This window comes from Hylobates moloch, unplaced genomic scaffold, assembly GCF_009828535.3.
Source record: "Hylobates moloch isolate HMO894 unplaced genomic scaffold, HMol_V3 SCAFFOLD_14, whole genome shotgun sequence".
In the NCBI taxonomy this organism is placed as follows: Eukaryota; Metazoa; Chordata; class Mammalia; order Primates; family Hylobatidae; genus Hylobates; species Hylobates moloch.
In genome coordinates this window covers 84619495-84691583 of record NW_026652289.1, presented here as the reverse complement: position 1 = coordinate 84691583, position 72089 = coordinate 84619495, and the positions used below count along the sequence as shown (strand labels likewise).

At 42.4% G+C, this 72089-nt stretch overlaps 2 protein-coding genes across 2 annotated transcripts; both read left to right on the top strand.

Moving 5' to 3' along the window:
- Positions 1-9819: 9819 nt before the first annotated feature.
- On the top strand, positions 9820-11473 carry NDN (necdin, MAGE family member). The gene has a single exon (XM_032175197.2). It carries the CDS (start codon positions 9939-9941, stop codon positions 10902-10904), a length of 966 nt encoding a protein of 321 aa, XP_032031088.1. The 5' UTR covers positions 9820-9938; the 3' UTR covers positions 10905-11473.
- Positions 11474-48131: 36658 nt separating this feature from the next.
- Positions 48132-52449, top strand: MAGEL2 (MAGE family member L2). Its single transcript, XM_032175474.2, has one exon. The coding sequence runs from the start codon at positions 48257-48259 to the stop codon at positions 52004-52006; it is 3750 nt and encodes a 1249-aa protein (XP_032031365.1). The 5' UTR covers positions 48132-48256; the 3' UTR covers positions 52007-52449.
- The last annotated feature ends 19640 nt before the right edge of the window (positions 52450-72089 follow it).

The following is a 72089-nucleotide window of genomic DNA, read 5'->3' as shown; positions in this document are numbered from 1 at the left end:
CAACTGTCATGAGCAACATCCATCAAACACAGCCACCTATCTGGGGACAGATCAAGAAGCTGTCACAGATGGTGGAAGAAAACCTGAGGAAAGCGGGACAACCAGTCACAATGAGTAACTTAATGGTAGCTATGATAGCAGTGATCACCACTGCCATGAGTATTCCTTCAACAAGGGCTGACATAGAGAACAATTATACTTCTTGGGCATATTTACCAATCTTGGCTGGCAATAATGTCCAGATGTAATCACTCTATGACACAGTTACACATGCTTTCTGATCTCAGTATTTACCGTAATAAATCTGCTCCTATAATTGAGGCATACCACCCTCAAAAACCTATTTGTAAACAGAATTGGACCTGTCCAGAAATAATGAACGTGCTTGTTTGGGAAGATTTCATTGCAGAACAGGCAGAGGTGCTGGCAACGATTCCTATGAAATCATTATTGATTGGTTCCCTAAGGGGATGTTTAGCTTGAATTGCACCTCTCAGTCTGTGTGCCATGACCACACTATGTTCAGCTGGTCTAAACAACATGGTCAGATGGTAGAAATGGTAAGAAATATGGCAAGAGTTCCTATCATCTGGAAACATGGCAGTATAGTGGCACCTCAACTTCAAATGATATGGCCCGCTGTAGGAGCTAAACATAAGGATTTGTGGAAACTATTAATGGCACTTAATAAGATCAAAATTTGGGAAAGAATAAAAAATCATCTAGAAGGACACTTTACAAACTTGTCTTTAGATACTGCAAAATTAAAAGAACAAATATTTAAAGCATCCCAGGCACACCTGACCATAATGCCAGGAACTGGAGTGCTTGAAGGAGCTGCAGATGGATTAGCAGCTAGTAACCCATTAAAATGGATAAAAACACTTGGAGGCTCTGTGATTTCAATGATGATTGTGCTTTTAATCCGTGTTGTTTATCTTTGCATAGTCTGCAGATGTGGATCCCGACTCCTGCGAGAAGTAGCTCACTGTGATAAGGCCGCCTTTGCTTTTATCATGTTGCAAAAGCAAAAAGGGGGAACATGTTGGGAATGGGCCCCCAAATCTGGCCATAAATTGGCCCCAAAACTGGCCATAAACAAAATCTCTGCAGCACTGTGGCATGCTCCTGATGGCTATGATGCCTATGCTGAAGGTTGTGGGCTTACCAGAATAAGGGCAAGGAACACCTGGCCCACCCAGGGTGGAAAACCACTTACGGCATTCCTAAACCACAAACAATAGCATGAGCAATCTGTGCCTTAAGGAAATGTTCCTGCTGCAGATAACTAGCCAGAGCCCATCCCTTTGTTTCAGCCCATCCCTTTGTTTCCCATAAGGAATACTTTTAGTAAATCTATAATCTATAGAAATAATTGCTTATCACTGGCTTGCTGTCAATAAATATGTGGGTCAAACTCTGTTCAGGGCTGTCAGCTCTGAAAGCTGTCAGCCCCCTGATTTCCCACTCTGCACTCTATATTTCTGTGTGTGTGTCTTTAATTCCTCTAGTACCGCTGGGTTAGGGTCTCCATGACCAGTCTGGTCTTGGCACTTCTCGACTTTCCTTGGAGGGTACAAACTTCTGTCCAAAGGAGGCTACAGTAAGCATCAAATAGAGGAAGCTAGAGTACCAGGAAGCAGGGAGGATAAATTCAAGTCATCTTATCAGAGCCTGTGTTACAATAAAAAATTTACCTGATCTTTGTCCTAAGTTCCTTGCTTATAACCTTTGGAATTTCTTGAGTGATAGGCGTGTCTTTGTTATGCTAATAAGGTGACTCATTAACAATCACCTTTGTGGATCAATACAAAACTTTAAAATGGGACTGGTCACGAGGCTAAATATATGATTACAGAGTTGGGACTTCAGCTGCCTGACCTTCTGAGAAGTAAGGGGGCCTGGTGGCTGAGTTCAATCACATGGCCCATGGTTCAAGCAATCATGCCTACATATGAAGCCCCAGTAAAAACTCTGAACAATGTAGCTCAGTGGGGATTCCTCGTTTTTGTGAACAAATGGATGTTCCTAGAGAGTGGCATGCCCTGTTCCCACATGGAGAGGTCATAAATCTCTGCAGTTCCTCCAAGACCCCCTCCCCAACATATATCTTTTCTAAGAAAGTGATAATCATAAGTACAGCACTTTCAGTGAGTTCTGTTAGTCAGTATAGCAAATTATTAAATCTACTAGGGTCATGGGAATCTCCAAATATGTAGGTAGTTAGTCGGAAGTGTGGGTGTCCTGAGGGCCCCTGAAGTACAGCTGGCATTGGAAGAACAATCTTGTTGGGGGTCACACACTTCAGCTTGTAGGATCCACACTAAATTTGTGTGATTACTGCAAGATTTGAATTATGGTACACCCAGTTGGACCACAATTCAACAAAGTAGAAGTGACACAATAAACCTAAAGCAGAATGGAGCTCATTTATTTCCCTAATTGACACATTAGTAATAATGGGGGGGGCTATAAGGCCATGATTATAAAAATTATTTCATATAATTTTATGTAATTATAAAAATTAATCCCTGACAACGTCAGCAGGTGGAAGCAACTAACAAGTCTGATCCAACTGGGGATGATGGGGTCCCATCTTAATGAACCTAAGAGCCTTCCATATTCCAAAAGCTGGTACATGAATGCATGCTCCTGACTTTTCAATGGATAAGTGAGATTTGAGGCTATTTTTCATGAGACTCCAGAATATAGCCACCTGAACCTAACAATATTGAAACAGCAAACATTCTTTCTCTTGAGACCAGCCTATTGTGGATCAATATGACTGTGCTGTACCAATAACCAGGAAGTTAGGAGAAACGCTAGAATTGGACTTTATTTAGCAGTCTTTGCCAGCCTCATTAACTATGAATGTGAAAGACCCTGCAGTTACTTAGAAATCCCACAGTACTCTATGTCATTTGTGAAGATCCTTGTGGGTAGAGATTGGAGTAATTTTGCTACCAGTCAAGGAATGCCAGAAGCCTCTAGAAGGCAGGAAGGGCAGGAACAGATTCTCTCTTAAAGCGTTTGGTAGGAGCATGGCCAAACCAACATCCTGATTTAAAACTTCTGGCTGCCAAATCTACAAGAGGATAAACTTCTGTTATTTTATGCCACCCAATTTGTGGTGATTTTTTACGGCAGCTTTAGGAAACAATTATGGGAGAAATGTTTTAATTTCAAAAAATGTACTGGTTTCAGTGTGCAAAATAAACTGTAAGTGAATAAACTAGTGAGAAGGCACAGAGGGTGTCCCCGGTGGTGATCCAAGTGTGAAAGAGCAGTGGAATATAGTCGTGGATGGCAGTGAGTGGCTTATAGCAGGTGAGAATTATGTGATTATCTAGATATGAAGGATACAGGAGAATCAATGGTGTCCTCTTTTCTTCCTCAGGACCCTGGGTGGACAGCTATGCCATGTACTGTGAAGTAGGGAACACACTGGCAGCAGAAGGTTTCAGACAGACACTGACGAAGTAGAGTAAAATGCTGAATTTAAAACTCAGGCTGGGTGTGGTGGCTCATGTCTGTAATCCCAGCACTTTAGGAGTCTGAGGCAGGTGGATTACTTGGGTCCAGGAGTTCAAGATAAGCCTGGGAAACATGGCAAAACTCCATCTATAAAAATATGAAAATTTAGCCAAGCGTGGTGGCACACACCTGCAGTCCTGCTACTCAGGAGGCAGAGGTGGGAAAATAACCTGAGCCTGAGAGGTTGAGGCTACAGTGAGCTGAGATTACACCACTGCACTCAAGCCTGGGCAATCAGAGTGAGACTCTATCTCAAAAAATAAAATAAAATAAAATAAAACTCAAAGGCACAATGTTAAGATGACCTTTAGGCAGTTGGATATCCAGTTATAGAACATAAAAGAGACATCTTAGTCTGGAGAAATGAATTTTGGACTCATTTCTGTATAGATGTAAAATTCAAGCTCTGGGAGACGGTGTTGCTCAGAACACAAGGTGACAGGAACAGAAGAGGTGAGATAGGACCACCAGAAACTTCAACTTTTAGAGGATGGCTGGAGAAAGATATTTCAAAAGATCTGAAAAGGTGAAGAGAATTCTCAGTGATTCCTGAAGTCTATGGAGTACCCTGAGGACTCAGGGCTATCTGGAAGAATAGCCATGACATGGGTGGTGCATGTGTGTGTGTGTGTGTGTTGTGTATTTGCACGTGTGTGTTCCCAATATAGATAAGGAACCCAAGACTGATTGGTAGATAATTCTGTCATTGAAAGGATAACATGAAATACTGCAAACACCACGACACACATAAATTTGACAAATTAGATTAAATGGCCAGATACAGTTTGGATTTGTGTTCCTGCCCAAATCTCACGTCGAATTGTAATCCCCCATGTTGGAGGAGGGGCCTGGTGGGAGATGACTGGATCATGGGTTGGTGGGGGGACTTCCCCCTTGCTGTTCTCGTGATACAAGTGAGTGAGTTCTTACGAGATCTGGCTGTTCAAATGTGTGTGGCACCTTCTTCTCGGCTTTCCTCCTCCTGCTCTGGTTATGTAAGATGTGCTTGCTTCCCCTTTTCCTTCCACCATGATTGTAAGTTCCCTGAGGCCTCCCCAGTCATGTTTCCCGTATAGCTTGCAGAACCATGATCCAATGAAACCACTTTTCTTTATAAATTCCCCAGTCTCAGGTAGCTCTTTATAGTAATTCGAAAATGGACTAATACATGAGCCAACTTCCTAAGACCACAAAGTACCAAAACCCATCCATTATGAGAAGATAATCTGAATAGGCTTACAATTAAAACAAATAGTTACAAACTCTCTGAAAAAGAAACCTTCAGGCACTGACAGTTTCACTGAAAATTTCTACCAAACATTTGCAGAAGAAATAAAAACAATTCTACACAATTTATTCCATAAAGCTGAAGAGAAGGAGGGACCAGTAGTTTTATGAGGTTATAATGTCAAAACCAGATATAGACCAATATCACTGTTGAGGATATAGATAAAAACTCTCAGCTAAATATTACCAAATTAAATCCAGTGACATGTAAAAGGAATAATACAGCACAAACTGGAACCCAACATCTGCTTGAATAGAGTTTATCTTAGAGAAGAGTGTTTAAGATGAGGCAAGCTATTTTAATATGTTCCAGAAATAGCTCCAATTGGGATGGTCATAGGATCATCTGGAAAAAGGCTTAAATCACCTGGGCCTATTGCTGCGCCTCTCTCTCTGCACTCCTCTCTGCTTGTTATTTTCTGTGGTTCTCAATTGGGGACTGCACTGCCCGTAAAAGGGCTTTTGGTGGTGTGTGGGGATGGTTCCTTTTCTCTTTTCTCCACTTTCCTGTTAGTTTTCCCGTGTCTGGAGGGCGTTTATGTGTGCATGTGAAGGGACACAGCCTCTGTGGCGTGTGCTATGTTCTCACACAATGAAACATTACGCCATCCTCATATCATTAAAGAGCACTGCTCCAGACACTCTCAGGGTGATGTGATTTAGCTTCTTTACCTTCCAAACTTCTCTTTCCAGCACAGGCATTTTTGCTGAGTTCTGTCAATCCAGATATCCGCTGGGTAAGACCATTCGGTCTTCCCAGAATCTTCTGGTCCTCCTCTCTGCATGGTTTCAGGAAATGGCATCTGCATCTCCTAGCTGCACTGTCCTGCTCAATTGGCTACCCGAGACAGAATCCTGGATGTGCCTGTTATTCACAGTCTCCCCTCACCTTCCATTGCTGTTTATATCTCCCCTGGCATTTCTATCAAACCTCGGCTCCCTCTGTCCCACTCTTGGTGATAATATCGCTTCACAATATGCATCATGACATATGATATGATCAGGCATTTGTTTTCTCTTTTAAGGCTCTTTTTCTCCACCACTTTCCCTCACTACAGATTACAGAGACCATGTCTCTTCTCATTGTATCCCCAGGCACAAGGCCTGAAATGTAATGTTAGTAAACAGTTGGTGAATGAAGATGAAGTAAATGCAAGCCATCACCCATTCTCACATGGATTCCTGGGAAGGGACCCCTAATGAGACTCCCTGCCTCTGCTTGTCCACCTGCCCCAAACTCCAATCTTACTCTGTATCCAGGTAACCTTTCAGAAGACAGCCTAGACTCCTTAACTTTCTGAGAGAGCTGCTCCTTGGGGCTGGGCCGGACTGAAAGTTCTCCCATTTCAGTGCATGCGATGGACCTTGAATGGATGAGCAAGAGCAGTGGCCCCCTAGGGAGGCTGGGGATGAGGGGCCAGGGTCCAGTCCCTCCCTACACCCTCCCAACTTTGGAAAGCAGCACTGCCTGTCCTCACTTCTTAATGTTTTCTAACAAAAAAAGGGGCCCAGCTGCCATGGGTTTTTCCCTCAGACTGAGCTACTTTTCTGAAATGCAAATATTTCAGGCACATGACAGATATTGCTCAATATTTGCTGAAAACATTAAAGTGAATTCTGTTTAAGATCCTTGGCCTGAAAGGCATTTGGGGCCCGTTTAGGGGCTCCAAGGTGGAGGTTGCTGCCTATGTGGACAGGGAAGAGCCAGAGGATTCACGTTTCATCCAGGGCCTCTGGGCCCCTGCACTGCGAGCATGCGCACTGCCCACTAGAGGCTCTGGGGTGACCCCCCCTTCCTCCGTTCACTATGGAAACCAAGGCTGGGACTGGCCTCTCCTCCTGTTCCTGGGTCTGCCAAGAACAGCCTATTCCACAGCTGTGTAATCTGTTCCACATTACAGAGTTCGAAGTAACCCACCAGCAAAACTGTCTGCTCCAGAATATTTTAAGTTACAGCTTCTCCATATATTTTCTGTGTCTATTCACAGAACTTCTATTTACAGAATTTTGATTTAATGAGTAGTTGAGATATATTTTTGTAGTCTTCACACTTTTCTACTAAGCTGCTGGCCCTGAGAGGACTTATTGCCCATCTCAAATAGGGGCCCCCCTGGAGACACCCAGCAAGATTTATTATCCCCATGACCCTCAGGACAGCATTAGAGCTCCGCCCCAGGTCTTGAGCCTCGGGTCAAGGTAGTTGTGGATGCCTCCCAAGTACTAGCTTCGTCTCATTTCTCACAGTGTCTTTGGTCCTTTTTATTATCACTCTGAAGGTCGGAATCTCTGGTTCATGGGCACACACCCTATTAGGCAGCCATCAAGCTACTGACCCATCTATCCCATTGCACGTGCGCGTGCGTGCTTTCCCCACCTACAGGCTATCCCAGGCTTTATTTTGTCCCACTACCACACCTACCCAAACTTCTACTCCCAATAATTTGATTTTGGGGGGGGAATTGAACCTCTTCATTCCTCAGGAAGAAGATGATATCATTTTAGCAGGTGTACAGTTGGGCTCCAGGTCTAGCCTGTGCTTCATTTCAGACTTGTGCATCAGACCCAAGGCTTTAAGCCTTCCAAGTGTAATCTCTCAGGGTGGTCTTAATAGACAGGCCCTGGTACAGCATTGGACAACCCTTCTGTCAGAAGTGTAGTGTGCTGTGTGCTGCAGGAGAGGCCTTCTGCACAGTCTGCTTGATGCTGGCAACTTCACTAGAATGAAGTCCAGGTAGAAGCTCAATTATCCAGTCCTGCCCAGGCAGCAACTGAAGTCCAAGCAGCTCTCTGGCCAGAGCGCTGATACTCACTTCAGCAGAGCCACCTTTTATTGCTGTCATGCCCCAAGCTTGCACTTTAATTTCAAGAATCCATTATATCTCGGAGGGTGAAATGTGAGAATGTAGTTTTAATGAGATCACAATGTTAAAAACCATAGCCTATGGCCAAAGCCAAGTTGAGATTCAAATAGTTGGTTCAAACACTTTTATTATTAAAAAAAGTCAAATGAACTAAATATTTTATTTCTTTATTTACTTAATGTTTGAGACACTCTGGCTCTGTTGCCCAGGCAGGAGTGCAGTGGCATGCTCTCAGCTGACTGCAAACTCCACCTCCCAGGTTCAAGCGAGTCTCCTGCCTCAGCCTCCCAAGTAGCTGGGATTAAGGGCGCCCGCCACCACACCCGGCTAATTTTTGTATTTTTAGTAGAGACGGGGTTTTGCCATTTTGACCAGGCTGGTCTTGATCTCCTGACCTCAGGTGATCTGCCCACCTTGCCTTCCCAAAGTACTGGGATTACAGGTGTGAACCACTGCACCTGGTCTAAATATTTTATTTAAATAGTTAGAAAATAATACGTACCCAAACAAAATAAAGAAGAATATTAATGGAGATTTAAATGCAATAAATGAGGATTATATTTATGAAGCATGGGGGTAATAAGTCTGTTCAAGAGACATTCTTTAAAACAATGAATATAATTAGCATATTTCTGTAAGGTGTTCCCAAGAAAATGGTAGATCTCCATAAATAGAGGAAGGAGAAGAAGGAGAAGTAGATGGAGAGGAGAAGGAGGAGGTGGAGGAGGATGAGGAGGAGGAGAAAAGTGTTGAAATAATTCCAACTAAGACTGATATCTAGGAATTACCCTGGTGAAGTGGGAAGCTAAAGAGTCCTGTTGCAGGGACTGGTGTGGTAATGGCTCTGCCAAAAGTGTTATGTGCATGCAAACCCAAAGAGAGAAAGCACAGAAAACCCTTCAACATCAATCCGCTTGAGGAAAAATAAAGTGGGAAAAGATACATACGCACAGTGAAGACTCTAGACTTGTCAAGACAATTTTTAAATATGCTTTTGGCTTCGAGTGACAATAACTAGACTCAATACAGCATATTTAAGAAGCTGCTGATGAGAAGAAACCCGGGAAGAGCTGAAGGACCACATCGGCCCAGACCAAGGATGCTGAAGCAGCATCAAGGTCCCTGGTTTCAGAGGCTCCAGCAATGACCCTTTTTTTCATGGAGAGCGTGTAAGGAGTAACAGTTTTGTCTTTGCCCACTGGGAATCTGTTTTCTATACTTGGAAAACAGGGTTACCCATGTTGCCCCTGCTACCCTTTGGTCATCTCAGAGACACTACCAGATATTACCCATGGGACCTATTTTTTTTTAATCTCAGGAAGGACTTGGGTGTGGCTTCCAACGTGGAGGACTCAGTAGCTTCAGAGAGGGTCCTGAGAGAAGGTGAATTGAAGAATGAGGGTGCTGGGCAGAGGGAAAAGACATTATCATACAAGTTTGTGCTAAAAGATATAGCAATCCTTCTGCTATGGACTAAGTATGGAAAAAAATAAAATGGAATCAAAGTTACCCAAAGGAAGTGTAAAACCCAAATTTATGGCCGTTAAAGCATTAATGATGCTCTAAGTCCGCTGCCTACTTGAAAAGTTCATAGTTCACATGGGTTGACAGAAAATTACGTTAACGACACACTGCATTTCTCCTTTTCTTATAACCCCTCTGATTCGGTAGGGAGGGAGTCGATCATTTTTTATTGGAATTTCTCAGGATTCCAACCTCAGACATCCACTTTACAGTTTACACATTTTCTTGGACAAGCCCGACTGTTCCTCTCACTCGTTCGCATAAAGCTCAAGTTTACAAAGCCGCCCAGACCTTTCTCTGGGACTCTCACATTTAACTTAATTCTGGATATACCCAGGTAAGCGTTTCCCAAGAAGCTTGACCCCAACATCCCAAAAACTTATCTTTCCCCTAAACTGGTCCCTTCTCCAGTACGCATCCATCTCACTCCTCTCCTGCCCTAGATCTTCTCAGTCCAAATAGGAAACCCCGAGATCGCTCTCCCAGCAGGTGAAGCCTCGCCATGGACCCTCCCCGTCGGGGCCCCGCGCTGCCCTGCCCGCCCCCAGCCGCCGGCCAAGGCCGCGGTCGCGCAGGCGCAGTGCCGCGTCCCGCCGCCGCCCCGCCCTGCCCGCCGCTGCGGAAGGCGCCGCGCGCAGCAACGCGCACTTCCTCTCTAGGAATCCGCGGAGGGAGCGCAGACTCGAAGAGCTCCTGGACGCAGAGGCCCTGCCCTTGCCAGACGACGCAGACATGTCAGAACAAAGTAAGGATCTGAGCGACCCTAACTTTGCAGCCGAGGCCCCCAACTCCGAGGTGCACAGCAGCCCTGGGGTTCCGGAGGGGGTTCCTCCGTCCGCGACCCTGGCAGAGCCGCAGAGCCCTCCTCTAGGCCCGACGGCCGCCCCGCAGGCCGCGCCGCCTCCCCAGGCCCCGAACGACGAGGGCGACCCGAAGGCCCTGCAGCAGGCTGCGGAGGAGGGCCGCGCCCACCAGGCCCCGAGCTCGGCCCAGCCGGGCCCGGCACCGCCAGCCCCGGCGCAGCTGGTGCAGAAGGCGCACGAGCTCATGTGGTACGTGCTGGTCAAGGACCAGAAGAAGATGATCATCTGGTTTCCAGACATGGTGAAAGATGTCATCGGCAGCTACAAGAAGTGGTGCAGGAGCATCCTCCGGCGCACCAGCCTCATCCTCGCCCGAGTGTTCGGGCTGCACCTGAGGCTAACCAGCCTGCACACTATGGAGTTTGCGCTGGTCAAAGCGCTGGAGCCCGAGGAGCTGGACAGGGTGGCGCTGAGCAACCGCATGCCCATGACAGGCCTCCTGCTCATGATCCTGAGCCTCATCTACGTGAAGGGCCGCGGCGCCAGAGAGAGCGCCGTCTGGAACGTGCTGCGCATCCTGGGGCTGCGGCCCTGGAAGAAGCACTCCACCTTCGGGGACGTGCGGAAGCTCATCACTGAGGAGTTCGTCCAAATGAATTACCTGAAGTACCAGCGCGTCCCATACGTGGAGCCGCCCGAATACGAGTTCTTCTGGGGCTCCCGGGCCAGCCGCGAAATCACCAAGATGCAAATCATGGAATTCCTGGCCAGGGTCTTTAAGAAAGACCCCCAGGCCTGGCCCTCCCGATACAGAGAAGCTCTGGAGGAGGCCAGAGCTCTGCGGGAGGCTAATCCCACTGCCCACTACCCTCGCAGCAGTGTCTCCGAGGACTAGCAAAGTCTGGAGGCAGATGGTTTCTGACCCTCACCAGGGCTGTGGATGGGTGGGGGCGGGTCATTATAGTATTCAGGATTTACAGTGCAGTATTCACGTGTAACTTTTATGTTTTCAGTACAGTGCTTTTATACCTTTAATGCAATGTTGTATTCATTTGGGTACTATTGTGTAGTATTTAGGATGTATGCATGTTTGTTTATATGTAAGCTTGGTTGGTGCTTTCGCTTTTGTGCTACCTTTCTTGGATTTTTGTACCAGAGATGTGCTAAACTGATGAAATACATTGAGAAAGTTTCCATCTTATTCTTTTATATGGGACTGATGATGTGTGTTGGGGTAGACTGCTCCTGCAGAGTTTGGAAGAAGTCACCAGCAAAGCCGGCCTAACCAAGAAAAGCCAAGGCCCTTCATGACCTTGCTGGGCACAGAAAACACCCTCGTGGAGTAAACTAATTTGAACTGGACTGGTCTCAATGTGAGCACTTGGCACACTTTACTAAACACATATACAACCCCACCGTGAGTCGACTTTAAAGTAAACATTAAAGATTCTTGTGATACAATCATTTTGGAAAAGTGTACTTTATCATTTTAACAAAGCAGTGTGGTTGGGAATGAGACAATTCTCTATTTTACAGTATATACAGATATAACTATTTCCCCTAATAGGGTGGGAAAAATCGCTGCTCATGATTACTCCTAAATTTGTGAAGTTTATAGTTTTATTGTCCTTAAATGTAACTCATGATTATTTCAAAAACAAGTATACAAAACAAAACAGATTGTCTATAATCACATCATATGGGAATAAAAAACAAAAATAGTTTCCTTAAGTTTCTACATTTTATCATAATTAATAGATGTGGCATCTATTAATAGATATATAACATATTTATAATATAAAATAGTGAGACGTTGTACTAAGCCCTAACGTGTATTTTTCTCCTTTTATCTAATCCTCACAACAGGCCTGTCGGGCAGGCACCTACTGCCTCTGCACCATGGAGGAAACAAAGGAATAATATAGGTAATGAACTTCCCATAGCTCATAAAGATTAATAAGGAGCTAGGACTTGAACTCAGAATGAATCCAGAGCCCACGTTAATCTCCACCTGCCTACAACTCCCCTATACCCTGTGGCTTTTAGGTTATTTATTTTTAAATTTATTTTTAAATTTTATGTGGGAGCCTACACTCACATGGGTTCATGGGCCACACATACAAAAAGGCTAGGAATTTTATTTTTCTAATTCTCATGATATTTTGGAGAAAGCAATATCGTTCTGATTGTGCAAATTAAACTTACTTTTGGAGAGATTAATTAACCTAACAAAGTGATATTCCTGTTTAGCAGTGAAGCTGGGAGTTGAAACAATCTTTCCTGAGGGTTGGAGGTGAAGGTGCCTTCTCTGACAAATACACAAGACACCTGAGAGAGAGAGGTGGGTTGTCCATCAGGATGTCTGTGGCCTCGCAGCCCTTTAGTTGCGGTGAGCCACTAGGTAATCCTCAGAGGATGGGATGGGCTGCGGGTGGGCTTTAGGGGCAATGCCTGAAGAAAAATCTCATTGTGAATTTTTAGTCCTGCAAGGGGTAGCAGGGAGAAAGGGGGCTTTAATAAGACCAGAAGTCCTTTAAACTACAAAAGAGTGGGAAAGACCATTTGGCCAAAGCCAGAAACTTTTCTGTGGAAGATGGATAATGAAGAGGACACATGTCACATAACACCCCAAAGAAGTAAACTGGGAGTCCTATTAGGGTGAGGGAATTATAATTTGGAATTCCCCACACTTACTGGCATTACTTAACAGGAGGGGGCAGGTGCTGGAAATGCTTAGGAAGCCCCTGTTCATGCTGAGATGAAATCCATCCCAGTTTACAAGCTTCCCGTGAAGTCTTTCAAGGGGGTTCTGCGGGGAAAGGGGGACGTTTCTGCAATCACCCAGGCAGGGGTGACCTGGCTTTGATGGCACCTCTTACACAAAACCAATGTGAGTGTCTCACCTGTTCAGAAGTGTTAGGATTGTTGAGAAATCTTGCCTCCCCACAGCCCATCAAAAAGTTTCTCCAGAATCAAAATAAATCTGCCCCTTATCATTTAAAATTGTGGGGATATCCAGGATGTTTCATTTCTGGAGTAGGACTATGGGCTGTTGTCCCTGCCACACATGGTGCTGGTCATCTTCTCTAATGCCTTAATACTTCCCTCACTGCTGGACTGATGCCTTGCAAGAGCTGTAACCCCTGTGCACTTCTTGCAGTCAAGCCCAGAAATCACCAGGCAAACAGTCCCCTTACATCCCCGTTTAACTCCTTGTGTTGTGTCCACTTTCCTCTCTGCTGTCAGAGGCAGGGAGAACCACCCTTTCCAAAGCTGTCCCAAGCTCACTCACACAGGCACCCTGGCCAGGCCATAGAGGACCTAGCCCTTGCAGGAGAAACAGAATGTGAGAAAGGAGTAAGGCATGGGGCAGAGCGACTCGTCCCTGATGCTGCCTAGGAGGCAGCCAGACCTAGAGAAAGAGGCTTCCAGATATGAAATGAGTTTACTTCATGACACCTGATCCTGCAGAGACAGCAGCTTGGGGCATGGGGAGAGAGCACCCAGCAGCTCTCTTGGGTTTTCATGCTGGGCTCTAAATAGAAAGACTGGAGAGTTTGTCAAATATTTACCAAAAGATTCACCTACAAGGTCAATCTGGAAGGGGTCAGCAGGTCCTCAATGTTGCAGTCCAACATGACAGTGTGCTGAAGCCCAGACTGCTGTGGGTGGGAGAGGCTTTCCTAAATCCCCATAACATGTGAACTTTTACCTGCCAACTGGAACCTCATTTCTTCACAAACACCTGCAAACATATTTCGATTTGTTAATTTCATTTTATGAAAGACATGAAGAGAAAAGGGATCTTTGTAAATTTAATATAAAATATGAAGACACCTAGTGTAAGTTGTCCTGCGAGGAAATAACTTTAAGCAGTATCATTATTAAATAGAAATGTTTTAAGTGAACTTCTTATGCAGTTAAATATTTCCTGTGCTTGAAAACCGTTTTATGTCTTTCTCCAACTTGAGTCTTACCTGACTAACTCGTGAACACTATTTCCTGGGAGAACACTCTCCCTAACCTCTAAGCGCAGCCGTGTTCTAAACGCACCCAAAATACACCTGCTGTTTATAATTATGTGCCTTTTATTTCTCTCCTCCTGGATTGTTACATACTTAAGGGTTAGCATTTTCTCTATCCTGTTCATTATTTGCTTGATACTTGACGTAAGGATGGGGCATAAGGGATGCACTTGATACATATTTGTTATATAAGTTAAGTAACTCAACATATTAGAAAAGACCTACCCATCCACACAAGAAAACAAAACCATATGTGGCCGACAAAAATTAGCCAATTTAAAGGGCACGGTGGCTCACGCCTATAATCCCAGCACTTTGGGAGGCCAAGGCAGGTGGATCACAAGGTCAGGAGATGAGACCATTCTGGCTAACATGGTGAAACCCCGTCTCTACTGAAAATACAAAAAAATTACCCTGACGTGGTTGCGGGTGCCTGTAGTCCCAGCTACTCAGGAGGGTGAGGCAGGAGAATGGTGTGAACCCGGGAGGCAGAGCTTGCAGTGAGCTGAGATTGTGCCACTGCACTCCAACCTGGGCAACAGAGCCAGACTCCATCTCAAAAAATAAATAATAATAATAATAATAATAATAAAATAGAGGTAATGTAGGACAGGCGCAATGGCTCGTGTCTGTAATCTCACCACTTTGGGAGGCCAAGATGGGCGGATCACTTGAGGTCAGAAGTTCAAGACCAGGCTGGACAACATGGTGAAACCCTGTCTCTACTAAAAACACAAAAATTAGCTGGGCGTGGTGGCACGTGCCTGTAGTACCAGCTACTCAGGAGGCTAAGGCAGGAGAATCCCTCAAACCCGGGAGGCAGAGCTTGCAGTGAGACAAGATCATGCCACTAAACTCTAGCCTGGATGACAGAGCAAGACACCATCTCCAAAAAAAAAAAAAAAAAAAAAAAAAGCAAAGTAGATAAGTTGAAATTAGTGAAAGAAAAAAACAGAAGGCAGAAAAACAATGGAAGCAAAAACTTGTTTCAAAAATCATTGCTACAAGCACTCTAACAAAATAACCCAATATCTAGTAATTTTTTTAAAAAGGAAAAATAGTACAAAGAAACAACTTATTTCCTGACTTTTTAATGATCGCCATTCTAACTGGCGTGAGATGGTATCTCTTTCCTTTCTTTTTTTATTTTTGAGACAGGGTCTCGCTCTGTCGCCCAGGCTGGAGTGCAGTGGTGTGATCTCAGCTCACTGCCAGCTCCGCCTCCTGGTTTCATGCCATTCTCCTGCCTCAACCTCCCCAGTAGCTGGGACCACAGGCGCCCGCCACCACACCCGGCTAATTTTTTGTATTTCTAGTAGAGACGGGGTTTCACCATGTTAGCCAGGATGGTCTCGATCTCCTGACCTCTTGATCTGCCCGCCTTGGCATCCCAAAGGGCTGGGATTACAGGCGTGAGCCACCGTGCCTGGCTGGCTTGAGATGGTATCTCGTTGTGGTTTTGATTTGCATTTCTCTGATGACCAGTGATGATGAGCGTGGGTGAAGCTGGAAGCCATCGTTCTTTTTATATATATATATTTATTTTTTATTATACTTTAAGTTCTAGGGTACATGTGCACAACGTGCAGGTTTGTTACATATGTATACATGTGTCATGTTGGTGTGCTGCACCCATTAACTCATCATTTACAGTAGGTATATCTCCTAATGCTATCCCTCCCCACTCCCCCCACCCCACAACAGGCCCCGGTGTGTGATGTTCCCCTTCCTGTGTCCAAGTGTTCTCATTGTTCAATTCCCACCTATGAGTGAGAACATGCGGTGTTTGGTTTTTTGTCCTTGCAATAGTTTGCTGAGAATGATGGTTTCCAGCTTCATCGATGTCCCTACAAAGGACATGAACTCATCATTTTTTATGGCTGCATAGTATTCCATGGTGTATATGTGCCACATTTTCTTAATCCAGTCTATCATTGATGGACATTTGAGTTGGTTCCAAGTCTTTGCTATTGTGAATAGTGCCGCAATAAACATACGTGTGCATGTGTCTTTATAGCAGCATGACTTATAATCCTTTGAGTATATACCCAGTAATGGGATGGCTGGGTCAAATGGTATTTCTAGTTCTAGATCTCTGAGGAATCACCACACTGTCTTCCACAATGGTTGAACTAGTTTACAGTCCCACTAACAGTGTAAAAGTGTTCCTATTTCTCCACATCCTCTCCAGCACCTGTTGTTTCCTGACTTTTTAACGATCACCATTCTAACTGGTGTGAGATGGTATCTCATTGTGATTTGATTTGCATTTCTCTGATGGCCAGTGATGATGAGCATTTTTTCATGTGTCTTTTGGCTGCATAAATGTCTTCTTTTGAGAAGTGTCTGATCATATCCTTCACCCACTTTTTGATGGGGTTGTTCGTTTTTTCTTGTAAATTTGTTTGAGTTCTTTGCAGATTCTGGATATTAGCCCTTTGTCAGGTGAGTAGATTGCAAAAATTTTCACCCATTCTGTAGGTTGCCTGTTCACTCTGATGGTAGTTTTTTTGCAGTGCAGAAGCTCTTTAGTTTAACTACATCCCATTTGTCAATTTTGGCTTTTGTTGCCATTGCTTTTGGTGTTTTAGACATGAAGTCTTTTCCCATGCCTATGTCCTGAATGGTGTTGCCTAGGTTTTCTTCTAGGGTTTTTATGGTTTTAGGTCTAACATTTAAGTCTTAATCCATCTTGAATTAATTTTTGTGTAAGGTGTAAGGAAGGGATCCAGTTTCAGCTTTCTACATATGGCTAGCCAGTTTTCCCAGCACCACTTATTAAATAGGGAATCCTTTCCCCATTTCTTGTTTTTGTCAGGTTTATCAAAGATCAGATGGTTGTAGATCGTGGTATTATTTCTGAGGGCTCTGTTCTGTTCCATTGGTCTATATCTCTGTTTTCATACTAGTACCATGCTGTTTTGGTTACTGCTGCCTTGTAGTATAGTTTGAAGTCAGGTAGTGTGATGCCTCCAACTTTGTTCTTTTGGCTTAGGATTGACTTGGCAATGAGGGCTCTTTTTTGGTTCCATATGAACTTTAAAGTAGTTTTTTCCAGTTCTGTGAAGAAAGTCATTGGTAGCTTGATCGGGATGGCATTGAATCTATAAATTACCCTGGGCAGTATGACCATTTTCACGATATCGATTCTTCCTATCCATGAGCATGGAATGTTCTTCCATTTGTTTGTATCCTCTTTTATTTCATTGAGCAGTGGTTTGTAGTTCTCCTTGAAGAGGTCCTTCACATCCCTTATAAGTTGGATTCCTAGGTATTTTATTCTCTTTGAAGCAATTGTGAATGGGAGTTCACTCATGATTTGGCTCTCTGTTTGTCTGTTATTGGTGTATAAGAATGCTTGTGATTTTTGCACATTGATTTTGTATCCTGAGACTTTGCTGAAGTTACTTATCAGCTTAAGGAGATTTTGGGCTGACAAAAAACACATGATTATCTCAATAGATGCAGAAAAGGCCTTTGACAAAATTCAACAGCCCTTCATGCTAAAAACTCTCAATAAGTTAGGTACTGATGGGACGTATCTCAAAATAACAAGAGCTATTTATGACAAACCCACAGCTAATATCATACTGAATGGGCAAAAACTGGAAACATTCCCTTTGAAAACTGGCACAAGACAGGGATGCCCTCTCTCACCACTCCTATTCAATATATTGTTGGAGTTCTGGCCAGGGCAATCAGGCAGGAGAAAGAAATAAAGGGTATTCAATTAGGAAAAGAGGAAGTCAAATTGTCCCTGTTTGCAGATGACATGACTGTATATCTAGAAGACCCCACTGTCTTTTTTTTTTTTCTTTGAGATGGAGTCTTGCTCTGTTGCCCAGCCTGGATTGCAGTGGCGCGATCTAGGCTCACTGCACGCTCTGCCTCCCGAGTTCATGCCATTCTCCTGCCTCAGCTTCCTAGTAGCTGGGACTACAGGCGCCCACAACCACGCCTGGCTAATTTTTTGTATTTTTAGTAAAGACAGGGTTTCACAGTGTTAGCCAGGATGGTCTCAATCTCCTGACCTCGTGATCCACACGCTTTGGCCTCCAAAGTTCTGGGATTACAGGCGTGAGCCACTGTGCCCGGCCTGGAAACCATCATTCCAAGCAAACTATCACAAAGATAGAAAACCAAACACCGCATGTTCTCACTCATAGGTGGGAGCTGAAGAATGAGAACACATGGACGCAGGGCAGGGAACATCACACACCGAGGCCTGTCGAGGGGTGGGAGGCTGGTGGAGTGATGGCATTAGGAGAAATACCTAATGTAAATGATGAGTTGATGGGTGCAGCAAACCAACATGGCACATGTATACCTATGTAACAAACCTGCACGTTGTGCCCATGTGCCCTAGAACTTAAAGTATACAAAAGAAAAAAAGAAACAACCTATTACTAGATAAATGGGCCAAGGACACAGAGAGGTCAGTGCCTTAATAGTAAACACAAACATCAAATGAGAAAATGAAAAACAAATACAATCTCACTGATTAAGTAAAGATACTTTGTGTATATGAATTGATCAAAGATACAATAAAAATGAATATCCTGTACTAGCAAGAGTGAATTGAAATTGGCATCCTTGGACCCTGCTATAGTTGTATAAATTACTACATGCTATTTTATGCATTCATTCAGAGTGCGTACTGAGTGCCTAATATGCTGCAAATGCAGGGCTAGGAGTTAGGGATGCAAGAGTGAACAGAATAGACATTGTCCTGTGCTCGCCGAGCATTCACTGAATTGAAAGAAGCAGGTGAATAAAAATAATTACATTTCAGCGCAGTGAGTGCCATCCTAAGAAGTGTGGGGCCTAAAGAGGCACAAACAGGTGCACACGAATCAGACTGTCCTAGAGAGGTGAGGCATAAATTGGTTCTATAGGATGAGAAGCAATTAACAACGTGAAAGTGGTGTGTGGAAGGGTGAAGTTGGGAGGAGGCTCTCTTTGTGTCCTGGGATCTGCTGTGTGACCACACACACAAGCATATGGAGCTATATAATGAGTTTCTCAAAATAAATAGAGTAAAAAGGAGAAGGGAAATAAATTTCAGAATTGGCTAGAGGCTAGGAAAAAAAACATGCTGGCTGAAGATACAGTCAATTTCCTCAAAGATGTGACAAAGAAGAGGGCTCATATGAATTACATGAAAGGCTAACAGATTTAGAAGAAGCCATGCTGAAGGATAGCCTTCTTTTAAACAGACACCTTTGTTTGTTTATTGCTGCTGTTGCTGTCTGCTTTCTAATGAGGGGTCTAAAACATCCCTCCTTATCTCTTTATTTGCCCAATTATTCTTGGGTTCAGCTACTCAGGGTTTGGAGCCCTTAACTATATTACATATTTTCCCATATCTAAACAGTTTCATGTCTCTTCCATTAGCCCACCAACTTTATACTAAAAAATCTTAAAGATTCCTGTTTGCTGTATAAATTAGTTTGTTTATGTATTTATTCAATAGAGATTTCTTGAACTTCAACTATATGGCTGACTTGTGCTAGGAACTGGTACAATTTGGTGAATTAAACAAGACGGCTCTTGGCCTCAAGTAGTTTATTTATAAACTTTTTTTTTTTTTTGAGACGGAGTCTCGCTCTGTTGCCCAGGCTGGAGTGCAGTGGCGCCATCTTGGCTCACTGCAAGCTCCACCTCCTGGGTTCATGCCATTCTCCTGCCTCAGCCTCCCGAGTAGCTGGGACTACAGGTGCCCGCCACCACGCCTGGATAATTTTTTGTATTTTTAGTAGAGACAAGGTTTCACCATGTTAGCCCGGATGGTCTCGATCTCCTGACCTTGTGATCCACCCGCCTTAGCCTCCCAAAGTGCTGGGATTAAAGGTGTGAGCCACTGCGCCTGGCCTATTTATAAATTTGCATTGATAGAGCACAATGAAAAGGTACAAACGAAACTTCAAATACAAATTATATGATTGGATAAGATATATGAAAAAAATGGGCCAGGCAGAGTGGCTCACATCTGTAATACCAATGCTTTGGGAGGCCAATATGTAAGAATTGCTTGGGGCCAGGAGTTCGAGCCCAACCTGGGCAACATAGAAAGACCCCTCATCGCTACAAAAAAAGTTTAATTTAAATAAATGACTTGGTTAAATTGATAGAGAATTGTTGAGAAGACAAACTAAGGCAGGAAGCCCAAGAAATAATTTTCTGAAAAGGTGAAATTTAAGCTGATAATTAATTGAAGGATAACAAGAGAGTTAGCAAAGATCAAAGGGAAGATCAAGATAAATCCAGGCATGTATGTATGTATATATAAATTACACATGTATACATATATGTGTATAATATATACATATATATGCACATATATGTGTATAATATATATACATATATATGAAGGCCCAGTGTGAATCAACTAGATTTTCTGGTGGCCTTTACCATGAGAAATAGCATTATAAATGGGCTGAGCAGCATGTGACACCCAGTTGTCTTTTCTTGTCTGTCTCCACAGTTGAGGCTGCACAAGTTAAATATTTAACTTCTTGGTCTTTCAGCTGTGTTCCAGTCAAGAGATGTACAGAGAGGTTTATCTGTGCTTTTCCTTCCTACATCCTTTTTCTCTTTCAGGGAATGTGTAGGAAAGTCAGGAGCTATTGTTGCTCCTATGATGACAGTATAAAAACAGCTGAATGAATCATAGAGAGGTTGAGCCTGAAATCTACAAACTGCTGGACAAATACCAATAGCCACCTACTTGTATCTATAGTTTTTGGCATGTAGAATAAAATCCCATTCTTTAAGCTATTGTCTTGTGGGTTTTTTGCTTGCTTTGTGCAGCTCAAAGCATCCCTAACTGGTAAAGCCTCCAAAAAATTCTTTTCTCGTCTCTCATTCTGTGTCTGGTACTCACTTGAGGGTATTACTGACCATCAGTGGGCCCCGATTAGGTTATGACAAGCAGAGTAATTCTGTCTACTTGCTGCAGTGCTTAGATCAGATATGAGAACTTAATAAGTTCTAGGCCATCAGGTCATGTAGATTAGAACTTCCATTCGTTTCGTGGCAATGGTCATGAGAATAGAATTAGGGCTTCTGGCTCTGAAGTTTGTACCACTTTGGCATTTAGAGTTCTCTCAGAAAAATGTATAATTTTTTAAAAAGTCAGCTTGTTATTTATAAGCCAGTTTTGTTATTTGCTCAAGAAATCATACTAATAATGGTGGCACTTTCTGGGGTTGCGAAGGGGAAAGAAAGGCTCAGAACCAGGAGAGAGAGGAAGGTGTCAGGGCAGCCCTGCAGGCAATGGTAAGAGGCAGATTGTATTTAAAGAGTAAATGGAAACCACTAACGACTTGCAGACTCATCTAATTGACATTATGTTTTTAAAATATTGCCGTCCTTAGTATATTCAGAATGAATTGAGAAGGGAAAGCATCAAAATTGAGAGTCTGCTAAGAGATGAAGATGATGTAGACATGATGAAGGAGGGTATATTTGGGGCTCAATTGAGGAATGGAGGATGGACAGGTAAGGGACATGGAAGATTAGATCCCGATTCTCAGGTTTCAGGCTTGAGCACTCAGAGAATAGTGTGATTTTTTTTTTTTTTTTTTGAGGCAGAGTCTTGGTCTGTTGTCCAGGCTGGAGTGTAATGGCATGATCACGGCTCATTGCAGCCTTGACCTCCTAGGCTCAAGCGATCATCCCATCTCAGCCTCCCAAGTAGTTGAGACTATAGAAGCACACCGTCACACCCGGCTAATTTTTGTATTTTTTGTAAAGGTGGAGTCTCACCATGTTGCCCAGGCTGGTCTGGACCTCCTGGGCTCAAGCAATCCTCAGCCTCCCAAAGTGCTGGAATTATAGATGGTGAGCCACCGCACCCGGCCATAAGTATGATTTGATGAAATGGAGAAGGGAGATAAAAAACAGGTTTTGGGTGAAAACAGTAAAGAGTTCATACAAACACTCAGTGACATATCCTAAAAGAAATATGAGGTTCACAATTATTAAAGATGCCTAGCTCAAGACAGAGAATCGTAGCCCTGCTCTGGAGCAACCCATTTATCCAGAGAGAAAGTACAGAGTAACTAGAAGCGAATATTCTGGGAAACTAAGACATTCCCAGGTGTAGTATTGAAGGAAAAGCTGCTACGGAGACTAAAAACAGTACCTGGTTAAGAGATAGAAAGTAAGCCAGGAGAGTGATAGAGATGGGAATCAAAATAGCAGCATTTCAAGCCAGAGGAAGTGGCCAATAGTGTCAAACGCTGTTGAGTTATCAGAAGTATTTGAGGGTTTATTTGCATTTAGTAGGATCTTTGCTGATAAGAGAAGGGAATAAAGGAGATTAGGTTCAGAGGCATGTCGTGTGTTCAGCCTTCACTCAGGTGAGAGATAATGGTAGCTTTAACTAGGGAATGAATAATGAAGATGGAGATTAATTGAAAAATTGAGAAATAACTGGGGGTTACATTGACAAAAATGGATGATTGATGAAATGCTAGAAATAAAAACAGGGAGGAATCAGGTTTATGGCCAGGTTTCTGACATGCACAATTTTGTGTGTCGTATCAGTTACTGAGTTTGTGAGAAAAGAGAGAGCAGATTTATGTGGGAGGAGGATGAATTCAGTTTTATATATTTTGAGTTTAACGTAAATGCCAGGCATCTAAACAGAGATGTCCATTTGATTAGGGATAAATGCATAAGAAAAGATGCAGATTAAAATGTCATGAACCTATGGATGGGAAGGGATGGATTTGCAAAGGTATTCTCTGCTTTACCTGAGCAGTTTAGGCAGGACAGTCACTCTTCTGCTTAATCTCAGACACTTACATCAGCTATCCACACTTGATCTTAGCCAAAAGGCCAAGAAGCGATACACCAGCTATCCTCGGGTACTTACATTACTTTTTGTTCCTAAAGGCATATGAGTTTGGGAATCTCGGAGAGTGAGAGGGAAGAGGTGCAGGATGGAGCATTGAGGAGAACAAATATTACATGGAAAAGCAGAAAGATAACTCTCAAATAATATCAAGAACAGTGGGAAGAGATTAGGAATAAGTGAGATTTAGAGAATGTAGTTTTAGAAATGCCAAAGGAGGGATTGGTCAGTTGTTAAATTTAGTTGAGGCATGAAGCAATAAAATAACTAAGAAGTGTTTACTGAAATTACTCATAAAGAGATCATTTTCATTTTATGAAGAACAATTTCAATGGGATAGTTGTCAACAGAAACCAAACTTCAGTGAATTAAGTATGGAGCAGGATGTGAATATAAATGATGTATATATTCAATGGTTGATGGAGAGATACCAGTATTGAAGACATGGCGAGATCTATATTATAAAATGGAGTTACTATACAGGATTGGGCATGCATCTTCCATAGGAATGAGATAGAAGTATGAAATGACTGATTGATGTATACCTCTTGTATCTGTGGCAGAACGTTGATGGTGCTTCTATTTTCCCAGAGGAGTGTCAGGGAAAGTCAAAATTTAAGACAGAGAAGGAAAGTGATGAGAGAGAAAGACAGTCCCAGATGTGTCCCATAGAATGGAGAAGGCAGGGGTCTTCCCAGGAGAATCTCTCACGGGAGACTGCAGCAGATATTAGAAAATTTAATTTACCGATATGTACAAGGTACCACCACCACATTTCTTATTTGTTCCACAAATGCAAGACTGTCTCAATATATTCACCATATCTGTAATCTTAAGAAAAACCACATGATCATATCAATGCATGCAGAGAAGACATTTGACAAAATTCAACTCCCATTCATAACAAAAGCTCTCAGCAAACCAGGCACAGAAAAGAGCATCACCAACCTGGTAAAGCACATTATAAAAGAAACAACAACTACTACTATAGTTAACATTGCTTAGTGTGTTTAATGACCAAAAACTGGATGCTTCCCTCTAAGATTGGAGGGAAGGGTAGAGTATGCTCTCCACTGTTCCACTCCTTTTCCACTTGGTGATGAAAGTCCTAGCCAGTTCAATAAGACAGGCAAAGGAAGTAAAATGCTTACAGGTTGAAAATGAAGAAATAAAGCTACTTCTATTTGCAGATGGCATAATTGTCTATGTAGAGAATCTCAAATAACGTCCAAAAAACCATACCTGAATTAATAAGAGACTTTAGCAAGGTCACAAGATACGGGGTCAACACACAAAATTGATTACATTTCTATATACCAGCAATAACTCTTGGAAACAGATATTTAAACATTTAAAACTCAGTACCATTTATAGTAACTCAAAAATACTTATGAATACATACATCAAAACGTATAGGATCTCTATTTTGAAAAGCTTATAAAGCACTGATTAAAAAATCAAAGAACACCTAAATAAATGGAAAGAAATGTCATCTTCATAGATCAGAAGACTCAACATGGTAAACAGATCAAACAGATATGTAAGATTCATGGAGTTTTTATCAAAATCCCAGCAGTTTATCTGGAATTGTCTTGATTTTGGCACCAGAAGTCCCACTTTCTAGGAATCCCCTCTGTGAGATGTGAAAAACCCCAAATTTTTGGCTATGAGTAAAGAAGATTGGAGAAAAAACCAGAAAATTCATATAGCATCACCCAAACAAGAGCTGTATGCATTTTACTGCCAAATGGAGACAGCACATATTATCTGTTTTTTGTAATTGCTGTCACTGTTTTTTTCCTGACCACTAATGTGTATAACCATGATTTGCAGTTCACAGTGATCAGTGAATTACTGTGAGCTGCAAATCATGAATCATTCTAACTCTTATGACTTGAATATGTAAATGAAGCATGTTGTAATGATAAGTGTTTGTCTGCATTTGACTTTAGCTGTGGATTAACTGTTCTACTTTGAATCAATTTGGTGCTAGTTCAGTTTTTAACTTTACAAACCTTGTGACCATATTTTCTAATAATTCAGATAGTAAAAACACAAACAATTACAATACCAATGCAGCAAGGCCCAGAAGGCTAAATAATTGTGTTATTTTAATGATACATGATTACAAAGGTAAGTAAACAAGACAGAGCATATTGCATAATAAGCAGAAAAATAATGTGGGATTGGGTATGGTAGAGGAGGCTATGTGATCTGTGGGACTTTGCTAGGGCTGCCGTAACAAAGTACCATAGATTGGGTGGCTTAAGCAACAAAAATCTATCTCCTCACAGTTACGGAGGTTGGAAGTCCCAGATCAAGGTGTCAGTGGATTGGTTCCTTCTGGGGGCAGTGAGAAAATGATCTGTTCCTGGTCTCTTTCCTTGGCTTGTAGATGGTGCAGATGACTGTCTTCTTTTTGTGTCTTTTCATTATCATCCCTCTGTGTGAAGACTAAATTTTACCGTTTAAGGATGATATCAGCATGTAATTCTAAAGGGAACAAAAGTTTCTTTTTTTCTTTTCTTTATTTCTCTTATTTTTTGGATTTTTGGTCTTCTAAACAAACACCGATGCTCAGTTGAAAATAGCAGCCACTGAATTACCTTTGGTATACCAAACAAACCAGCACACATTATTATATCATTTTATTGATTTATGTTAACTTACAAGTTGCATTGAAAATGTCCTTTCAACAAACAAAATGGGAAATTTGGATAATACATACATTGGTTCTTTACAGTGTAGAGCTGACTCTGACAGGTCTTACTGTCACTCATGCTCCCTACAGTATAGCAAGTGATGCATCAAATAATGATAACCAAAAAAAAATGCACCCCACCTTTTAGACATGTTCATTTGAAAAATTGAGCTTTAAATTATCTTCTTGGTTTCTATGAAACTTTTCATTAAATCACAGATAATATGAAACAAAAGATTATTAATATCTTTTCCAAATCTGAACTAGAATTTGCTCATCTCTATGCATATCTGGCAGACAGCACAAATGTAAATTTGCCAAACTCCATTCAGTCTATGAACTTCTTATCAAAGAAAAGATATTACCTACTGAATGCCTCACACACATTTAATATAGAACTGCTAAAAAGGCGCCTGGTATGCTTACTTGTGATTTTAAGGCTTTCATAATTAAAGTTTTTCACCACTTTTCAGTTGTCTAAAAACATACAGAAACAAGAATCATAACTTCAGCTTTATGGAAATGGAAGGAGATAGCATCCTTACACCTATGCCCACAAGACAGCTTGCATTGAGGCCAGCCGTAGAAAAGATACCAAAATGTTAGCCTGACATAAAATCGTGTTTTCAGAGTATGAAAGAAGAAGAATGTTCTCTAATCTGAAAGCAAATTAAGGATGAGAATAAAGAGAAGGGAAGAAAAATGCAACAGAAGTGAATATGCTTGTTTCCCAAAACTGTTGGTGATCTTTGAAGAGGTCATATGGAGCCTAGAAAGTGATAAGCTGGCTGCATTTGAGTTACGTGATGTTGTGTTCTAGTTGCAACAAAAACTAATATAGCAAAAACAAGATGAACAAAAAACCCTCATGTTTTAGGGAAATGATACTATTTCAGAACACGAAAAAAGGTCATCAGAAAAGATCAGCTAAGTTAAATAGAACTTTCTTTGAGATGGAGTCTGGCTCTGTCACCCAGGCTGGAGTGCAGTGGTGCGATCTCAGCTCACTGCAACCTCTGCCTCCCGGGTTCAAGCCATCCTCCTGCCTCAGCCTCCTGAGTAGCTAGGACTACAGGTGTGCACCATCACGCCTGGCTAATTTTTATATTTTTAGTAGAGATGGGGTTTCACCATGTGGGTCAGGCTGGCCTTGAACACCTGACCTCAAGCAATCCGCCTATCTCGGCCTCCCAAAGTGCTAGGATTGCAGGCGTGAACCACCACGCCAGGCCTGTTTTAAACAGAACTTTCTCAATTTCTTTTTAGAAATTGTAAATTATTTAGAATAGGAATTTGATTTCACAACTTCAAATTACCTCTGTGCTTTGAAACCATTTTCATGAGAAAGAGGTTTAACTTATAATAGCATCCAATACACTTATGAATGTTCATAAATCATGGACTTTTTTACATGTCAAGAGCCTATATGATGGATCTCTAGATGCAAATGATCTCATTAACAAACATAGCCTACGAAAACAACCCTCTAAATACAAAGTGGGTGGGATTTTTTTGAAAGCTGGACATGAATTCGGTCAAATCCAGAACTCTGCTGCTGCTGGTAAGTAAAATCCTAAATATCTTATGTCCAAACACTCTTCTCCTGAGCATATTTAGCTATGTTTTTACATGAGACTTACCACTGGAATCAATGTAATGTGGACTTGATGAGAACAGATCAGCAAGTCAAAGTGAATTATATGTTTGACTGTACTCAATTTTATCACCACATAAAATAAAAGAAATATATCATGAAGGCTGTAGGCAGTATACAGAAATGTTACTAAAAATGAAACAGAAGAAGAAAAAATATATATATCCCACTGTATCACTGGACAGAAATAAAAATATCATTCTTACTTTTAAATTGAGTATTAGAATATCCTATAGTCATTTTTAATTTACATTCTCCTCCTAAAAGGCATATGATTACATATTTTAAGAATAACTGAATATAGCCTACAATATGTAAGTATGCAATTGGGAATTAAAATAAATTGCTGTAACAAGAAATATAAAACATTGTTATATTTTTCATATATATTACTTGTTTATTAATCCTATCATTAATTACTACTAATTAGCACTGTTAATTAGTCTTATTTTTGTTTTGTGTAAAAAATGTCAGGAGGCTGAGGCACGAGGATCACTGGAGGCCAGGGGTTCAAGCCCAGCCCAGACAACATAGTGAGACCCCATCTCTACAAAAAATTTTAAAATTAACTAAGTGTGGTGGAACATCTTTGTAGTCCCAGCTACTCCAGAGACTGAGGTGGGCAGGTCATGTGAGCCTGGGAGATTGAGGCTGCAGTGACCCATGATCGAGCTGCTGTACTCCAGCCTGGTGACAGAGTGATACCCTGTCTCTAAAATAAATAAATAAATAAATAAATAAATAAATGCAGTTCATGTAACAGAAAAATAAGTGATATTGAATAATAGATACTTTCAAAGAAAGCTCTATTTTGTATGTTATATTAAAGTAATAATGTGTATAATTATTATATGTTACATTATTATGATTTATTCTGTCTAGGTTGACTCTAAAAAGTTGGCCGCCTTAGATATAGACAAGCTGATTCTAAAATTAATATTGAAAAGCAAAGGAACTAGAACAGCTAAAGAAAAAATAACTTGTAAAAAGTGAATTAAGTTAAAGGTGTGCTGTACCAATTTTAAGGCTTAATGCACAATTCAGCAATCAAGACAGTGGTATTTGGCAGAGGGATAGACACATAGATCACTGGAGCAGAATAGATAACTCAGAATTAGAACCACACAAGTACAGCCAACTGATTTTTGACAACGGTGCAAACGTAATTCAATGGAAGGATGTTAGCCTTTTCAACAAATGATGTTGGAGCAATTAGACATAAGCATGCACCAACAAACCCCCAAAACTTCAACATAAGCCCCACACTTCATACAAAAATAAATTCAAAATGGATTACAGCTCTAAATGGAAAATGTGAAACTATAAAACTTTTAAAAGAAAACACAGGGGGGAAATTGTCATAAAATGGTGTTAGATGCAGAGATCTTAGGACACCAAAAGCATAATCAACTAAAGAAAGAACTGATCAATTTGACCTTAACAAGATTAAAAGCTATTATTCTCTCGAAGACACTGGTTTTTTTGTTTGTTTGTTTGTTTGTTTGTTTGTTTGTTTTTCTTTTTGAGATGGGGTCTCGCTCTGTCATCCAGGCGGGAGTGCAGTGGCGCCATCTCAGCTCACTGCAAGCTCTGCCTCCCAGGTTCATGCCATTCTCCTGCCTCAGCCTCCCGAGTAGCTGGGACTACAGGCGCCCACTACCACGCCCGGCTAATTTTTTGCATTTTTAGTAGAGACGGGGTTTCACCATGTTAGCCAGGATGGTCTCCATCTCCTGACCTCATGATCCGCCTGCCTCAGCCTCCTGAAGTGCTGGGATTACAGGCATGAACCACCGCGCTCTGCCGAAGACACTGTTAAGAGAATAAAAAGACACAGACTTGGGGAATGTATTTGCAAACCACAGGTCCACAGAAGGATTTATATCCAGAATATATAAATAACTCTCTAAATTCAACATTAAGAAAACAAACAATCCAATTAGAAAACAGTCAAAGATTGAACCAGTAGATGGATGGCAAACACATAAACAAAAAAAAAAAGATGGTCAACACCATTAGCCATTAGGAAAATGCAAACTAATGTCACAATAATGTATCACTATACACAGAAATGTAAAATATAATCAAATATGCTGTAAATTATAACAAAAGAAAATATACTGTCGGCTGGGTGCGGTGGCTCACGCCTGTAATCCCAGCACTTTGGGAGGCCGAGGAGGGCGGTCATGAGGTCAGGAGATTGAGACCATCCTGGCTAACACGGTGAAACCCCGTCTCTACTAAAAATACAAAAAGTTAGCCGGGCGTGGTGGTGGGCGTCTGTAGTCCCAGCTACTCGGGAGGCTGAGGCAGGAGAATGGCGTGAACCTGGGAGGCAGAGCTTGCAGTGAGCCGAGATGGCGCCACTGCACTCCAGCCTGGGTGACAGAAGCAAGACTCCATCTCAAAAATAAATAAATAAATAAATAAAAATAAAATAAAAATAAAAAAGAAAAGAAATACACTGTCAATATCCAAGAGAGGATATGAAGTAACTGGAACTCTCACATAGTGCCAGGGGAATGTACAATCATACATACACCACTCTGCAAAATGGTTTAGCAGTTTCTTACAAAGTTATCACATCCTTAAACGTAACCCAATTATTCTATTCTTGGGTATTTATTCTACAGAAATAAAGGCATATGTTCATACCGAAACTACGTTGCAATGACCTACAATTAGAAACAAGCCATATATTTTTCAACATGCAAATGGATAAACTGTGGTACATACATTCAATACAATATTACTCAGCAACAAAAAGGAACTAAATATTGTTACACATAGCAACTTGAATAGATCTGAAAGACCTTATATGTGTTCAGAGCAAAAGAAATATCAAAGGATTGCATACTCTACAATACCAAATTAATAACATTCTAGAAATGACAAAATTATAGCATTGAATATAACAGATAAGTGGTTTCCAAGATTAGTGGGCAGCTGTGACTGAAAAGAGGTAACAGAATTTCTTTGTGAGGATGGAACAGCTCTGTATCCTATGTTGATGGTTACACAAATCTATCCATGTAATATTTCATAGAACTATACACTCCCTCAGAAATGAGTGCATTTCAAAACTGGCAAAATCTGAATAAGGTCTGCAGTTTACTTAGTAGTATTAGACCAATGTTAATTTCATAGTTTTGATTATTTTTACTATGTTTATGTAAGTTAGCATCACTGGAAGAAGCTGGATAAAACGGACATAGGAACTCTCCATACTATTTTTGCAACTTCCATGTAAGTCTAAAATTATTTCAAAATGAAAATTTAAAATAAACGAATGCTAATAGTAGTGCCAGAGATAGAACTATATATTTCTTTTCTTTTTTTTTTTTTTTCAGACGGAGTCTCGCTCTGTCGCCCAGGCTGGAGTGCAGTGGCGTGATCTCGGCTCACTGCAAGCTTCACCTCCCAGGTTCACTTCATTCTCCTGCCTCAGCCTCCCGAGTAGCTGGGACTACAGGTGCCCACCACCACGCCCGGCTAATTTTTTGCATTTTTAGTAGAGATGGGGTTTCACCATGTTAGCCAGGATGGTCTCCATCTCCTGACCTCGTGATCCGCCCGCCTCAGCCTCCCAAAGTGCTGGGATTACAGGTGTGAGCCACCGCGCCCGGCTGAGATGGAGTCTTGCTCTGTCACCCAGGCTGGAGTGCAGTGGCACGATCCCTGCTCACTGCAACCTCCGCCTCCCGGGTTCAAGGGATTCTCCTGCCTCAGCCTCCTGAGTAGCTGGGACTACAGGCACATGCCACCATGTCCAGTTTATTTTTGTATCTGTAGTAGAGACAGGGTTTCACCGTGTTAGCCAGGATGGTCTCAACCTCCTGACCTCCTGATTCACCCGCCTTGACCTCCCAAAGTGCTGGGATTACAGGCATGAGCCATCGTGCCCGGCCAGAACTATATTTTTTAAATAATTATTTTTAAAGAAAAAGTATGGCATTCATCCTCTTGAATACACAATGTGCCTGATAATGTGAGAAAACTAAAATCCAACATTTTACAATAAGCAGATTATAAATGCTATATCATAAAAAGAGAAAGGCTGCACTTTTATAAGTCTGTAAAATCATAACTGTCTTCATGATATGATAGCATAGTAATTATGAAATCAACCACAATGGCTCATGCTTACAAAACACTTAATATGTGATCCTTTCAACAAGCAAGAGTACGTGTTATTATTACCAGCATTTTATAGAGGAGGAAACTGAAAAACATAGACATTAACTCATATCCCCTTGATCACTAGTTTGTTAATGACCTCACTGGGATTTTTCATCCAAGGTGGTCTGGCCCTAGAAACTGTACAGAATTTAGAAAATTATGTAAAATAAAATTCTGAAAGGTGTAAAGAGAACCCACTTGCAGGAGAAGAAAATAGCCACTCTCAGCATGTTGATGTATTTTCTTTTTGTGTGTGTGCTTTCATGCATTCGTTGATTAATTAATAAATAAAATAGTGACTGAACATGTATGTGTGCCAATATTTGTCCTAGAAACATGGGCTACAGCACTGAGTGAAGGATACAAAGTCCCTACCAGCATGGACCATAGAGTCTAGTGGGAGAAGATAGGTAATGCAAATTTTAAAAGTACAAGTAAACTTCAAGTCACAAGTCTTAGAGTAGAATAAGGGACTAAGATTAACAGGGTTGTTAGGGAAGGCCTCTCTGAGATGACCCTTGGGCAGAGCCCTGAAAGACATGACAGAGTGAGCTGCACAAATTTCTTGGTGAAGGAGTAAAGCATTTGGAACAGAGGACATTGCCTCTGCAATTGTCCAGGTGCTGGGACTGGATCCAAGGTCTGCAAGGAGACCCATGTGGATGGAATTGGGTGAGGGAGATGGAATGTAGCAGAGAGCTGCCCAGGGTCACGTCCTTCTCCCCAGCCGATATGGCTCATTCAGAAACTCTCTTTACACACCCACCAGATTCCATTCCATGTTTATTTTTTTACTTGTTTGTTTACTAAGGAATTCAATATTCCCTTATCCAGGCAGAACCGAATGTGTAGGTGATACTGCTCTGTCCACTCCCCTTCACCTTTCACCAAGCAAATTTCCTTGGGTGTATTTGGAAGATGCATTCTCATGGGCACCCCCGCTGGAACATCATCCCAGCCCAGACTTGAGGGAGCTCAGTAGAGCTGGTGTCAATCCTCATTCTTCATTCTTAGTAGACCCAGCAGAACAAGGGGAACCTCAACCCCAAAACCCTCCACATTGGTTCAAGAAGAAATTGAGGTCTCTCCAGGCTGTTAGTGAAGGGTGTGGCTGAACTCTGCCACCTTGTGACTGATTCCATTTCTCCCTTCCCATCAGATGCGTGGTTCTCCAGAAACTCTTGGGATGGGAACTTAGTTTTCAGGAGATGCTCATGACAGAACCGAAGAATGTGGGGATGAGAAGCCACAAAGAACTTTTCAACATATAGCTAAGCCCAAGGATGTCCTTGACAACGCAATGGAGGGCAGATAGTGAGAAGCAGGCTTGAGGATACTGTATATTTCAAGAGTGTCTGAGAAGTAGGGTGGCAAAAAAAAAAAAATTGGGTGTGGAAAGGAAGAGCTAAGGGGTTAAATCACACTTAAGAACTAAGGGGTTAAGTGGTATGTCCTATGCACCCTTCCTCCATGTAGCTCCACTCGATTGCCTGTGACTTGCATATGACAAATCCCAAGCTCCAATGAGTCCAACATCTCCTTCCTTCATCTGTCCACTGGGGATCAAAACTTCTGCACATTTGTGTACTCCTAACTCATTGGGAAATGCATCCACCAGACCCTAGTCAAATCTGCACCCTCTTCCCAACAGCACACTACAATCTACCCTCACTGTCCTCAAGCTCACCCTGTCCTAATTCATGAGGAAATCTAGACAATGTGAGAAGTCACTTCAATGCTTTGTCCTTTTCCTGTTCATAGGTGGTTCCTAGATGCAGTCTCTCTGCATTTGTGCATTTTATTAAGTAAAAATACAGCTCTTCCACCACCACATCACATCTCCTTGAAGATAGCAACTTTCTCTCAGCTCATCCAAATGTCTTTCCAATTGCTCCCTCGCTCCTTTGTAGACTCATGCCCTGAGTATACTTAGTGATTTTCTGTAGTGGCAGTAACAACAGTGCTCTTTGTCACACATTTCCCATTCTGTGCTGCCCTAAGCGTTTCACAACTTGGGGCACAGATATGTAGTTCCCAGACTGATAGTAGAGTGTAGCAGAGTTAATCAAAGTGTTTTTTACACTGAAATGAAGATGGAGCCCTAATGACTCTTGGTTAGGGCACTGGCACCTTTATTCTTTGACCCTGTCATATTTTGAAGTAGAATGTCCACTTTGGGTAAACTTTTAATATAAATCATCAGATGTCAAGGAAATTTCAGAGGTAAGCGGGGTCATTACAGTGGTATCTCCAGTTCTATTTCACAGTGATGAATCCTCTATGCCTTTTGGGGATTCTTTGGCTAAAAGGTTTGGAAAGGACTTCTGGGTTGGAAGCTAACAGTTCCACACTAATCATAAGAGAAATATGGATAAAGTGTGAAATTATCAGACAGCAAAGAGCCTTGTTGCTACTTTAATCCCCTCTGGGCGTAATGCAGAAATAGGAATCTACTCCCCATGGATGGCTCCATTGAGAAAATGGCCAAACTATTAACTAATTTATATTGACTGCGTGTTATTTAGCATGACAGGTTAGAATTACAAGGAGTCTGAAGGAAGTTGAAATCCACCTGCCAAATCACTCCTTCAGGGCTTTCACTAACTGCATAAGAGGAGCACACCAATGGCTGAGAGCAGGGCTGGGGAGGTGAAGAGTCATGGACTCTTTACTCAATGCAAGGTAGTGGCTAGAGGAAGGCTGCCATGATACAGGACGCTGAGAAAGACCCTGTAGGGTGCACAGATGCTACCTAAGTGCAAGGCGGCAGCCCGTAGGGATTTTGTGCAGAAAAAGAGAACTGAAGCAATCCTCCCAAGGTGCACAAAAGCTTGCTTGAGTGCACTTTGATGCGCTAACAAAGACTAGAGGCAGAGAATTAGGAAGAAGAGTAATCGCCTAAGGCTACAGGAAAGGCCAGGAATAGAGCTGGAGAGTAAAGAAAACTCCCCATTGAACAACACCACCACCACCAACAACAAAACTGGCAAGTGGGTTTAAAGAAAAAAAAATACAAGCAGGAGAGAGGAGAAGACAGCAAAAGACAGAGTCAGAGAGATTCCCTGTATTCGTAAAACATAAAGCAAGCAGCTGGGGCTAATGCATACAGAGATATCTGAAGTCTCTCTGATCTTAAATTTGAAGCTCTGCTTAAAGGAATGTCTTCCTCTCACCCTTAAAATATGTGAAATTATCAGTGTGGAGCTGAATCTAAATATAGTTGCAAAAAGTGTCGTATCTAACTCAACCATGTATTAGATTGTTTCAGTCCCACAAAATATTGGTCTGATAGAAGAAAGATTGCACTTTTTCTGGGAGTAAATATCACTTTCTTCAGTCTCTATTTGTTCATACACATTATCTCCTGATAAAAAATATTAAGAAATATAGGAAGAAGCAGAAAAATGTGAAGCATGAACAAGCAAGGAAACAACCAGTAGAAGAAGTCTTAGAAGTAATCTAAATGTGTGAATTGGCAAGGAAAAACTTTAAAAGAACTATGATAAATATGTTTAAGCATCTAGTGCAAAAGGTAGACAACATACATGAGCAAATGAGGATTTCAGCAAAAAGATAACTACAAAAGGACAAACAGAAATGTTATTAAAGAAAAATACAACATCAAAATGACTAATTCATTCAATAGGCTTCATAGCAGACTGAATACAGCAGCAAGAAAGACAATCAGGGAGCATGAAGGCAGAGTGAAAAGCATCCAAATTGAAACACAAAGGAAGAGAGAGAGAAAGAGTGAAAGCATTGAAGAGCCATGAGGCAATTTAAAAATATATTCATAACACATTTGTAGTCGGAGGTACAGGACAATAGGAGAGAAAATAAGCAAGAAGAATTATTTGCAGTGATAATGGCCATGCATTTTGTAAATATGGTGAAATGTATTATCCTACCTACCCAATATGCTCAGTGAATCCCAGTCAGGATAAATATATAGAAACTCGCACTTTTGCTTATTATTGTCCAACTGCTGAAAACCAAAGATAAAATCTTAAAAGTAGCTGAGTGGGAGAGAACATTACAATACAGTGAAACAAAGAATAATGATGTCTTATTGCGAGGAGACAATGACAAAACATCTTTGTTCATTTTCAAATTTATTTTACTTTTTTTTAAAATTTTATTATTATTATACTTTAAGTTTTAGGGTACATGTGCACAATGTGATAAAATTGTGTATATTTATCCTACACAGCATACTGTTTTGTTTTGCAGTATATATACATAGTCTACATACATATATAACACTGTGGAATAGTTAAATGTAGCTAATAAAGAAATGCATTATCTCACATAGTTATCATTTTTGTGAGAAGAACAGTTAATATCCACTCCATTAACCATTTTTCAAGAAAACAATATATCACCATTAACTGTAGTCACCATTTTGCACAATAGATCTCTTGAATTTATTCCTCATATCTAACTGTAAATACATATCCTTTGACCAACATATCCCTAACCCTCCCTTTCTTCTAGCCACTCCAGCCTCTGATAATCACCATTCTACTCTCTACTTCTATGTGATCAACTTTTTAAAATTCCACATATGAGTGAAATCATGCAGTATTTGTCTTTCTGTGTCTGCCTTTTCCCATTTAACGCAATCTCCTCCAGATTCATCCCTGTTGTTGCAAATCACAGGACTTCTTTCTTTTTATGGCTGAATAGTATTCAGTTGTGTATATAAACACATTTTATTTATCCATTTATCCATTGATGGACACTTAGGTTGTCTACATCTTGGCTATTGTGAATAACGCTGCAGTGAACATGGGAGTGCAGCTGTCTCCTTGACATCTTGATTATATTTTTAAACATACACTCAGTCGTGGGATTACTAGATGACATGACAGTTCAATTTTTTAAATTTTTGAGACACCTTCATACTATTTTCATTAGGGCTGTAATAATTTACATTCCCACCAAAAACATATAATGGTTTTCTTTTCTCCACATCCTTGCCAACATTTGTTGGTTTTTTGTTTGTTTGTTTTTGCAGGGGTGATGATTTTTTGACAATGGCCATTCTCACTGGAGTGAGATATTATTTCATTGTAATTTTGATTTGCATTTCCCTGATGGTTAATGATGTCAAGCACTTTTTCATATGCTTGTTGACCATTTGTATATCTTCTTTTGAAAAATGTCTATGTATGTATTTTGACCGTTTTTAACCTGATTATTGGGATTTTTGCTATTCAATTGTTTGAGGTTGTTTTTTTTTTTTTAGATGGAGACTTGCTCTGTCACCCAGGCTGGAGTACAGTGGTGCAATCTCGACTTACTGCAACCTCCGCCTCTCGAGTTCAAGCGATTCTGCTGCCTCAGCCTCACAAGTAGCTGGGATTATAGGTGTGTGCCACCACGCCCAGATAATTTTTGTATTTTTTAGTAGAGATGGGGTTTCACCACGTTGGCCAGGCTGATCTCGAACTCCTGGCCTCAAGAGATCTGCCCACCTTGGCCTCCAAAAGTGCTGGGATTACAAGAATGAGCCACCACACCAGCCTCTTTGAGGTTCTTATAAGTTCTGGATATTAACCGCTTGTCAGATATATAATTTGCAGATATTTTCTCCTATTCTGTAGGTTGTCTCTTCACTTTGTGGATTCTTTCCTTTGCTGTGCAGAAGCTTATTAGCTTAATATAATCCCACTTATCTATTTTTGCTTTTGTTGCTTGTGCTTTTGAGGCTTATCCAAAAAATCAGTGCCCAAACCAATGTCATAGAGCTTTTCCCCTGATTTCTTCCAGTAGTTTTATATTTTCAGGTCTTATGTTTAAGTATTTCATCCATATTGAGGCAATTTTTATATTTGGTGAATGATAAGGGTCTAATTTCATTTGTTTGCACAAGGATATCCAGTTCTTCCAACAACCTTTATTGAAGAGACTGCCTATTCTTCATTGTGTATTTTCGTACCTTTGTTGAACATCCGTTGGCTCTAAATGAGTGGGTTAATTTGTGTGTTATTAATTCTGTTCCATTGGTCTATGTGTCTGGTTTAAGGAAAAATAAAATTGTTTATAATTCTATATCCAACAAAATTTCTTTACAAAATGAAAGTGAAATAAAGTCATCATCAGACAAAGACTGAGGGGATTTGTTTCATGCAGCTCTACACTATGAGAAATGCTAAGGAAAGTTTTTCCGGCTGAAAGAAACTGAGAGTAGATGGAAACCTGGATATGTAGAAGGTATGAAGGGAACCAGAAAGTACATAATACGTGCATGTGTGTATGTGTGTTTCTGTGTGTGTGTAAAACGTGCCACTAATAGGCATTTACAATTATTTAATATGCATTATAGGTGTATTAAGACATGTTATGTGCTTAGTCTAATTCTCTTCTTAAAAGCACAATATGAAAAAGAGCTGAATCTTCCCTTCATTATACCCATCTGAATTTAAAGAATGAACAAGAAACTGCCAAAAAGAACACCGAGTACCCAGATATGAGTACAGAAACCCCACATGCCTTTCTTTCTAATTGTCTATTATGCAAAACCTCCATAGGATACTGGGACACTCCCTCCAAACTAGTGAGTAGGATCTAGAGACAACCCTCCACTGCCCTGCATCCACTGTACAAGATCATCCAGGTGAACAGAGTGCTGGGACCCAGTATGTCATTTCTTAATCCATTATCTTAATGAAGATGACCACTTTGCTTACTTCACTTCTGCTTTGGATGATGCCACTTGAGTTTCCTTTTCATCAAGTAGCCAGGTGCTAGTCATTGCCCAGTGACTCTCCAGGTCTCTAGGCTTCTCCTAGAGATAGCTGAAATGGGTTCCTAGTCACCAATGCCTTTAATCGGATTTTCTCATATGGCAACCCACTTTTTGCCATATGCTAAACTATATCCCTCCATGAATCTTAATGTTGCATCTAGACTGCCTCTCCTTTAAGACTTTGCAAAATGTCATATTCTCTGCAATGACTTCCTGTTTCTTTATCTCCATAGCTTTTATTACCTTATAGCATGTACTACAATGTGCTTATTATAATTATTGTCTCTCTCCCCATACTAGAATATGAGCTCTAGAGGGGCTGAGATTTTTGCCTGTATGCTTCAGTGATGTGTTTCCAGAACCTACGGGACTACTTGTTATATAGTAAGTGCTCAATAAATTTTGCTTAATGAAAAAGTATATACAATGTACACACAATTATGTTTATATTAGTTTAATATATTTGATATAATATGCTTTACATATATTACATACAAATATTTATATAATTAAAATTAAACACGCACATATATATAATGCAGGTAGTCCTCATTTTGCACAATAGTGTGTTGACTGCAACTCATGCATATCAAAACAGTGTTTTGCTTTGCAGAAGATCTCAGCTACCACAGAATTGTGCAAAGTAAGTTACACTTTTCCTGTGCGTGTAAATATCAGTTAAATATTGTTTGGTTTAAAGCAAGGACTTCATAGACATAGATAGATGATAGACAGATACATGGATACATAGATACATAAATATCTTCATATGTATATATATATAATTTTTTTAAAGCTCACTGGCTATTTAAAGTAAAAGGAATAGCTACATATTGTGGGGTTTTAAAGCAAATGTAGATGTAAAATAAATGACAATGAGAATACAACAGTTGTGAGAAGTTTAACAGGAATTATACATTGTAAAGCTCTTATTAATGAAGTAGATAGTATTTTTGAGGTAGACAATACTAAATTAAAGATGCATATTATATAATGTGTAACCATTGAAAAAACAAATAAGATATAAACCAAAAGCCAATGCAGGAGATAAAATGGAATACTAAAATACTTAATTAGCCATGAATGTGAAACAAATGATAACATACAGATAAAAGAAGTACCAACACAGTCAACTTATACTCTACTCTATCAATAATTACATTAAATGTTCCATGAAAAATGGAAGACGTTTCTAAAATAGGTTTAAAAATTATAACCTCAGTGCAATGATTAAATTTATGTGTGAATTTGACTGGGCCATGTAGTGCCCAGATATTTGGTTAAATATTATTTTGTGTGTTTCTGTAAGGATATTTCAGATGCCTAATGTCCTTTTAACTGAGACATCAGGTTTTTTCCTGTCTTTGGATTTGAACTGACACCCTGACTTTTTTATGGTTAAGAGCCTGCCAGCCTTTGGACTTAAACTACACCCTCAGCCTTCCAAGTTCTTAGCTCTTGGGCACATACTGGAACTAAACCAGTGGCTGTCCTAAGTCTCCAGCTTGCTGACTCTCATGGTATAGATTTTGGGACTTGCCAGCCTCCATAATCACATGAGCCAATTCCTTATAATGTCTTTCTCTCCCTTTCTTTCATATACGTATATATAGACTTTGGCAGGTTGATAGTTAAAAGGATGCAAATAAACAGAGGACATAATTACAAAGCTTAAGAAAGCTGGGGTGGCTCTGCTAGTATTAGACACAGTAAACTTCAAAACAAGGAGTGTGAGCAGAACTAAGGGAGGTATTTTGTGAGAATGAAGAACCAATTCACTAAAAAAGACATAATCACACATGTAATGTGTATGACCTAATAAAAGAGATAACACTAAATTAAGTTAAATTGCCCAACTAAGGGGGGAAAATAGATAAGTCTACAACCATGTTTGGAAATATTAACATACTTCTTTGAGTGATTGATAGAATGACCAGATTTTAAAAATCAGCAAACATACTGAAGATGTGAACAGTAGGTTCAACCAACTAGACCTAAGCGACATTTATAGATATATCTCACAACAGCAGAATGCATTTTCTTTTCAAGTGCTCACAGAATATTTTAAACAGACTCAATGCTGGGCATTAAACCAAGTTCCAATATAAAAATGACTCAAGCCAAATTGGGCATACTCTTATCACAATGGTATTATATTCGTAATTAATATTATTAAAATTTGTGTAAAATATCCTAACGTTTGGAAATTAAACCACAAAAATAAAAACAGCCCACGAGTCAAAGAAGAAATCACAATAAAAATTATAATATATTTTGAAATAACTGGCCGGGCGCAGTGGCTCCCATCTGTAATCCCAGCACTTTGGGAGGCCGACGCAGGTGGATCATGAGGTCAAGAGATCGAGACCATCCTGGCCAACATGGTGAAACCCCGTCTCTACTAAAAATACAAAAATTAGCTGGGCATGGTGGCAGGTGCCTGTAGTCCCAGCTACTCAGGAGGCTGAGGCAGGAGAGACGCTTGAACCGGGGAGGGGGGGGTTACTGAGCCCCGATTGCACCACCGCACTCCAAACCAACAAAAAAGAGAGAAACTCTCTCTAAAAAAAAAAAAAAAAAAGAAAGAAATGATTAAAAAATAACAAACCAAAATGTGAAAGATGTTGCTGTAATAGAGCTAAGAGATAACTTTATAGCTTTAAATATCTGTACTACAAAAGAGAATATATTTAAAATCAATGGCATAAGCTTATACATTAAGAATGCAAAAAACAGGGATAAAATAAAAAGAAACTAGAAAAATGTACAGAATAGGCCAGGCGCAAGGTGGCTCACGCTTGTAATCCAGCACTTTGAGAGGCCGAGGCAGGCGGATCATGAAGTCAGGAGATCGAGACCATCCTGGCTAACACGGTGAAATCCCGTCTCTAATAAAAATACAAAAAAAAATTAGCCGGGCGTGGTGGTGGTCGTCTGTAGTCCCAGCTACTCAGGAGGCTGAGGCAAGAGAATGGTGTGAACCCGGGAGGCAGAGCTTGCAGTGAGCCGAGATCACGCTACTGCACTCCAGCCTGGGTGACAGAGCGAGACTCCGTCTCAAAAAATAAAAATAAAAAAAAAAGTAACCTGCACATGGATGTTTATAACAAGTTTGTTCATAATGGACAAATCTTGGCAGCAACCAGGGTGTCCTTCATCAGGTGAATGGGTAAATAAACGTCGGTACATCCAGACAATGGAATATTATTCAGCATTGAAAAGAAATGAGCTATTAAGCTATAAAAATATATGGAAGTAACTAAAATGCATATTATTAAGTGAAAGAAGCCAGTCTGAAAAGGATACATACTATATGTGTCCAACTAGGTTACATTCCAGAAAAGATAAAACTATGGAGACAGCACAAAGATCAGTGGTTGCCAGGTATCTGTAGGGGAGGGGAGGGGATGAATAGGTAGAGCATGGAGGATTTGGGAGCTAGGAAATTATCCCGTGTTATACTATAATGGTGGATGTATTACATTAGACATTTGTCAAAACACAGAATGTACAATACCAAGAAGAAACTTAGTGTGAACTCCAGACTTCGGGTGATAATGACATGTCAGTTGATGTTCATCAGCTGTGAGAAGCATACAATTTTAATGGAGGACGTTGACATTGGGGCAGATTGTGTGTGTGCTGGGGGAACCAAGGGGTGTATGGAAACTTGCTGTCGTTTTGGCTTAATTCTGCTGTGAACCGAAAACTGCTCTACAAAATAAGGTCTATTCGATAAGAAGAAAAACATGAGTTACCAGGCCACAAAATGAGGAATATTAAATGTGTATTGCTAAGTGAAAGAAGCCAATCCGGAAGGCTACACATTTTATGATTCCCGCTACATATGATATTCTGGAAAATGCACAGCTATGGAGAAGGTAAAAAGATCAAAATTTGCCAGGGGTTTGGTGGGAGAAAGCACAGGTTTTTTACGGCAGTAAAATTCTTCTATATAATAATGCAATGATGGACACAGACATCTCTTATCACACAATTGTGTGATAACCCATTTATCACACAATTGTGTGAAAACCCATAAAATGTATACATAAAGAGTGAATACTAATGTAAACCAGAGAGTTCAGTTAATGATACTGGCTCATTGACTGTAACAAATATACCGCTCTAACGCAAGGCATTAAAAATAGGGGGAGTTGCCGGGGATAGGGGGACAGGGATGGTGGGAGAGGAGAGGGGATACATGAGAAGTCTCTGTACTTTCATTTTTTCTGAAAACCTACAACTACTTTAAAAAATAATCCATTAATTAAAAAGAAAAGACACAAACAAAACTCACAATAAACGACATACCATTTCTCATTTACTGAAATGCCTAAAATAAAATGCCTAAAATATTGAAATGCCTAAAATAAAAATGGCTGGCTGACTGTATCAATTTTGGCAATGACGTGGATCCATTGGAACCCTCATATTTGCTAAGTGCAGTGTAAAACTGCAATCACCATTTCACAGCCAGTTGAATAACAAAAATCAAAAAAGACTGACACTACAAAATTTTGCAAGGTTGTCAAGTACCTGGAATTCTTATGCATTCTTAATTCTTAACGTAATTCTTATGTTAGAGTGTAAAATGGTCTAACCTAACTGTGGAGAACTCTTACACTTTCTTATAAACAGCCATCTATCCTATGACCCAGACATTCAACTCCCAGGCATTTACCCAAGATAAATGGAAGCATATATTTACAAAAGGCTTGTAAAATAATTTGTAATGCAGCCTTTTTTCATAATAGCATCAGATTTTAAATGTCTCGCATGCCAACAGGTAACAGATAAATTATGGAGTTATAAATACAATGGAATACTTTGCAGCATAAAAAATAGCAAACCTCCAATACATGCAACATATTTACATTAAAAAATGTTGAACAAAGGAATATTGACCTCTATCTGTGTGTCTTTCTCTCTCCCTCCCTCCCTCCTACGCTGATTCCATTTTATGAAATTTAAGAACAGGCAAAATAATCTAGGGTGAGAGAAATAAGGAAGTGTATGTTTTTGGAGATAGAATAATTGACTAGAAAAGGGTGCACAGTAATTTTCTTTGATAATAAAACTATTATTCATATTGTTTTGAGTGTTGATTACTCAGTAGCAAAGCTCATTAAATTGAATACTTTAGATCTGTGCATGTTATTGCATGTTAATTATATCTAACATATTTTAAAAGGTTTTGGCAGCACTGGTGTAATGGTAAGAGTGATGGGCTGGGCACAGTGGCTAATGCCTACAGTCCCAGCGCTTTGGGAGGCCAAGATCGGGGGCTCACTTAACGCCAGGAGTTTGAGGCCAGCCTGAGCAAAATAGTGAGACCCCATCACTACGAAAAACAAACGAACAAAAATCACCTGCGTGTGGTGTGACCTGTCTGCAGTCTCGGCTACTCAGGAGGTTGATGCAGGAGAATCGCTTGAGCCCAGGAGTTTCAGACTGCAGTGAGCTATGATCATACCACTGCACTCCAGTCTGGGTGAGAGAGCAAGACCCTGCCTTGTGGTCTGTGGCAAAAAGAAAAAAAAAAATGCCAGCTTTCACAACGAACAGACTGGGATTTAAATCTGAGTTCTGCTATGTATTGCTAGATCTTCTGAGCCTCAAATTCTTGACATGTAAAATCAAGCCAAACACTTATGGATTTTGTGAGAAATCAATGAATAGAGTCTATTATACTCTGAGGATGGTATTTTATCAAATAATAAATTGTTGATAACTAGTAGTTACACTATTTTAATCCTTCCAATTCTTTTTTTTTAAACCTTGTACTTATGATATCTCCTATGCTTTTTAAATAATTTTTCTGCTTAGACTGTCTCGATCACATGAATCTTTCACAGCTTCAGGTTTGTTTTCCTTCTTTTCACTGCTACAATCAGCATCACAGCTCCCCTCACCCCATGTTCCAAGCAGAAGCGAGTATTTGATTATTTTCATCCTCTATAACCAATAAGAGGTTTAAACAATGCAACAACAACACCTTATTGTACTAAAAAACCATATGAATATCCCTATGTGATTAACAATAGATTTGTGAAATGTCCCTATGTGACTAATGATAGATTAATGTTCCTATGTGACTAACAATAGATGTAAATAAGACTTGCATCAGATTTTTCTCTGTAGTCTTATCTATAGCACAGTCCTGGGCATATAGTGAATGCTTAATAAAAGGTATTTCATAAATAAGTAATTTTAGAGTTTATGAAAATCATAACTGATTTTGTTACTCACTTATGAATATGTACACAAAGTCTAACAGCTACAGAAGATTGAAAGACAGGCAGTTCTGGTGCTAATCTTACCATCTCATTTTGTAGCTCCTTAGTGACCACTCAGTGTGAGCTGGGGATACTAAGGTGAGCAAAACAGGCTCCCATCTGCTCCTAGTTCTGCAATTTTCCTACTCCCATCACAATACCTTAGTTCTCCCTTCCCTATTTTTAAAAATCATTTTGTATACTGCCGTTATATACTGATGTAAGCCATTAAAAGTCCTTTCTAATTAGGGAACAGAGACCAACATTTCCTGGATGTTTTGTATTTTTTTCCCTTTTGTTTTCTACTTACCTTGAATTTTTAAGCTGTTTCATATAAAAGTGAGGAAAGGGAATTTTGACAATACTTGGTTCAAAGGTGTTGAGGAGGAAGAACATATGCACAGAAAGGGAAAGAAGGCTTCAGGAAGCAGGAAGATTCACAGGAGTGATTTGGGAAGACCTAAGACTTGTGGTCTAATGCCTCACTAGACTCAGGGCAATATTATGTTTTGCTGTGATTAAGGCAGTCAGTTTTCAAAAAGGACCCGTGTGTCCCTTATTTCCTCAGGTGAATTTTGCTCACAAGTAATTTGTAAATAGCTAGAGAGAGCCCCAGGAACAGCCTGGGTCTGAGAGCACTGACTGTCTGAAATAAGCAGATGTTTCTTCCAGGGAGAATAAACTTGGTTTACCCTCTTTACTTGCTCCTATGGAATCAATGGATACATAATCTCTAATTTTTCCCTGCCAGTTAAAGAATGTTTCCAAGGAGTGGCAATGGTGCTGGTGTAGAAGTTATTAATCTTCCATTTCTAACTACTCCTACACACCTTTTTTTCCTTTGCATAATACCTAATCTTTTCTTTCTGGCTTTGGTGTTGCCTGTTAACATAAACCGGAGCTCTTTTCATAGAATGGATTTGGTGGGAGTTGACACCGTGCGTCAGTGCTATTCACTGACTTCCAACATCAGTGAGAATAGCCAGACCCTAATGGGAGCCATTCATTGTGTGGGATGACCAACAGCACGGTGGACTGCAGGTCAAACCTGTCATAATTCCGGAAGAGAAACGGTTGGTGGGAGAACTTAATCTCTGCGTAGTTTATACATTTGAATTAGAGTGGAAAAAAAAGTATGCTTTAGTGATGATAGAAATGCCCTAGGCTAAAAAATAAACTGATTTTTCCAAAGCCATCCATAGCCAGTAACGGCCATGTAGCAGAGTTGATAATAGCAGGTCGTGAGGGTTAGGCATTTAGAGTTGGTCCTTCTACAGTGTTTCCAAATCCCCATGAAACTGAGAAATCCTGTGTGGATCTGGGCCATTAACCCAAGGGAGAAATGAAAACCATGAAACATGGTAGTATCCATTCTGCAGAAGCTTTTTGTGTGCTGTGGTAGTTGGCCGTCTCTGGGGATACACAGGAGTGATGTCCAGTAGTCCACCCTTATCCTTGGGGGATATATTCTGAGACCCCCCTGTGGAGGCCTGAAACTGGAAATAGTACTGAATCCTATATGTACTACGATGTTTTCATCTGACAGCTGAGACAGCTACTAAGTGAATAACAGGCAGGTAGCGTATACAGCATGGATACACTAGACAAAGGGATAATTCATGCCCCAGGCAGGACGAAACAGAACAATTTCATACTACTACTCAGAATGGCATGCAATCTAAAGCTTATAAATTGTTTATTTCTGGAAATTTCCATTTAATTTTTCGGACTGCAGTTGACTGCAGGTAACTGAAACCACACAATGTGAAACTGCAGGCACAGGAGTGCTACTGTATTCGTTACCTGCTCATTAACCACTTAGTAGCTGCTTCAGATATCAGATCTACCGTCGGTTTCCCAGTGTTTGTGTTCAAGGAACCCTTATTTTACTTAATAATGGCCCCAAAATGTAAGAGTAGTGATCGTGGCAATTTAGGTATGCCAAACAGAAGCTATGAAGTGCTTCCTTGAAGGAAAAAGGTGAAAGTTCTTGACTTAATAAGGAAAGAAAAAATCGCATGCTGAGATTGCTAAGATATATGGCAAAAACAAAACTATCTCTGAAACTGTGAAGAAGGAGAATGAAAGGGATACATGGTATATATAAGGTTTGCTGCTGTCTCCAGGTTCGGGCATCGAGAGTTTTGGAATATATCCCCTGCAGATAAGGTGGGGGGCTACTGTATCATCAAGCACCCTTAAAAATCTGACTGTTTTGAAAAGAGTTTCCTGGGAATAACATTCCTTAAATGTCCAGAAAATCACTGAAACTTCACCCCCAAATTCTCCTATTATTATTTAAGGCAATAGTAACATTGGGAGTGTGTACATACCTTCCCTTGGGTCCTTAAATTACCAAATTTGAGGACCCCTGGCTAAGGGTACCTGGGGAGGAGCGGGGTGTACCCTTCATCGTCCTCATCTGCCCCCTAGTGGCACGTTTTGTCACTCTGGACTTCTGCCCTAGGCTGCCAACAGCCTATTTAAACGAAACATCCTTGATATTTAGTGCTTTGTATATTTCCAGAAAACTTTTCAGTTACTGAGATTATCACTTCCTCTCACCATAAAGTTGTATAGCATTGCCCAATAATACTATTGTCGTCTGCTTTATTTGTTAATACTTGATTTGTCTCATATTTAAACTGATTTTTGTCACGAGTAGTTTCCCCAGAAATTTTGTTATTCTTTGCCTGTTTTTCCTATATATCCAAATATATCAATTTTTGATCTATTTATCTACCCATTTTGTTATCTTCAGGTGCATTATTTGGTTTTTGTTTTTTAAATTTCTTTCCTATTCTGCAGATGAAAAATACTGAGAAACCTACTCTGTTCCCGCATCCGAGCCATTCCACAGGCAGTTTTCCCATACTAAAAATGCTGTCTTCCACTGATTTGTGGCATGTCTCAGTTCCATGACTTCTTTTCCTCTCTCTCTACTCGCTGCTATCCCTTTTCTCCACGTGTCTCTAACATGCCTGTGTTCTTCAAGACCTAGTGCAACCACATTCCCTTCCACAACTCTATTTTTATGAGGAATAGCCAAGCAGGACTCCCAAGACACCATACAGGAGTGCCTACAGGGCATCTCTCCTTGGCAGTCCCATAGCACCGCAAATGCCCTGTGTCTGCCAGTACTCATCAGCCTCTCTTCCCGTGCGCCTCTCCTGGGACCCTAAGAGAGTAACAGTCCCTGCAACTTCCCACTTTCTCCAGGCAGGGACTTGTGTGCCTTTTCCATGTCTTTGACTCCTTTATTCAATTATAATACAGGTATCTGTCTGCTATAACTCCTGAAACTCTCTTATGTAAATGCGCTTTTTTCATTCTCTGCCTCACATCTTAGCCCAGACCACACCATCTCCCCCCCGCCGTCTTGGATATCTTCCATGTTTCCAGTGGTCTGCTCCCACTCCACACTGCAGTACAGTGATTTTTCTAAAACATGGATGGGTTCCTGTCACTCCCCTGTGAAAAGTCATCCATGTGGAGTCTGACTGATCTGCATTTGGGGACCGGACAGAGTGAGAAGGGATCTTGTGTCAGCCAGGACTCCGGTAGACGCCCCTATGCAATATCCACTTGTGGTGGTCGGGGGCGGGGAAGGGGCGGGATTGAGCCCCCTTCCCCCCTCCTCCTTACTGCGGAAAGCTGCGGAGCTAGCAGCACTCACTTCCTATTCAGCATTCAGCAGGGAGGGAGCCTCTGAACAGCCACGTAGGCATTCTCTTCTCTCTGGAGGAAAAGGCCCAGCAGCTGTCCGAGGAAAAGACCCACCAGCTGTCAGCAAAGGGACATGTCGCAGCTAAGTAAGAATCTGGGTGACTCGAGTCCTCCGGCGGAGGCCCCGAAGCCGCCTGTCTATAGCCGCCCTACGGTTCTGATGCGGGCCCCGCCCGCTTCCTCCCGGGCTCCGCCAGTCCCTTGGGATCCACCTCCAATTGACTTGCAGGCTTCATTGGCCGCTTGGCAGGCACCTCAGCCTGCCTGGGAGGCCCCACAGGGCCAGCTGCCCGCCCCGGTGGTTCCGATGACCCAGCCTCCTGCCCTAGGGGGCCCGATAGTCCCGGCTCCCCCGTTGGGGGGCCCGATGGGTAAGCCTCCGACTCCCGGGGTCCTGATGGTGCATCCTCCACCTCCGGGAGCCCCTATGGCCCAGCCTCCGACCCCAGGAGTCCTGGTGGTGCATCCTTCAGCTCCCGGAGCTCCCATGGCCCATCCTCCCCCTCCGGGAACGCCAATGTCCCACCCTCCCCCTCCGGGAACCCCGATGGCCCATCCTCCTCCTCCGGGGACCCCAATGGCCCATCCTCCTCCTCCGGGGACCCCGATGGTGCATCCTCCTCCTCCGGGAACCCCGATGGCTCATCCTCCCCCTCCGGGGACCCCGATGGCTCATCCTCCCCCTCCGGGGACACCGATGGCTCATCCTCCCCCTCCGGGGACACCGATGGCTCATCCTCCCCCTCCGGGGACACCGATGGCCCAGCCTCCAGCTCCAGGAGTCCTGATGGCCCAGCCTCTGACTCCGGGAGTCCTGATGGTCCAGCCTGCTGCTCCGGGAGCCCCGATGGTCCAGCCGCCTCCAGCAGCCGTGATGACCCAGCCTCAGCCTTCAGGAGCACCGATGGCCAAGCCTCCAGGTCCAGGAGTCCTGATGATTCATCCTCCAGGTGCGAGAGCTCCGATGACCCAGCCTCCAGCTTCAGGAGCACCGATGGCACAGCCGGCGGCCCCACCTGCACAGCCGATGGCCCCACCTGCACAGCCGATGGCTTCTTGGGCCCCGCAGGCTCAGCCTCTGATCCTGCAAATCCAGTCTCAAGTTATAAGGGCTCCTCCGCAGGTTCCCCAGGGCCCGCAGGCACCCCCAGCGCAGCTAGCCACACCCCCGGGCTGGCAGGCGACCTCGCCAGGATGGCAGGCCACGCCGCAAGGCTGGCAGACCACTCCCCTGACCTGGCAGACCACGCAGGTCACCTGGCAGGCACCAGCCATTACCTGGCAGGTGCCGCCGCCCATGCGCCAGGGGCCCCCGCCCATCCGCCCTGGCCCACCACCCATCCGCCCTGGCCCACCACCGGTGCGACAGGCCCCACCGCTGATCCGCCAGGCCCCACCGGTGATCCGCCAGGCCCCACCCGTGATCCGCCAGGCTCCACCTGTGATCCGCCAGGCCCCGCCCGTGATCCGCCAGGCCCCACCTGTGATCCGCCAGGCTCCACCTGTGATCCGCCAGGCCCCACCTGTGATCCGCCAGGCCCCACCGCTGATCCGCCAGGCTCCGCCGCCCATCCGACCTGCCCCACAGGTCCTGGCCACCCAGCCACCGCTCTGGCAGGCCCTGCCACCCCCACCTCCACTGCGGCAGGCCCCGCAGGCTAGGCTGCCGGCCCCGCAGGTGCAGGCGGCGCCGCAGGTGCCTACGGCCCCACCTGCTACGCAGGTACCCGCGGCGCCGCCCGCTGGCCCGCAGGTGCCCCAGCCTGTGCTGCCGGCCCCGCTGTCTGCCCCACTGTCTGCCCCGCAGGCTGTGCACTGCCCTTCCATCATCTGGCAGGCCCCCAAAGGTCAGCCCCCGGTGCCACACGAGATTCCAACGTCAATGGAGTTCCAGGAGGTGCAGCAGACACAGGCACTGGCCTGGCAGGCCCAGAAGGCCCCCACTCACATCTGGCAGCCCCTGCCTGCCCAGGAGGCCCAGAGGCAGGCTCCCCCCTTGGTCCAGCTGGAGCAGCCCTTTCAGGGAGCCCCGTCCTCCCAAAAAGCCGTGCAAATCCAGCTACCCCCCCAGCAGGCCCAGGCATCGGGTCCGCAAGCGGAGGTGCCCACACTGCCGCTCCAGCCTTCCTGGCAGGCACCGCCTGCAGTCTTGCAGGCCCAGCCCGGACCCCCGGTAGCAGCGGCAAATTTTCCCCTGGGCTCCGCTAAATCATTGATGACTCCATCAGGAGAATGCAGGGCCTCTTCTATAGACCGCAGGGGCTCCTCCAAAGAGCGCAGGACTTCCTCGAAGGAGCGCAGGGCCCCTTCAAAAGACCGCATGATCTTTGCTGCCACCTTCTGTGCTCCCAAGGCAGTGTCAGCTGCAAGAGCACACCTGCCAGCTGCCTGGAAAAACCTGCCTGCCACACCGGAGACCTTTGCTCCCTCCTCAAGTGTCTTCCCAGCTACCTCCCAGTTTCAGCCTGCCTCTCTGAATGCCTTTAAAGGCCCTTCTGCTGCCTCAGAGACCCCAAAGTCACTGCCATATGCTCTGCAGGATCCCTTTGCCTGTGTAGAGGCCCTGCCTGCAGTTCCATGGGTCCCACAGCCCAATATGAATGCCTCAAAGGCATCCCAGGCAATGCCCACCCTCCTGATGGCTACAGCAGCTGCCCCTCAGGCAACTGCCACCACTCAAGAGGCCTCCAAGACCTCCGTGGAGCCGCCACGCCGCTCCGGCAAGGCCACCCGGAAGAAGAAGCATCTGGAAGCCCAAGAGGACAGCCGTGGCCACACTCTGGCCTTTCATGACTGGCAGGGCCCAAGGCCCTGGGAGAATCTGAATCTGAGTGACTGGGAGGTTCAAAGCCCTGTCCAGGTCTTGGGTGACTGGGAGCACCCAAACACCCCCTGTGGCCTGAGTGGTTGGGAGGGCCCTAGCACCTCCAGGATCCTGAGTGGCTGGGAAGGGCCCAGCACATCCTGGGCCCTGAGTGCCTGGGAGGGCCCGAGCACCTCCAGGGCCCTGGGTCTCTCTGAACGCCCAGGGAGCTCTCTGCCCGTAGTTGTGTCTGAGGTGGGAAGTGTCTCTCCAGGATCCAGTGCCACCCATGATAATTCCAAGGTGGAGGCACAGCCCTTGTCTCCCTTGGATGAGAGGGCAAATGCATTGGTGCAGTTCCTCTTAGTCAAGGACCAAGCCAAGGTGCCTGTCCAGCGCTCGGAGATGGTGAAAGTCATCATCCGAGAGTATAAAGATGAGTGCTTAGATATCATCAACCGTGCCAACAATAAGCTGGAGTGTGCCTTTGGTTATCAGTTGAAAGAAATTGATACCAAAAACCACGCTTATATTATCATCAACAAGCTGGGCTACCATACAGGGAATTTGGTGGCATCCTATTTAGACAGGCCCAAGTTTGGCCTCCTGATGGTGGTCTTGAGCCTCATCTTTATGAAAGGCAATTGTGTCAGGGAGGATCTGATCTTTAATTTTCTGTTCAAGTTAGGGTTGGATGTCCGGGAGACAAATGGTCTCTTTGGAAATACTAAGAAGCTCATCACCGAAGTGTTTGTCAGGCAGAAGTACTTAGAGTACAGGCGAATCCCCTACACTGAGCCCGCAGAGTATGAGTTCCTCTGGGGCCCTCGAGCATTCCTGGAAACCAGCAAGATGCTTGTCCTGAGATTTTTGGCCAAGCTCCATAAGAAAGATCCACAGAGCTGGCCATTCCACTACCTTGAAGCGCTGGCAGAGTGTGAGTGGGAAGACACAGATGAGGATGAACCTGACACCGGTGACAGTGCCCACGGCCCCACCAGCAGGCCCCCTCCTCGCTAATAGGTGCAGCAGAGATCTCGCTCCTGTGTTTCCCTGGCCAGAGGCCACTGACAGGGTGGGGGGACATTTTTGTTTCTGGTGTTTGTGTTCCAGTTCCATGAGTGTAAGTTTGGATTTTCAACTTGGTTTCGTATCTGCCAAAGCTTTGTACATTTTTCATGTGGTGTTGATTTCAATCGGCTACTGTTCTGTTCTGTATTTTGGCATCTGTATTTTTAAGTGAGATCTGTGGTTCTCTGTTTTGTGTTATAATTGTTATGTTTTGGTATCAGCTTTGTGCTGGCTTTGTGAAATGAATTGAGAAGCTGTCCATCTCATTCTGGTATAGTTCATGTAGCATTGTAATCGGTTGTTCTTTGAACGTTCAAATGACTCATCAGTAAAAACTGTCTACAGAGAAGTAAATATCTATATCTATATATATAAATATACTTTCAGCATAACAGAAGTGTTTGTCTTTATTCTAATTTTTACACTAGATGGTGGAAGCCAAGTTTTGCCGTATTCTCTGAATAGACATGAATAGCAAGACTACTCTCAGTTATAGTAAAAACCACGGTGATGGAATTGTTTTCCAAGGGGAGTACTCCATTCATCTTTATAAGGATGCACTGATTTCAGTGGGTGGTTATACATAAGATTTCCATTAAACCTAAGCAAAACTTCACAAGTCAGTGAGGCTGAATCAGGAAGGGGTTGTATACCTGGTCTCATTCAATTCTCACAATGTTCTTTCAAAGGAGGCGTTATTATCCCTATTTTGTAGGCGAAGAGATAAGGCACACACGTTAGTGCCCAGCCGGTAACGTTGTTATTAGAAGGAGAAATGTCCCTAAGGGTATGTGGGGAAGAAGGGCCATTTGCCTGCAGGACCACAAATAATCAGGTGGTCCCGCTTCTTGGAGAAATTGGCCAAAGGGGCATTTGTCAATCATGTGGCCCGTAGGGGGGTGTCCAGCAGTTCAAATTTGGGTTTCATCAACACACTGCTACTGGGATGGAAACGTGCTCCCTGCAGGATATCCAGGCTTATAACAGGGAAAAGGAAAAAACAGTCTTCATGGAATTAGAAACCCTGCAGCTTGCCGGCAGTAGTGGCTGGGTTACTGGAGGGCGTGGCAGGGGGGCATTCCTATCAACACAGAGTTCTAGGGGAAGGTCCTGGGGAGAAGGGTCATTCTAACATGTAGGGGAAGGCAGCCAGCAATGCCTGAAGTTGCTGAACAACCGCGGTCAGCCCTTGGCTATGAACCTGGTCTAGGCAGGAAAGAGACAAGGGAATGAACTGGCCTGAGTGTTTTGAGGAAGGATATTCAAGCACACACCAGGCTGGTGTACACAAAAGGACGTTCCTGTGGTCATACTCTCTTCCTGTGGATGGGAGACCATCAGCCCTACTTGCCACCCCATACTGTCTTATCAGAAGGAAGAAATCCAATCCCATATCCCGCTTCTAGGGCGAAGCCAAAGTCCCAGATGCGGTTAGTGGCGATGGTGGAATTCTCCTGCCACCTAGCGGCACATTGGAGGTACCACCGCAGCTGCCGCAACAGCAGCCCCTCCCATGATGCTTAACTTCACACCACGTATATACTTGGATTGCAGCCACTGCTTGCTTCACCACTTTCGCTCATAATTTTATCAATATCTGTGCCCAGGGATTCCTTCTTTTCTCTTATAGGCCAAGGTAGCATCTGTTTTCAAGTCCAATCCGCTCTTCACTCAACAATTTCTATCCTTGGTCCTGCAGCGCTGCCACTTAGGAAGCTGAGTAGGAGAGGAACCCACCAGATGCAGACTCTACTCCCAGCACCCGCAGAGCTGAGCTTTCCAGGAAGATGATCCCCGCCCGGGGACCTGCCAGGCCTCAGAAGCTCTTCCTCAAGTTGTCTAAGTGGTCAGGTACTCCAAAAACTGGGAGGCAGTTTCCTATAAACTCCTTGGGTCAGAGAGTCCTGCGCATTTGTCCACAAGCAATGTTTAGTTATTTTTATAGCAACAGCAAACGTCCATTGAAGGAGACAGCAATGCCCCAGCTGAGAACTGTCCCCAAAGGAAGTTTAGCTGGGCCAGTAAAGTGGCATATTTGTCTAGTATTTCTTGTTTGTGTTTAGTTTATTTATGATTGCTTATAAAGTTTTCTCCAGACCATTAACTCATGGCGTGCCTGAGCAAGATGCTCTTTGTGGAACAAAATTTGGGAAGTAGCATCATGGGATTTTGGTGCCATATTTAAGGTGGGCGCTGGCTCTGCTCCATGGTAGAGAGGCTTACTTCCCAGCTACAAACCTCTCTCTCACACGTGACATACATCTAACAGCCTTCTTTAAGTAATGCCAAGGACTGAAAACCTAAATTTGTTTATATTGTAATGAGATATAAATTGCGACAATGAAAAATGTGTTCATTACCAATGGGTAAACTAGTTAGATATTCAACTGAAAAGTTTAAGAAAGTGCAGCTAACATGACAGTGTAAAGCAGAAAACAAAGACCAGAAATATAGAAAAATACAGGTTAAAAACAGTGGGAACCGGCCGGGCACGGTGGCTCACACCTGTAATCCCAGCACTTTGGGAGGCCGAAGTGGGTGGATCACGAGGTCAAGAGATCAAGACCATCCTGGCTGACAAGGTGAAACCCCATCTCTACTAAAAATACAAAAATTAGCCGGGTGTGGTGACTGGTGCCTGTAGTCCCAGCTACCCGGGAGGCTGAAGCAGGAGAATGGCATGAATCACGGAGGTGGAGCTTGCAGTGAGCCGAGATCGCACCACTGTGCTCCAGCCTGGGCGACAGAGTGAGACTCTGTCTCAAAACAAAAACAAAAACAAAAACAAACAAATAAACAAAAAAACAGTGGGAACGAATTCAAATCCCACTTATTTGAAAGTGCTAAAATGTAGAAAATGTAGAAAATGTAACACAAATCTTTTTTACTATAAAATTGAGCAAAAAGCCCAAACCTAGTAATAGGCAAAATGTATCACAGGAAAAAAATGGCAAATAACTGTTGAAACTGATACACCTCACTAATAAAGATAGAAATATTAAATCTGTATTCTAGTTTTCATTTATTGAATTGTCATAGAATAAAACCCCATGTAATGTCCAATGTCAATGATATTGTTATGAAACTGGAACCGTTATACACAACCAGTGAAAGTATAAGTTATTACAATTTGCCTGGAAATCAAATGCAGCCAACTCTGTCTTCAAAAGGCTTTAACACATTAATACTATTTTACCTAGAAATTCTTCATTTGGGAATATGTTGAATGAGAACAATCCGCAGAGAAGGCAAAGACTTCTTCATAGAGAAAGTTGTTTATGAACATATGGGAGATTTATCAGGGTGTGAGTAGGCCCCCTTCCCCGATATAAACCCACAGCGTCAAGGGAGTACCGTGAGTTTCTGCTGAAAAAGCCACAGCCTTCCTCAGAAAACAACTTGTAGTTTGTTTCAACACACAGAAAATGAAAGACTCAGCATCCACCATTATGAGCTGTAGAGAAGAGTCATTGCACTCTGTGCCTAAAAAATTTAAAACTAGGTGCTAGCACACTCTCCAAAGCCATAAATGATCTCAGCAAAATATATGTTTTCTAGTGAAGAAAAAGTGCAAAATAGTTCTCAAAGTGATGAAATTCAGCGTACTCCTATGTAGAGTGTTCAACTATAAGCAAGCTAATATTATAGGATATTTGTCTTAAGAAGATGATCTGAATTTTGGAATAATTTTACTCAAAGACATTACTCCTGAGAGCAACAGAGAAAAGGATCAGTTGTTTCTCAAAGCCACCAGTGAATCAACCTTGTCAGCAAACGAGAGTTAAGGATTGTGGCTGTGATTGACAGAGGACTTTCTAGATTAAGGTGCCGGGGCCCTGTGGCCGCAGTAATATCCATTTTACCGGGCATGTAGCCCACATTATTGATTTGCCCTCAGAGTTATAGGCACCCCTAGAACTCGGCAATTCACACGGATGGTCATGATACTCGAAAGGATACATCATTCCTGCACTCCTGCCCCTAGCTGCCGGGGCTGGAAACCTGGGACCCTTTTTCTCCCTGATCTGATCGGTTGTCAGGTCTTGCCAGTTTTGCCAATTTGTATAGTCAGTGTTTTTTCTCCTCTCCATCCCTGTGGACACGGCATCCTGCCAGAACTTGGTAGTTTCCTTTTTCATGGTCTCTGCCTTCAGTACTGCCCCTTAATCGAACCTCCATATTGGCCGCACAGTGGCCTCTGTGCTGCCGCCACACAGCTGTGTACACCTCATAATGCCTCTCCCTGCCTAAAGCGTTCCAAGGCCTTCAGTGTTCCTCAGAGTAAGGTACAGCACCCCTCAGCTCACCTTCCACACGTGAGGGTCCAGGAGCAGCTGGTTAGAGTAGGTTTACCTACAGAGAAATCTACAAACGAGGCCAGGGGTCCCTCTGTGGGACAGCTCAAAGAATTCCTCGGATTCTGAATTGAAAGGCTAAGCAGGCCACCAGGAGGGTCTTAAAGGGAAAAAGGCCTTGGTATATAGGGCCCAAGCTACATTTTCCTGTGTGCAAGCAAATTTGTTCTTTCAAATCTCCCAGAGGGTTCCATTGTGAATTCCACCAAGGGATATATACAACACTACTAGCACAGTAGTACAGTCCTCTAATCTGTCGAGATTCTGAAAGTTGTACCTGCCTCTTTTTGTTTAAGAGATGACACTTATGAGGAGCCTTCTTCATTATCATCTTCCTCCTACTCTTAGTAGTGACACTAAATAGATCATCCTGGCTGTGTCAGTGGCATGGCCTTCTCTGTGCAAATGGTCTGGCTCTGCAAGCTGCCCATTCACCTCCAAATGAGACTTGCTCTCTGTGCTATCCCTTGTTCTGAGTGAATTCAGCTTGTGAGCTGCTGTTAACAGAAGGATTGATGATATCCAGTCCACCAGCAATCACCACAGAACATTTTCTAGACCCAGGACACTTCCTGGAGCTTCTCTTCAATGGCTCAGAATCTTCCCCTGAAACAGCCAGCTGGATGGGGCCACAAAGCTGTGGAATCGAAATATTGGCCTTGTAACAAGCTTCTGCGAGAAAGCCTCAAAAACATTCTGTTTTGAAATAATCATAGATTCACAGGAAATAGCAAAAACTGTGCAGGCTAGTCTCATATACCCTTAACCTAGTTTCCCCCAGTGTTTATATCCTGTATAACTGTAGTACAACATCAAGGACGTGGACATTGTACCATCTGCATGTTCAGCTCAACTCAATGCCATCTTATCACGTGTGTAGATAGCGTAACTAGCACTGCAATCAAGATACAGCACTCTTCCACCACCACCAAGATTTCTCCCGTGCTACTCCTTTATAGCTGTGTCCATCTCTTTCCCCCACATCCTTAACCTCTGGCAATCACTACTCTGATCTCCATAACTTTGTAATTTCAAGAATGTGCTCTAAAAGCATTAATACCTTTGAGACTGGCGTCTTTCACTGAGTATCATGCCCTTGACATCCATCCACACTGTTGTATCAATCATTCATGTTTTGATGCTAATAAAATATTTACTGTTTTATGGAATTGGCTATTTCCATTTTTTAGCTACCGCAAAGTTGCTAGGAACATGTATGCGCAGGTTTTTCTAAGGACACACATTTTCATTTGTCTGTGGCAAATGCCCATGGCCATAATTGCTGTATCATTCGATAGGTCTATGGTTATTTATTCAAAGAGCGTTTCAAACTATTTTCCAGAGGGGCTGTAACATTTTACATTTCCACCAGCAATGTATGAAAACCAATGTCTTTCTTTTTTTTTTTTTTTTTTTGAGACCGAGTCTCACTCTGTCGCCCAGGCTGGAGTACAGTGGCGCCATCTCGGCTCACTGCAAGCTCCGCCTCCCGGGTTCACGCCATTCTCCTGCCTCAGCCTCCCAAGTAGCTGGGACCACAGGCGCCTGCCACCGCGCCCGGCTAATTTTTTGTAATTTTAGTAGAGACGGGGTTTCACCGTGTTAGCCAGGATGGTCTCGATCTCCTGACCTCATGATCCACCTGCCTCAGCCTCCCAAAGTGCTGGGATTACAGGCGTGAGCCACGGAGCCTGGCCCGAGAAATCCAATTTCTCTGCAGCCTCACCCCGCAATTGGTATAATCTTTTTGTTGTTGTTTATTCGGCTGTCCTAATAGGTGTATGGTGATATGGCATTGTGGTCTTAATTTACATTCCTCTTATGGCTAGAGTTGTTGAACATCTTTCTGTCAGCTTGTTTCTCATTTCTATGTCCTCATTGATAAAATGGCTTAGTTTTTCTAAGTGACTTTTTTTTTTTTTTTGATGGAGTCTTGCTCTGTCGCCCAGGATGGAGTGCAGTGGTGCGATCTTGGCTCACTGCAAGCTCCACCTTTTGGGTTCAAGCGATTCTCATGCCTCAGCCACCCGAGTAGCTGGGATCACGGGCGCACACCACTATGCCTGGCTAATTTTTTGTATTTTTAGTAGAGATGGGGTTTCACCATGTTGGCCAGACTGGTCTCTAATTCCTGGCCTCAAGTGATCTGCCCACCTCAGTCTCCCAAAGTGCTGAGATTACAGGCATGAGCCACCGTGCCCAGCCTCTAAGTGAGTTTTTAAGAAAATGTATTGGGCTTTGAGAGTGATTTCTATATTCCGGATATGAGTCCTTTATTATATATGCATTTTGCAAGTCTTTTCCCCAATGTTGAGTGTGGCTTTCGTCATCATCACCGGGCCTTTCGCACAGCAAAAGTTTTACATTTCGATGAAGTCTGATTGATTTTGTTTTTCTTTTATGGGTCATGATCATGGTGTCATACATATGTAAGTACTCTTCATCAGACCCCAGGTGCTGAAGATTTTCTGTTATGTTTTCTTCTAAAAATGTAATAGTTTTATGTTTTGTATTTAAATCTATGATCAATTTTGAGCTAATTTTGAATAAGGCGTAAAGTTTAGGCCGAGGTTCTTTCTCTGCTGTGTGTGTGTGTGTGTTTGTGTTTTGTTTTGTTTTGTTTTTGCCTTTGGATGTCTAGTGGTTTCATTAACATTTTAACATTTCTTAAAAATACTGTATACTGGCCGGGCGCGGTGGCTCACGCTTGTAATCCCAGCACTTTGGGAGGCCGAAGCGGGCGGATCACGAGGTCAGGAGATCGAGACCACAGTGAAACCCCGTCTCTACTAAAAATACAAAAAATTAGCCGGGCGTAGTGGCGGGCGCCTGTAGTCCCAGCTACTTGGAGAGGCTGAGGCAGGAGAATGGCGTGAACCTGGGAGGCGGAGCTTGCAGCGAGCCGAGATTGCGCCACTCCAGCCTGGGCGACAGAGTGAGACTCCGTCTCAAAAAAAAAAAAAAAAAATACTGTATACTATCCTTTCAACATTGAATATTTGCTTTTGCACATTTGTAAAAATTCAGTTAGCCCTATTTATGTGTGCTATTTCTGAGTTCTGAATTCTATATTCTGTCCCATTGCTTGATAAGATAGATATTTAAAAGATAGATACAGATATGTGTATTATACATAGATATATCCCTCCACCAATGCCATACTGTCGTGATTATTGTAGTTATATAATAAGTCTTAAAATTGAGTATAGGGATTCTTCTCGTATTCTTTTTTCAAAATTATGTTTAGCTATTCTAGATCTTTTGATTTTTCACATAAATTTTAAAATAAGCTTGCATACGTTTACAAAATGTCTTGGTGGAATTTTGATAGGAATTGAGTTAAACTTGTATATTAAGTGGGGGAGAACTGACATTTACTGCATTGAATCTTCCAATCCATAACCACAGTGTATCGCTCCATTTATTTGGATCTTTTTTGGTTTCTTTCATCAGCATTTGTATTTTTCAACATACATGTCCCATACATGCTTGTTAGATTTATAAGTATTTAAAAATAAATAAGGTTTATTTTGAGTGATTTTATATTATATTATTATATTATATCATATTATATTATATTTTTTATGATGCAGTTCTGCTTTTGTCACCCAGTCTGGAGTGCAGTGGCACGATCTCTGCTCACTGCAACCTCTGCCTCCCAGGTTCAAGCAATTCTTCTACCTCAGCCTCCCGAGTAGCTGGGATTACAGGTGCCTGCCACCATGCCCAGCTAATTTTTGTATTTTCAATAGAGATGGGGTTTCACCACATGGGCAGGCTGGTTTCGAACTGCTGACTTCAGGTGATCTGCCTGCCTTGGCCTCCCAAAGTGCTGGGATTACAGGTGTGAGCCACCATGCCTGGCCCTATATTATATTGTAAATTTTAGTTTCCGCCTATTCAACTCAAAACTCAAAATGGTTGAGTTTTGTATGTTGATCTTGTAGCTTGCACCTTGCTGAACTCATATATTAGTTCTAGGAGTTTTCATATATCCTTTGGGATTTTCTTTGCAGACCCCTGTGTCATCTGCACATAGAGACAGTTTTATTTCTTCCTTTCATATTTGTATCCTTCTTTTTTTTTTTTTGAGACGGAGTCTTGCTCTGTCACCCAGGCTGGAGTGCAGTGGTGCGATCTTGGCTCACTGCAAGCACTGCCTCCCGGGTTCACGCCATTCTCCTGTCTCAGCCTCCTGAGTAGCTGGGACTACAGGCACCTGCCACCATGCCCGGTTCATTTTTTTTTTTTTTGTATTTTTAGTAGAGACGGGGTTTCACCATGTTAGTCAGGATGGTCTCGATCTCCTGACCTCGTGATCCACCCGCCTCAGCTTCCCAAAGTGCTGGGATTATAGGCGTGAGCCACCGCTCCCGGCCTCCCTTGGGATTTTCTTTGCAGACCATTGTGTCATCTACAAATAGAGACGGTTTTATTTCTTCCTTTCCTATTTGTATACTTTTTAAAGTAAAAAGTCCCTTATTATGCTGGATTTTCAGTGATATGTTGAATAGGAGTGGTGAAAGCAGATATGAATTCCTTGCTCCCGATGTTAGGAAGAAAACATTCAGTTTTTTGCTGTGAAGTATAATGTTAGCTGTAGGTTTTGTGTGGGTACCCTATATCAAGTTGAGAAAGTTCCCTTCTATTTCTATTTTTCTTAGAGTTTTTTTTTTTCTTTTTGTCATGAATGGGTATGAAATTTTGTCAAATGTATTTTCTGCATTGATTGCTATGATGATGTGATATTTTTCTTTTTAGCCTGTCAATATGGTGGATTACTTTCATTTATCTTTTAGCATTGAATCAGCCTTGTATTTCTAGAATAAACACAATTTGATCATTTTATATGTATGTAATTGCTGAACTCTCTTTACTAATATTTTGTTAGGATTTTTACATCCACATTCATGAAGAATGTTTGTTCATAGTTTGCCTTTTTTGGATTGTTTTTGTCTGATTTTGGTATCTGGGCACTATTTATTTTATAAAATAAATTGTTCCCTTCTTTTCTGTTTTCTGAAAGAGATTGTGTAAAGTTGGTGCTAATTCCTTTTTAAACATTTGGTAGAATTCTCCAGTGAAACCATCTGGGCATGGAGATTTCTGTTCTTCGGAAAGCATGTGTATAATTTCTCAATGAAGCACATTTGCATCATTTCAGCATTTGTTTCTGATGACTTTCTTTTCTCATTCAAGTTGAGATTTTTCTGGTTCTTGGTGTGAAGAGTGACTTTTTATTGTATCCTAAATGTTTTGGGTGTTGTGTTATGAGACTTTGGATCTAATTAAATTCTTCTCTTTCAATAGACTTTCCTTTTTAGGAGACTGTACGGGTGGGAAATAAGGACCCCACCTCAGTACTGCCTGGTAGGGACACAAGTCCAGGACCCCCAGGTGGTCTCCATGGACACCCAGTGAGCGGGAGGGCGTGCTCTCTAGCACAGAGCTGGGGTAAAAGTTCAGCTTCTGCGCTCTGCCTTTGCTGACACCACCCTGCTCGGAGGGGAAGAGGCCCCTTTTCATTGCTTCCCTGTGAACTCCGAGGACAGAAAATGGGGAGGGAGGCCTCATTAGCATGGGAAGGCTTCTCACTTGCCACCCCTTAACAGCACCCCAGCAAGGAAGGTGCAGGAAGGTCAAAGTTCAAGCTCCCCAGGTTGTCTCCGTTGGCACCACACTGTGGCAGTTTGTTACTGCCTGGTGAAGGTGAAAGTCCCAGATTCTCACCCTGACACCACACCAGCAGGGGAGGGCTACCTCAGTATCACCAGGCCAGGCTGGAAGTCTAGGCTCTCCCCTCTGTCCTGCTGAGTGGGTGGGGCCACAAGTTTTCCTATGGGCGTTTGTCTCCAGTAGGGAAACTAGCCTCCAAAAGTTTTCTGTCTTGCTAGCTTTCTCCTTTCATGGTCTTTTGGCTAGTGATTGCAGGTTATTCAGGGGCTTTTTGTGTGTGGTCTCCTAGGAGGGGATATTCATGGATTGGGAAGAAGACGATTTTAAGTGTGCCTGGAACAGAGTGAGTATCAGAGTTGAACAGGCTAGGATAAGGCAGCAGGTATAAAAATCCAGAAAGCCGGCTAGGCAAGGTGGCTCACACCTGTACTCCCAGCACTTTGGGAGGCCAAGGCACGCGGATCACAAAGTCAGGAGATTAGACCATCCTGGACAACACGGTGAAACCCCGTCTCTACTAAAAATACAAAAAAATTAGCCGGGCGTGGTGGCGGGCACCTGTAGTCCCAGCCACTCGGAGAGGCTTAGGCAGAAGAATGGCGTGAACCCGAGAGGCAGAGCTTGCAGTTAGCCGAGATCGCGCCACTGAACTCCAGCCTGGGCGACACAGCGAGACCCCATCTCAAAAAAAAAAAAAAATCCAGAAAGCCACAATCTGCCTACAAAATTCCCATAATCAGTCCAATCTACCTGACGCCTTTTCTACTGTGCTTAATCTGCCTCCCTATGCATTTCCGTAAAGTCGGCAATGACAGCTATTATCGTTACTTAGACTTTTCTCTTTTGGATAGCTGCTTTATCCAACCTCCTATTCTCCAATTCACAATTGAATTGGAAACGCGTGATCATTGGTAAAGGGTGTATTGGGGAAAAATATTCCATGCAGATATTGGATAAACAATTTTTAAATTTATTTTGCTGGTACTCAGACACCCATGCTTGTCAATTTTATGTTAGGAGACCAAACTTTTTTGTCATTTAGGCAGAATCCAACTCCATCCTTCCCCATACTCCATTAATGAGAAATGCATTGGCCAGGCTTGGTGGCTCACGCCTGTAATCCCAGCACTTTGGGAGGCCGAGGCAGGTGGACCACTTGAGGTCAGGAGTTCAAGACCAGCCTGGTCAACATGGCGAAACCTCGTCTCTACTAAAAGTACAAAAATTAGCCAAGTGTGGTGGCAAGCGCTTGTACACCCAGCTACTCAAGAGGCTGAGGCAGGAGAATCACTCGAACCCAGTAAACGGAGGTTGCAGTGAGCTGAGATGGCACCACATGCCATTGTACTCCCGTCTGGGCAATAGAGCAAGACTCTGTCTCAAAAAAGAAAAAAAAAAAAAAGCATTAAGTAAGTGTGTGTAGTATTCTCTATTGCCTCCCATTTCCACTCTTTCCACTTGATCCAATCTCCTTCTTTGCTGATAGAGACTTGATTTTGTAAGGATGTTTACTCTCCAATTTATTCATTAAAGTTAATCCCTTCCTTCATCCAGGGTCAGCTTAATCATAATAAATTCAAGTATCACCCTCCATTCATGCACATGTGGCCAAATCTAGTTGGAAGGGTTTGGAGATATTTTCTTCCATAATAAAAGCATTGTTTTAAAAAGAGACGGCCGGGCATGGTGGCTCACACCGGTAATCCAGCACTTTGGGAGGCCGAAATGGGCAGATCACCTGAAGTCATGTCAGGAGTTCGAGACCAGTCAGGCCAACATGGTGAAATCTCGTCTCTACTAAAAATACAAAAAATTTGCCAAGCGTGGTAGCAGACACCTATAACCTCAGCTACTCGGGAGGCTGAGGAAGGAAAATCGCTTGAACCTGAAAGGCGGAGGTTGCAGTGAGCCGAGATTGTGCCAGCCACTACACTCCAGCCTGGGTGACAGAGTGAGACGCCACTAAAAAAAGAGAGAGAGAGAGATTTGAAAATAGTTTGTCTTCAGCACTGATGCCCTAATATCTGCATGGGATTCCTGGAACTGCCCTAGTAAGCACACAGTCATGAAAGAAACATCACCAAAGATCTCAGGAACAAAGGCAGAAAGCGCCCATGGCTTCAGTGATGCTGTTGAGCCACTGTATCAAGAAATCCTGGAATGCCCTACCTGTAGGGCATTTAAAAAGTAATTTTAGTTGGGTTTTATTTTACTTATAGCTACAAGCCTCTGAATTGATCCCAAGTATTCCACAGTCTCATTTGGGCAACAAGTTACATGTTTCTCCTCCAAGTAGCCATCGATTCCTGGTTTCACGCACCAGCACCGCTTCTTTGACTTTTGGTAGAGTCCCTAGGTCAGGTGGGTGTTGGGGAGACTCCAAGTAACCTCAAGACAAACATCAGATGGAATACCTCATCTCCCTAGTCAATTTTACTCACATAGAAATTTTTTGAATGCAAAATACCATGTAGAAACATATTACCATAACTAATGACCATAAATTACAATGAAACTTGATTCACTTCTGAATCACTCTTTACTTTCAGCCCATGTTTTCTTACATGGTATTTGGGACTCAGATTCTTCATGGTTGCAGCAGGTGTAAGCATGCACACAGGATTCCTTCCACCTCCCCCTGAGAGTGAGAGTGTGACACCTTACCTGAGGGTGAGCCAGCCATGCTTCTTTGTGAGCCTGCATATCCTCATTTTGTGTGACAATATTTTATACTGGAGGATAATGGCATGCATTGCATTTCTCTATGGCTGAGGAACATCCTTTTTTTTTTTTTTTTTTTTTTTTTTTGAGATGGAGTCTCGCTCTGTCGCCCAGGCTGTAGTGCAGTGGCGCGATCTCGGCTAACTGCAAGCTCCGCCTCCCAGGTTCATGCCATTCTCCTGCCTCAGCCTCCTGAGTAGCTTGGACTACAGGTGCCCGCCACCACGCCGGCCAATTTTTTTTTATTTTTTAGTAGAGACGGGGTTTCATTGTGTTGGTCAGGACGGTCTTGATTTCCTGACCTCATGATCCGCCCTCCTTGGCCTCCCAAAGTGCTGGGATTATAGGTGTGAGCCACCGTGCCCCCCGGGAACATCCTCTTTACTCCCACCGTGCAGTTGTGCTCATGCTTTTTCTCCCCCCACCCCCCTCCTACGCCCCCCACCCTCGCGAGATAGAGTCTCGCTCTGTCGCCCAGGCTTGACTACAGTGGCACGATCTGGCCTCCCTGCAACCTCTGCCTCCCTGGTTCAAGTAATCCTCCTGCCTTAGCCTCCCAAGTAGCTGGGATTACAGGCATGCACCACCACGCCTGGCTAATTTTTTTGTATATTTAGTAGAGATGGGGTTTTACCATGTTGGCCAGGCTGGTCTTGAACTTCTGAGCTCATGATCCACCTGCCTTGGCCTCCCAAAGTGTGGGGATTACAGGCGTGAGCCACTGCACCCAGCCCATGCTCAGGCTCTTTCTGTCATGCTCTGCAATTGCATGCTCAGAGTTCTGGCACCGAGTTACTGAGTTCAATCCCCACCTTAGGGTGCACATTTCCAATCTGCCTAGTGCAGGGTGTGAGAGTGGAGTCAGCTGTAGCTGTGGGCTTCCCACATCAGGCCAAGAACTTGGGAGAGTCCCACTGCCTGAAAGCAGTATCTCTGAAAATCCAAAAGTGGTAGAGAATGAAGGAAAATAATTGCAGCCACTATAAATGTAAAACAGATTTCAAATCTTCCAAACATATGAGCCCCAGACTCATTTTCTCGTGTATGTTTGTCATACTTGTGTTGCATGGCAATACATGGTAGACATTTTTCATGGAATATCACATTCAGTCTTCTCAAAAACCTTGGAAGGTATTTGTTCCCATTTTATAAATGACACCAAAGCTTGTGTGTTGAGTGCATTTCTGAAGGTCACCTAACCTGGCGATGCTGGAATCTAAAGTCAGCTGGAACCACTTTGGAGCCAGTGTTAAGAACACCAGTACTGCTCTCCTCTGCTTCTCATCATCTGTCTCCCAGTCCTCTGCTCTAGTGTGACTGTGACTTCTCTGAGAGTGGTTTCAAAAGTCTGGCATTGCCTCTTGCCACTGCTTTTCTGCGGTTCTCTCCCCTTGGATATGCCACTCACTGTTTAGGCTTCTGGGGTGACAGGACTTTGATTTGGAAAACCAGTCTTGTCAAAGGTTGGGATAAGTGGCTGGCTTGTTTTGGGAGATTAATTTGAGATAAATGAACAGAGTAATGAGCAAGGAATTGGAGACTTAATTTGCTTTGTTGTCCTTTTAACTGATTATGGGTTAGTACGTAATATGTTTGCTTATGGATTCCAGAAAGGATCCCTCAGGAAGCTCAGCAGGAGGTTATGAGCAGGCTGAACAATGAGTGGACCCAGGTTGATGCAGCTGGTCAGTGCTGCTGGGGCCAGCTGCCCTTAGCACCATATTGACCACTTTTCCCATACCTCAGCAGAGAAGGAAGTGACCATCACCCCATTTCTAGGATGATGTGAAATTCTTAGAAGTTTTTGGACCTCATAAAAAAAGATACAGCAAGGGATGTATTTTCCTTAAAATCATTAAGAAAAATCATTATTCAAAATTGGTAGTAGTTTTATTTTATTTCATCTTATTTTATTTTGTTTCACTTTTTATTTTATGTTCGGGGGGTACATGTGCATGTTTGTTACATGGGTATGGTGCATGATGCTGAGGTTTGGGGTATGGATGATCCTGTCATGAATGTAGTGAGCACAGCACCCAAAAGGTAGTGTGTCAACCTTTGCTCCCTCCCTCCCCCTCTAGTCACCACCAGTGTCCACTCTTCCAATCATATGTCCATGCACACTCAGTGTTTAGCTCCCACTTAGAAGGTGTTTGGTTGGTTATTCCTGCATTAGTTCGCTTAGGATAATGGTCTCCAGCTCCATCCATGTTGTTGTAAAGGACATGATTTTGTTCTTTTTATGGTTGCATAGTATCCCGTGGTGTATATGTACTTTATTTTCTTTATCCAGTCCACCATTAATGAGCATCTAGGTTGTCTCCATGTCTTTGCTGTTGTAAACAGTGCTGTGATGAACATACAAGTGCATGTGTCTTTCTGGTAGCTGACATATTTTCCTTTGGGTATACAAGCAGTAATGAGATTTCTGGATGGAATGGTAACTGTTTTAAGTTCTTTGAGAAATCTCTAAACTGCTTTCCACAGTGGCCAAACTAATTTCCATTCCCACTAGCAGTGTATTAACTGTTCCCTATTCTCCACAACTAGTATATGTTATTTTTTGACTTTTTAATATGGCTTTTGCCATTGAAAGTAATGACAAAAACTGCAATTACTTTTGCACCAATCTAATAATAGCCATTCTGACTGATTTGAGATGGAATCTCATTGTGGTTTTGAGTTGCATTTTTCTGATGATTAGTGACATTGAACATTTTTTCAGATGTCTTCCTTTGAGAATTGTCTGTTCATGACCTTTGCCCACTTTGTAATGGCATTGTTTGTTGCTTTTTGAGTTATTTAAGCTCAATTCAACAAGCAACTGAACTTAAACTGTCCGAAATATACTGTCTGAAATCAAGGTTTATATAGATTCTGAATATTAGACTTTTGTCAGATGCATAGTTTGTGAATATTCTCTCCCATTCTGGAGGTTGTGGTCTGTTTATTCTGTTGACAGTTTCTTTTCCTATGCAGAAGCTCTGTTTAATTATATCCCAGTTGTCAATTTTTGTTTTTGTTAAAATTGCTTTAGCTTACAGCCATACCACCTTAAAAGCACTCAATTTTGTCTGATAGTATTTCTGGAGATAGCTATTTCAAGGTATGGGGGGAATCTTTGGATGCGTTTAAATAATTCTGAAAAAGCAGTTGAGCCATCTGTCTTTACAGAATTTGTGTGGATTGATTCTATGAAACTTAGGTGCCAAAACGAATCAGATCTGGATTATAGAATTTCCTGAAAGGCTTATGGGATGTTTTATGAAAGGGTAGATAGTGCTAGTTGCATTCCTAGGCCTGGAAGGTGTGTACAGAGTATAGTGCTGATTGAAATAAACTCCTGGGCTCTAGGCGAGTAGGAGCCATCAGACCATGGGGTGCCCTTCCTAGGGATGTGTGCTGAGGCCTAGAAAGATAAAGCTTGTCGGAGACATGGTCCATCGTCACTGCTCACTTTGAATCCTGAGATAACACTTCTGCAACTCCACTGCCATATTAAAGTCTGTAAGCTTTGATTATGAGACTTCTGATAACCGAGGAGTACAAAGAAATGCTATAAGGAAACCCATAGCCTGCAGGAACGAAAGGGAAGAGAGTTGCATTCAGGAAGAGTGTCACACAGTGACGCTGATAACTCCCCGATCTTTTCAGAAGATGGTAAGGTGAAATATCCTGTCTGAAACCAAGGTCTTGTGAAAGGCTTCTTAGCAATTTCTTCCATTTTCAATTCCGGTTTTATGCATCCCCATCGCATTAATTTAAAAATCAACTTATTTAATCTGACATGTAAAGGACATGAAAGTATCTTTTCTGTCTTTAAATGAAGAAAAATATGGTGGAATAGAAATTTAATGAGTTTTTTTGAACCCATCAGGGAACTAAGGTTACAAGGCAACTTGCCACCCTGAAATCCAGAGAGAAGTTTACTTCAGGGAGATACAGGATGTAAGACACGGAGCAGAAGCGACTGGGCACCTTAGGTTGGAGGAAGCCCTAAGAGCTCGCTTTAGACAGGAATACCGAAATCTCATCCCATCTTGGGGGAGGGAAGTGCACCCAGTCCAGCGTCACTCCAGCCTTCTTGTGTCATAAACTTGATGACCTAAGATGAAATGAGGCAATTCTTTGAAAGACACCAACTACCAAAACTCACTCAAGGAGAAATAGCTACCTAAAACACCAGCCCCAGATGCTTTCACTGGTGAATTCTACCAATTTTTTTTTTTTTTTTGAGACAGAGTCTTGCTCTGTTGCCCAGGCTGGAGTGCAGTGCTGCAATCTCGACTCACTGCAAGCTCCACTTCCCGCTTTCATGCCATTCTCCTGCCTCAGCCTCTGGAGTAGCTGGGACTACAGGCGCCCGCTACCACGCCCAGCTAATTTTTTGTATTTTTTTTTATTAGAGACGGGGTTTCACCGTGTTAACCAGGATGGTCTCGATCTCCTGACCTCGTGATCCGCCTGCCTCGGCCTCTCAAAGTGCTGGGATTACAGGCGTGAGCCACCACAACCCAGCCTCTACCAAATTTTTAAAAAGAAATAGTACAAATTAACACATTTTTTTTCTGGAAAGTATGAGGTTGGAATACTGCTTAACTCATTTTATGAAGCTAGCATATTCATATGAACACTACCTGATTCATTTATGAAGCTAGCATTAACCAAAACCAGATAAAGACATTACCAAAAAAGGAGACTATGGAGAAATACCTCTGATTAATTGAGACACAAATCTCCCTAACATATTTTAACAAATCATATCCAGCAATATATAAGAGGAACAATATAATGTGACCAAATGGGGTTCATTCCAGGAAGGCAAGGCTGATTCAACATTTATAAATACTGATGTATATAATTCATCCTATTAACAGTATAAATAAGAAAAAATATGATCATGTCAATAGATGTTGAAGATGCATTCAACAAAATTCAACACCCGTTCATGATATACAATCTTGAAAACTAGGAATAGCAGGGATCTTCCTTAATCTAATAAAGGGTTTATATGAAAAATTTACTGCTAATTTTACTATAAATGATTAGAGAAAAAATGCTTTCCCTCTAAAATCAAGACAGCATGACATTGGTGAAAGAGTAGCCACATAGATCAATGGAGTAGAATAGAAAACTCATTAATGAATGAACACAAATATTGTCAATGGATTTGTGACAAAGGTGCAAATGCAATTCAGTGGTGAAAGAATACTTTTTTAACAAATGATGGTGGAAAAATCAGATGTCTGTATTCAAAAAGTGAACTTTGACACAGATCTCACATCTTACACAAAAAGTGACTCAAAGTGGATTATAGAACTAAATATAAAATGCAAAAGTACAAAACTCTTAGAGGGAAACATGAGATAAATTTGCATGGCTTTGAGTTTGTTGAAGAATTTTTAGATATGATAAAAAATACAACCCACAAAAAAATTGATAAATTGGACTTTATTAAAATTATTTTTCCCTCTGTGAAATTAACTTTTGAGGGAATGAAGAGACAAGCTTCAGCCTTGGAGGATGTATTTGCACATCACATATCTGATAAAGGGCTTGTATCCAAAATACACAAAGAACTCTTACAATTCAGCAAATAAAAACAAATAACCAAACTCATAAATAAGCAAAAGAATACCTTATAAAACATGTTCAAGACACCTGTAGATAGCATACAGCAAGCCCTTGTTTTAGACTTTTTTCTTCATTATATTATACACTATTTATACAATTCCCAAACAGGAGTGTCTAGGAGCTTTTCTCATGAAAAAGAGGGAAGTGATCTAAAATCATGAAACTGAAGCCCGAGACTGAGATTACACATTTTGCACACATGCATATCACTATTTTTCATTCTAAAATGAGTGTTTTTCTATATCAGAGAAATTTTATTTCATTCCATTTTGTAGGACTCTATAACAGAGCCTCTCCGATATGAACCTGTTTAATTTGTATAATGTTGATAATTATTTTCCATTCACAATAACAACAAAGGCTTTTTATACTATATAGTCCTCAGCAACAAACTGCAGTCATTTCAGTCTCTAGCTCCGAGGTCTATGAAGTAGAGTTTATCGGGCCATCTAGTGGTCACTAGATCAACCAATAGCTTTTTGTATTTTCTGTTACTGTGAACAACTACAGGCTTCACTAAATTTACACTAAGTCTAAAAAAGCTAAAACTAGACCTCCCTGCAGACTGTCTACAACTGTCCTGAACATAATTCATGACCCATATGTTTTGCTAATGTAACAATTGTATATTTGTGGTATTGTGCCTTACACGGGGCACCAGTTGAGGTGTGGCGTCTTACCAGAGGGCATTAGCTGCAGGGGTTTGCCCGCAGACCCTGACCCAAAAGACGGATGAATAAAGTGTACATTGACATACAGATATTTTGTTTTGCCAGTACAGCTGAGTGTCCCACTGCCTGCACACCAAAAGAGGTTTGTCACTGCGGCTGGTTCTGAGCAGCTTGCACTTCAGGCATTTATTTAGTATACAATTAACAACAGAAGTTTTGGGTAAGCACACTTGAGGATAATTAACATGGTTAAGAGAGTAGTTTTACGAATGATTACAACTTAGGTACCACAGTTTAAAGTAAATACCATTAGGGGGCAAATTCCCTGGATGACCTTCCCCCAACCCCCTCGCCCTTCCCACCCCCCCACCCCCTGCCCAGAGGGCCATTTGGCTTAAAGATTAGTTAATAGAGGTAAGGTAAACGGGTGTAACTGGGGAATCCTCTATTGTTCCTAGTATTTACCCTATGACCTAGTGCTCTAAGGTAAGAACCAGCTACCTTTAGCCTGTTCAAGTATTACAAGCTATGTAACCTTTTGGCCTTTCAAAAGATTTGTGATTATTTCCTATAACTTTCCCTAATATTCCCTTTAATATCTTTGCCATCATCCTAAGTGAATCACAACAGATCTTAATATAATTGTTACATAAATGTATAATCCATATTATATTTTTAGACCTGATTAATTGAATGATTCAGTGGGATATATCAATTTTTCCTCTTTCCATTATAGTAAATCTTGTTTAAGTCACTAACATGTCTTGCCAAGAAGATTATTATCTCCTAACTGGTCCCTTATCATCCTCTCTGGATTCTTAAAATTCATTCAACAAAGAGTAACTCTATCTTTTAAAGAAATGTGTATCATAGTAAGATCATGGATTTTCTCTGCTTAAAATTTTCCAATGAGGTCTCATCACAATTATAATGAAATGTCAACTCTTCTTCACTGTCTACACAGTCCTATGGGAT

What these genes read in the sequence shown, in the direction of transcription:
- NDN (XM_032175197.2), top strand. Translation starts at nt 9,939, where the DNA reads ATGTCAGAACAAAGTAAGGATCTGAGCGACCCTAACTTTGCAGCCGAG.
- MAGEL2 (XM_032175474.2), top strand. Translation starts at nt 48,257, where the DNA reads ATGTCGCAGCTAAGTAAGAATCTGGGTGACTCGAGTCCTCCGGCGGAG.